The sequence below is a fragment of the Haliotis rufescens genome, unplaced genomic scaffold (assembly GCF_023055435.1).
Source record: "Haliotis rufescens isolate VD_foot unplaced genomic scaffold, xgHalRufe1.0.p SCAF_5, whole genome shotgun sequence".
In the NCBI taxonomy this organism is placed as follows: Eukaryota; Metazoa; Mollusca; class Gastropoda; order Lepetellida; family Haliotidae; genus Haliotis; species Haliotis rufescens.
The window spans coordinates 53232126-53304214 of NW_025964223.1; the positions used below are offsets into that span (position 1 = coordinate 53232126).

Genomic DNA, 72089 nt, shown 5'->3' on the forward strand with positions numbered 1-72089 from the left:
CAGATTCATGATTGGTGATGATGATTCATGTCATGTTTGGAGAGTCCAGAACCGCCGACTGGTTGGTGAACGTCCCTGTTTTGAAGTGAACCATGTAACAACAACAAACAAAAGGTCAGGCGACGGCAACTGGCACAGCACCCAACGTCATCCTCCTCCAGGAGATCAGATCAATCCAGAGGCGAGATTATACTGGCGATCAATCGTGAATAATATATGCAGCAACGCTTTGAAATTACTGCTGCCTAATTAATGTTCCTACACAGAGAGAATACTTTATCAATGTGTTTGAAGTACAGGTATATCACCGATATCGTCATTGCGTGGATGAGATTCCATGGCTATTTAGAAGTTAATTTGACGATCATTTCATGAACTTTCGAAAACCTGTATCAATAATCAATAAAGGTGTTTCACGTAACTTGTGAAACTGCTGATTCCTCTCATTAACTGCCCCCTCTCTTAAAGTATTAAACTAAAATTAAAAACACACGCGAAAACGATCACTTAAATAAAATGGAAACAAGCTTTACAATTTACAAACAAGACGTAGTCAATGCAACGTGCTTCACCTTTGGATGACGTCATCTCTTCATATAGGTAATTTTCGGTTCTGGTTGGTCTGACTCAGAAAAGAAGTTGAGTTGAATCTCTTTCGTTTTCACAAGTTGGCCATTTTTCTTATTAAATTTTCCTTCGCCCCACAAACTATCAATATAACTCGAAAATGCAGTCACTTCCGGTTTCTTATTCACTTCCGGCTTCGTCACAACGTTCATATCTTCCGGTTCACTTACTTCCGGTTGTGTCTTCTCCATGATTCCTTGCTTCAGTGTCCTGTACTCCTTCTCCAGTGACTCGTGTGAACGTTGTCGTCTGCTCCTCAGAATAGCAGACGACCCAGATAAAGTCTTGTACTTGTATCTCACTGACCGAGATTCCGTTTCGAAAGACGTCATAGGTCGTGGCCGAAATAAAAAATGACTCGTGCTGTCATCATTCCCAGAACCCTCGTCAAACTTGGACGTCATGATATCCGTATTATAGATACTTTTAGAAACTTGCTTGAAAGCAGGCACACTTGATATTTCTTTGTCTGCGCGTGAACGCAAACACTGTTCTCCGACTTGCGACGAAGCATCAGAGTCATTCTCACTCATTCCCTCCTCCTGTACTGCAGCAACAAGCCTTCCTGATGGCTTCCGCTCCATCTTCTCAAGTTCTGTCACTGCCTCCAGTATTTCCTTGACTCCAAGCGGACTCGCCATCACATAGAACAACTTTAACCCGAATACGTCTTTTTAAATGACCCTCTGTCTCATATCTGAACAAACACAATATATCGTCGACAGCAGAACACCTTGTGTTATGTTTTGAGCTTCTGTTCGAACCGTCCAGGGAATTGATTATGAAGACAACTGAAGCTCAGAGATCTTCTGTCTGTGTATCAACACGTATTGTTGTAAGCACATGTCCAATTCAATGGCGGATACTTCAACGTGTATGCACATCAAATTGGCTAACAGTCCTGTCTCGTTGTTGGTTGCGGACGTCGTAAATGTAAACACCGACGATGTTGGGCGACGTCACGCACGCCTACTTTGCTGATACCCATGAGTTTTCCCTTCAGAGACAAATCCTCACCGTGACAGCCGGTATCTCATCATTAATGTAAACCTATCGCTGATCCAATACTGCAGCAGTCTTAAGGGATGCTCTGTTCATTTACCCGTGCTACGGACTAAGGGGCGGGGCGCATTTGTTTCATACCCGGCTGCAGTTTTGCAGATCGTGCAAAGTTAGTAAATTGTAATCTGCATTTATGATTCCTGAGGCGGACGAAGGCTCCTTGAGTTTCTGTGTGAATTGGGGAAATTTATGAGTTTGACATTAACCTAACATACCTCATTATTTATAACACTGTTTGCAGAGCATGACGCATCTTTAAGTTATCACCATGTTACGTGATTTCGGCTGTAGTAATTCGCTATACAATGTGCGTTAATGGCGTTTACGGGGCAGTGAGAAATATTGCAGCGATGTCACGAGGCCCGTAAATAATCGAACTGGACCAGAGACAAAAACAGGGATTGTAACCTTGGATCAGACAAACCAGTGATTGCGACTTCGGACCATCCTCTTTAAAATATTTCTGGCGTCCTCCGCCGTGATATTGCTTGAATATTGCTAAAATCGGCGTAAAACCATACTCATTCACCCCTCTTTAAAATACCGCAGTAAACTACCTACCTCGTACCTACCAGTATTACCTACACACTTCGAGTACTAAACACACAGATGATGTTATGATACTCAATGTTTCACTTACTTTGTTTGCTGCTAGATTATCGTGGCAGTATACTCAGCGATTCACAACCGCGGGTATTCCGGGTTAGAAAAGGTCCTGCGAGCTATGCTTGTCATGCAAACCGTCTAAATGGATCGGGTCGTCACAATCGATGGATTGACCGGATGCGTCACTTCGCACTCCGACGACATGAACGTTGCTCATTATATCAACCACTTCATTATGTAGAGGTCAAGGTCAGGCACCGGGGATATTACTGCGTGTGGCATTAAACAACAAACAAACAAATCATATTCAATCGGACACAACGTGAAAACTCTTGCAAGTAAAACGACCCGAGCGTTAGTTGAAGAGATCTTCAATGATCTGGCTTATTTTACGTCCTCTATAGCATGAAGGTAATATAATATACACTTCATAACAGAGGATGTATTCTGCCAATTTTGGTTCGAGTTTCAGATTCGCACCGCTTGTAACCGTAAGTCTGCCAGCACCACACCCGTGCTCGTTTGATTCACATAACGAAATTAACGGTTTTCTGCTGTAACAGTGACATGAGTCCACCCAAAATGAAGCATCTCTACATGTTGAACACATTCGTCCAATCGAATACGCCCCAAACAGTTCCCCACAGTGCAATATGCAACATGGCAACTCGCTGTTGCTGGGGCGTGTTTTATTAATGCAAACATGATTTGATAGCAGTGTAATTAGCAGGCTGTTAGCTTTCAGTTGTGGAGGACGTGGTGTATTGATCGGGGAAATAACGATATAGCTTCGTCAATACTTGTACGTAGGATGCACTCTCGGGGAAATATTGAATGATTTTAAAATAACGTTACAATACACGTCTGGAAAAATATATAGCTGTTTTATGTGAGGGTTATTGATTTATATACATAGTTTATGAGAAGGCATTGAAGGAGAAGGAAACAGTAAAACGTTTTGTTTGTAACATAGAGTTTGCTTCGTGGCGTTAAGTGTTATGTACATAGATGTACGCAGCCATTTGGAAACGGAGGGTTGTCTTGGTGGGGAGAGGGTGGGGGTTCAAGGCTCTTTAGGGGGTGCACTGAGCATGCAACACTTTGCCTCTGTTAGGCCATGTATAAATATGAGTAAATTGAATGTGTTGGCAACATGTTTCTAAATTCTTAGTAAAGTACAGATTCTAGTACTTTGGTGGTTTAGTCCCATCCGGGATTCGAACACACACTGCAAGAGCGAGGCACCTAATCAACCCCAAAAAGTAAGAATCTGTACTTTACTAAAAAGAGTGTAATCCCATATATAGCATTTGTTACATTTGACCACTTCTAAATGGCATTATGTGTTCGTGTCTCTACATGATTTAGTAATATAATTATTTATTTTATATTATGGACAAAAAGCATATGTAATACATACTGCTTGTGTTTGTGACAGGTCCTTACGGTAGGCCAGGATACGCGCACCTTTTCGCGAAAACCTTTTATTATAACCATTGATGCCACTCTAGAGATAAACACATGCTTATGCTGTAAGTCGGAACCGTACAATGTTTGTTTGTTTGTTTGTTTAACGCCGCACTCAGCAATATTCCGGCTATATGACGGCGGTCTGTAAATAATCGAGTCTGGGCCAGACAATCCAGTGTTTGATATCATGAGCATCGATCCACGCAATTGGGATCCTTACAATGGATTTCGGATTTCGTATGATTATGGAAAGGGTTTTGTCTCTTTTGTTTATATAAGTATCCCTGATTCATCCTGATCACTCACTTACTCACTCACTCACTCACTCATGATGGGTTGGAAAAAACTACTACTCAACTAAAGCGACATACCGAACTATGGACGCACTCAAATCATATTCAGATGTAAAGCCATATCCAGACTTGGTTATATCTACATAGTCATATAAAAACGTGTAGACACGAACAAGATACATACATCGTGACATACATTACACGTGTATCGGACAACGTGGTAAAGGACAGCTGAGTACGGCAACCTCTGTCGGGAATAGTTATATCATAACAATTGGCAACCATTCATTTTGCTCTGGAGATGCCGCTGTAACCTCTTCTATCACAAGTTTCACGCAGATCCCCAGTGAGCGTGTACACTTTGAGGCGAAATAAAAAATAATAGGGGCAAAAGCATTAACTGTACTTAACATATACATTGTACGTTGTGCTTTCTTTACTTGGCACATCTATTTGTCAACTTTTAATGAATCAAAAGAAAATTTCGCTTTCATCCGTGAACCACGTGGTATATTGTACTTTTGACATAAAAAACCCAGTGTCAGATGAACTATCATATATGTTGATGACGCTAAATACTGAAGTACAAAGCAATATTCATTGCGCGTCAATATTGATGTGAGATTGCACCGCCTTTCGTATGTCAGAAATATTTACCACTTTCCTGAGAGCAACCAGCACGGTTATGCTGAGAGACCAAACATCAGTATCATACGAATGCGGCATTCGAACCAAAGACGAGCGACCCTAGTGCGACAGGAGGCAGCACAGCATGCAACAAGCAATACCAGCCACATCACAATGGCCTTTAAATTAATCGAAAGTGGATCTGACAAAACGGCCAGTACACAAGTGAAGAGTATCGATTTTCTATCTCTTTAAGATCAATACCCTTGTTTGATTTCTTTTCGCAAGGCGGCGTCGAAAACGAGATAAATGTTTCCCAGTGTCGGATTTCCGCCTCAGCATTGCTCTGGGTGGGGAAGGAAACCTGACAGGCATGGTGGACTGGGCTCACATTGGCTGTCAATCATGACTGCATTTCTTGACCGGTGATGATTCCTTCAGTGGTCTAGAATGAGGCAATGGTCTTTTTACGACTGTTTGGCTATTATTTCATCGCTGTTGGTTAAATATGCACTCATTTATATGTCAGTGCTTAATTGTCCATTATTGAACGTGCCTACTTGGCTGTCATCGCACTGGTTTTTATTGAATATAATCTATATGTCATATACGATGCGTTCATCCGTGATATAGGTCACATGCATAGATGCAAGAGTCCCATTTAATGAGATTATTGTTCTTCTAAGTAATGCTGACATCCCCACGATGAGGCACGAAATTGTAATGTAAAACGTTGAGCGTCATTACGCAAGAGTGAGTATAGTTTTACGCCGCTTTTAGCACTAGTCCAGCAATATCACGGCGGGGGACACCAGAAATGGGCTTCAGACATTGTACCCTTGTGGGGAATCGAACCCGGGTCTATAGCGTGACGAGTGAACGCTTTAACCACTGGACTACCCCACCGCTCCTATTATGCAAGAACATTATATTATGCAATCATTCAAATAAAACGATGGAATCTTGAAGATACTGCACAGTATCCCAGAGCGTTAACTTAAAGTGAGGTTCAGTATTCCAGCTACATGACGACGTGTCAACTCAACGTGTGAGGAAAACCAGAGATGCGGGTCTCTTGCCACATTGGTTGAACCATACCTCGGAGTCAGTACCACTACGTCGACATCGTTATAATCATCAATGTCTGACCTCGTTATAACCGTCTATATCTAACTTCGTTATAACAGTCTGTGCCCCTCTTTATAAAGAACGTCTGACATCGTTGTAATCGTCTATGCCTCACCTCGTTATAACCGTCTGTCCTACCTCGTACCATACATGCATGTCGGACCTCGTTACATACGTGCATGTCGGACCTCGTTACATACGTGCATGTCGGACCTCGTTAAAACCGTCTATGTCTGACCTCTTTATTAACAATGTCCGATCTCGTCACAGACATGCATGTCTGACCTCTTTACATACGTGCATGTCTGACCTCGTTAAATTCGTCTACGTCTGACCACTTTATTAACAATATCCGACCTCGTTACATACGTGCATGTCTGACCTCGTTATATCCGTCTACGTCTGACCACTTTATTAACAATGTCCGACCTCGTCACAGACATGCATGTCTGACCTCTTTACATACGTGCATGTCTGACCTCGTTAAATTCGTCTACGTCTGACCACTTTATTACCAATGTCCGACCTCGTTACATACGTGCTTGTCGGGCCTCGTTAAAACCGTCTATGTCTACCTCTATATAAACAACGTCGGACGGCATCGGATGTGGTTATGTCCCCTTAAAGTATAATATTATACATTTTATACAACCAAGACATGTTCGCACGATGTAATGCTGATATTTGCCAATAAAGACTGTTGTCCTGATAACCTGCTGGACCTGAACAATCCGGATTATCATCAAATCGTCGAAACAACCAGTTTCATTGACAACCAATGGAGTAGAAAAGAAACGGGACCGAAGAGAAAACTCCTAGCAGGTGTTGACAGTCACAGGAAGATCTTTGCTTCAAGCCAGCTGAAACCAGTCTGATACATGGGATATAACTTGTCATCACTCCGAGGCCCGAGCGTGCAGCTGGATCTCCCGTCTACCCACATGTTTAACGCTTGGCCAGATGACCATTCTGTGTCCACCAACTATGACAGGAGTGAGTGAGTGAGTGAGTGAGTGGGTGAGTGAGTGAGTGAGTGAGTGAGTGAGTGAGTGGGTGGGTGAGTGAGTGAGTGAGTGAGTGAGTGAGTGAGTGAGTGGGTGGGTGGGTGAGTGAGTGAGTGAGTGAGTGAGTGAATGAGTGAGTGAGTGAGTGAGAATATCAGGACTTCTCTTAAAGTTCCTGACATTATTTCAGCTTGAAAGATTCAAGGACGATGGTTTAGTTAGTCTAGCGGTTTAAGTGTTGTTTTGTACACTGTAAACCCGTGTTTACATCCCTCATGGGCAGAGTATGTGAAATCCGTCTTGTTCCACCTACCATATGACAAGAATATCGCTGAACGATACGTCAGACCAAACTCACTCAATCACGCGCCTATTCCAATGTCAAGGGATAGTAATTGTTGGAAACGGTCGTAAAATCTGCTCATATTTTGTTGTCATTAGACATTTATGATTATCAACATGAACAGAAATATGCAAAAGATGGCTGTACACAGTTGTTTATGACCCATATAACAGCGACGTCATTTGTCAAACTGTACTTCATTTCCAGCGAAAACGAAACTCATATTCGTGACTTTAAAGTCATACCCCACTTATATAAATTTAATAAACATTTGAGTTGAACGCCCCTTGTTGTATCCGGGCATCGGTGGAGGAGACTCTGGTGTTTGAGGGGGTATCTAAACACCCATAGACATATATCTACCCGTATTAGTGGTCTTACACCCTTAGACCGAACCTCAAGTGTTTACCACTGATCTTTAGATAAGGACTCCAGTACATCACGGGTCGCGTTATGAATTCGACTGGTGCTGTCTGTTAAACGTTGAAATGTGTAATGTTGGTTAAGCGTTGGACGACTGGTTGAAGGAATGTTAGAGAAAAATGCCATACAGTGTTGAAACGGTACTGTTGTGTCTGAACAGCTTCGGTCCGAATGCGAATTTATGAAAATATACATGTTATAAAATTATGAAATCGAATATGCTTGATGGAACCGAGAGAGGTACAAGCTGCAAGTCGTTCAGGGTGCTGATGCAGTATTGAGGTAAGTCTACGGGAGGAGAGCTCACTCAGTTGTACAACGTATGTTTGCATGGTTAGAGGCTTGGGGATATTAACACTGATCTAAACAGGGGCCTCAGGAGATGAGGCTACATGGTGACGTTCATTCCAAGGTTGGTGTTTCTGATACAAACGTCATCGCGGTCAAAACGGTTGGTAATGTCAGGTCATTGTCGCCGGGATATAATTACTGTACGCCATATTGTAGTGCGTCGTCGTGGTGATAGGACAATGGATGGGAGAGCTGCACATAAGCTGTGGGAATGTTGTCTTTCATATTTGTTTTGTTTTGCGGGCACATTCTTGGTACATGTTTAAGTTGGGTTTTGTTTTGTTTGTTTGTTGTTTAACGCCGCACTCAGCAACATTCCAGCTATATGACGGCGGTCTGTAAATAATCGAGTCTGGACCAGACAATCCAGTGATTGATATCATGAACATCGATCCACGCAATTGGGAAACGATGATATGCATCAACAAAATCAGCGAGCCTGGCCATCCGATCCCGTTAGTCGCCTCTTACGACAAGCATAGTCACCTTTTTCGGCAAGCATGGGTTGCTGAAGACCTATTCTACCCCGGATCTTCACGGGTCTGAATTTGGTTCAAACTGAGGTGCAAAAGAAAGTTGACCGAGTTTGAGTTTTTTTAATTGTAAATTGAAAGAACTGTTTTTATAATTTGAATTTTATAAGTTTTAAACTAAAGCTTCTATTAAAAATTATACCATATACAAGTATTATTGAGTGCTGACTAAGCGCCAGTACAGTTCATTTCTTATATTTTCTAAGTATTTTCTACTCAATGTCAAGCGTATGATTTAACCAACAGAGGGGTATAGTTACTTGTGCTCCTTAGTTTGTATCAAGAGTGCATGTTTTCGTTTAGGTAATATGTAGAATTAATCATGTGTGTAAATTGTGTTATTTGATAGATATTGATTAGCTTCATCACAAAGACGAAGTCAAGGACTTCTCATTAGTGAAGGTCGTGACTCTTGTATCACGTCAGCATCATTGTCTTCATCTTCGTGGTTCACGGATACCATGACCACGTGACCTGTAATTAATGTATCTACTCTTACGGAGCAGGTGTAATTAGTGCTATTGACATGCTTTCGTTCGTTAGTTTTCGTTCATTTGCGCTTTGACAAAGATTGGTGAATTTCGTAACGAACCAAATTATTCCGACAGTTCGAGAGAAAGTGAGGGATGTACAGAGGTATGACATGACACCTGCGTTAGAAATGTAATCATATATCTCGAACTGATCTTGGTTATATCATGTTCTGTATGCCAGACGGGTATACATAACCGAATGAATAATCTGGCAAGAATAATATGTTATCATCTCTGTCAATGCCTGCTACATTGCCATGACACCCAAACTGTAGCTAGGTACTATATAATAACGAGGAAATAGGATTACACCCACGCTAGCTATGATAGATACCCTTATATAAAGGCACAAGGGTCTGCTGCCGTGTCATACACGTATATGTGTTATAGCTCTGACTAACGGGGTTGTTGCATCGAGAGGGAGTGAGTGAGTTGGTGAGTTGGTGAGTGAGTGAGTGAGTGAGTTGATGAGTGAGTGAGAGCTCTGAGTGAGTGAGTGAGTGAATGAGTGGGTGGGCGAGTGAGTGAGTTGGTGAGTGGGTGAGTGAGTGAGTGAGTGAGTTGGTGAGTGAGTGAGTGAGTGAGTGAGTGGGTGAGTCAGTGAGTGAGTTAGTGAGTGAGTGAGAGCTCTGAGTGAGTGAGTGAGTGAGGGAGTGAGTGAGAGAGTGAATGAGTGGGTGGGCGTGTGGGCGAGTGAGTGAGTGAGTGAGTTGGTGAGTGAGTGAGGTTATACGTTAGGACTTGGAAACGTATGGTAAACATATGGTCGAAAATGTGAGAACATACACATTTTGATATGGAAAAAAACGAAATATAAATTGTTACACCTTTGGATAAAAAGATATTACATGCATCCAACAGTGAGTTGGGATTTAATCACTGGTCATTAATCCAAGTACTATGCACACTGAGGACTCATCGTTACCATCTAATCCTCATCCGTAGTTACAAATGAACGTCAGTGTCCCCCTTGACTGCGGGGAGTCGGGGTCAGTCTAGGTTCCGGGGCCCTAAACCACAAAGGGACTGTAGGACTAAGACGATTGTTACGCACATACTTTAACATTGACTTACGACAGTCGTAGCGACACGATAGCTTTTAGAAACGGAGCCCATACCTTATATGCTCGTCGTAGGAGCCGCAAAAATATGGATTGGATGGCCCTGTTCTATGACATGACTGTTTGCGTGTCAACGTGCAGTGATGGCCTGGTCGTTGTTCATACTTTCAGCCACTGTTTGGCCTGGTCCAGAGTCGACTATTTATATTGCTGGAATATTGCAGACTACAGCGTTATATTATATTAAAGAAATCACTCACTCACTCACTCACTCACTCACTCTGTATTGGAATTGCCAATTGGATATACGACCATGAACGATGTCTCAAGAGGCATGATAAAGAAGCGTCTCTTTGATAACAAATTACCATTCAGTGGTTATTTACAACGTCTGCCGTAACGTCATCTATGAGTGAAGAGTGGGACTGACGTAAACCCAGCGCTATAAACATCTCCAATAAGGCAAGTTTATGGGTTCAAGTCAACACATTAAAGTCATTTAAGGTCGTTATCAACTCGCCTGGCATGCAATATTTCATCTGTCTGATATGAAAGATTATTACCCAGCACAAACATGGCAGCGTTGCTGTGGAGTTTTCGCCCTCGGTTATGCAGTTTTGGTTTCAACTGGATTAAAGGAATAAAATAATTCCGATTTGTTTACACATAGCCACCTAACGGCGGAATTGACTAGTCAGTGACAGGCTTGTTTGGATAGCGAGTGTAAACATTGACCAAGGTTAATGTTCTGTTTCATAACGGTTTATTGTTCTGATTCACTCCGAGCGTATCTCCGTCATGATTAATGACAAATACATTGACTTGCTACACTGACAGTGACATGTATGGTTTTTTATGCGCTATTCTCTATAATACTTTATTACATTTACAGGAGATATTCAAATACAGAGCATGGCAATAGAAATATTAAGACAAAACACCACGTGGCAATTATACATAAAATACTGTATATACAGTAAATATGTACTGTGACAAATATTTAAATTAATTGTATAAAGTACACATATAGACGATACATGTAACTTAAGGACATTAAAATACAAAACAAGGAACAGTTATATCAAATTGAAAGATAAATGATTTTAAGAAGCATTCCAATAAAAACATATACCTGTATATATGATTTAAGATTTGTTTTATAAGTAACATACTATTAGCAATAAAGATGTACGAATTCTTCTAATGTTCACAACGGAACTTTGATATTCAGCATGTAAGAAAGGAGTTGTGTCCCTTATAAGTGTCAGTATCCGCTAGTGTCGGGTTCAAATTCCCGATTCTCCCCGATTATGACTATTAGTCTGTAAGCACCATGGGTCGTGGGTCCCATCAAAGTGGTAAAAGCTGTACTTTCGTCTGACATTAAACTGTCACGCCGTGATATAACTAAAATACATTGAAAGCGGAGATAAACTTAATATTGAATTTCGATAATCCGAGTTTCGGATAGCAAAGAAACTACAGACTCCCCTTCCACATTGTGCGAACCCATGACCACATCCCCCACCTCTTTCTCTGACAGACATAGTTTATGCTCTCTCTTCCGGTATTGATATAACGTCGACTTCTCGACTATTTTCATGCTGATCTTTAACCATCTTCCCGAGGCAAGGGAGTTAACTGACTATAAAAGTCAAGTTTCCACCCTTGCCGAACTAGGCTGGTATTATGGAGTTACAGTTTGGCTGGACTAACGAGTCAATGCATAGTCCAATAAAAATCGCACTCCGAAATCGAAATCCGGTTCGTAAACTGTCATGCAGATTTCGGTCGATTGCAGGATTTGCAAAGCACGTGCACCGCTAACTCGTTGTCAACAGATATTTTCTAAATCTTTTCATGTTTTTGATGTAGGTGCTCACGTGATTTGATGCACTTCGCGATGTAAGACTCGTTTTATCACAATATAGATCTTGATTATCGATCAGATCGTCTTGACTGGGCGCCGCCGTTTGTTTGAAGCACATGCAAGTTATACGTAAGTTGGAATCTGATTGGTCCATAGGAGAGGCATAGAAGGGACATAACTCGAATAGCCACTGGTGGCGCTACGATCGAGCCGAGGAATGCCAGCCTAGTTCGGTAAGGGTGGAAACTGGACTTTTAAAGTCAGTTAACTCTCTTGCCTCGGGAAGTGATCTTTAACAGTCGGACAAGATGTTACTCTCAACTTCTACTGGAAATCAAATATCAAGTGCAGTGTTTGATCAATCACACTTTCTGCTTCTGTAAACAAAAAAACGTTTACCACTTCGCCGAAACCCACGAGCACGGGTGTGGTGCTGACAAACCTAGAAACATAATTGGGGCGAACCGGGATTTGAACCCACAATCATAGGTTTCTGGCGTGCCCAAAATGAAGCCTGCTGCACATTTTGACTTGTACAGTGTGTTCCCATGGGTTTTTGCAGATGAACACTTGACTTGCCTTTGTATGTGTTTGTGACGGGTACCACCGGTGACGCAGGATACGCCCACCTGTTCGCAAACACCTGGTATCATCACTATTTGATAGTGATTCATAAACATATGCTCATGATAAAGTCGGAATCGACTCTGCATTTAGCAAAGATGTCTTATGAAAATGTTTTGTCGCTTATTTCTCTATCAAGCGAATCAGAAGTGTCAAAATCTATATAATTACATAATATAACTATATAGACTGATCCCTGAAACTGGTTGTAATGGCAATTGTATCCATATTTGTTATAAATGCCAAACTGTATATAATTTCAGTCTGGAAACATGGTATCCTCGTTATTGTGATAATCCAGTTTTAATGTTAATCTGGTTATAAGTATAATAATGACAATATTATATTAGGTTTGTTATTGTGGCAGTCTAGAATATAAATTGAAATATACTACTCACAACATGTAAAAGAACACCCACATTTGGAAGACTGCGTGTTGCAAAACCTACCGGCCATGACCGTAAATTATTATTTCATAGTCACATAAAACGATCGGGTGTTCCTTAACTTCCTTTTGAGTAGTATATTAGGTTAGTATGGACGTAATGCAATGTTATACAAAAATGTTCCTAAATCTACTTTGGTTATACTAGGGGCGGTGGGTTGGCCTAGTAGTTAAAGCGTTGGCTCGTAACGTCGAAGACCCGGGTTCGACTCCCCCCATGGGTACAATGTGTGAAGCCCATTTTCCGGTGTCCCCCGCCGTGATATTGCTGGAATATTGCTAAAAGCGGCGTAAAACCATACTCACTCACTACGGTTATACTACAACTCGACGTATACTGCCATAAACACCACTGACCAAATAGACGCAAAATAAAGAAACTGTTACACAAAACACAAGTCCTGTGGAAAGTGTCCTATTTCTCTGCGACAGATTCGTACACCATGACACAATGTTGGGAACACATTATTGCCGCAGACGACATTTATGACCTCCGAGAAAAGTGCTCATTCGATTCGGAGAAAAATCGAAACTTATTAATGATGATGAATTACAGAAAACAACACCACATCCGTTCACGAAGTAGCCGATCACTGCACAATGGGAGTTTCTCTCCATTTTGTCGTCTGCGCGGAGACTGTGGTCATGGGAAAAGAGCTATTGACGTATCAGTTACGGTGAGATAGAGCGTTTCATGAATGAAAACAATCTTTTGTCAACCGTCTTTAGCAGTTGAAGGAGAATTCCGTTCTATCTATCAATTGATTAGTATTTGATCAGCGATCAATATTGGTACGGTAGAAGCAGACGACAACGAAAGTCACATGTTTAGATCCAAATTGAACGTGATTGAAGATATGTGGTCACAGAAAGCGTAAAGTGACGATTTCATTGTTCACACGCCACGTGGGTAAGATTATTCCTGCTCCAGATAGATATATTGAGGACTCTTTATGAAAGGACAGATGTGACGATTCTTCAATTTAAGAACAGGCTTATCGGTTTGTGGTCGGTGTCAATGAAGTGTCGGCAGCCTGTAAGGAGAGAGCCTAGTGGTCGTGATTTACGAGAGTGTATGTTGTTGTTTGGTGACACAGGGACACCTCGGTCGGAAGGTTGGAGGGTAAGTTCTTTTTATTTCATTCATTCGAAACATGTAAACAAGTTCGAGGGAAAACAAGAGACGTAAATAGCACTAATGTTTGAAGCACACACAATCTAAAATCCTGTTTTAGTCTTATGTATAATGTATACATCTAGACCTATAAAGCAAATACAAGAATTATTTCCGTCGGCTGTCATGCGTTTGTGAAGGGAATACAAAATGGAGCGATTTGGCATCCGGGTAATGTATAAATGCGTGAAAATATTTAGTTGGTCTGTCGTCCGGTGAAGCTTGGATAACTGGGTTCGCCGAGCTGTCTTAGGCCCCGGGATTCGCTGTGCAGCTAGTGTTGCGTCCCTTAGTGGACCAGAATCCGATTATCGTGGGTTCGTATCGATTCGACCTGATTAAGATTCTTGGTTTATCAGCACTATACCCGTGCTCATTCGTTTCACCACTGTAGTGATCTCCCCTACATCAAACTAACACAACGTGAGGCACTGAAATAACGAGATATAAGTTAAACTGGAATATCAACACGGATGCTGTCTTTAACAAATGTCAACAGAGATTACATTTAATCGTAAATGAAGATCTTGTATTGTCTCTTATTAATCGTTGTTTTGTTGCAAGTGTTTCCTATTCATTGCTGGTACAGAGCTCATTCTGTTTAAACAAATCAGGCTTTGAAAAGATTGCGTTAGTAGCTGGTACGATAGCTGTCTCAGTTGTCAGTCTATCTATTTCATAAGAAAACGTGTTTTCAAATTATCACTGAACATTTTAGCTGACTCCGACCATTTTTTGAACAAAGAGTATGCACTTATATCTTCTATCCGGTGATATGTGTTGCAACGTTTTAAAACAAATAATGTTCTTGGAGTGAGTGAGTGAGTATGGTTTTACGCCGCTTTTAGCAATATTCCAGCAATATCACGGCGGGGGACACCAGAAATGGGCTTCGCACATTGTACCCATGTCGGGAATCGAACCCGGGTCTTCGGCGTGACGAGCGAACGCTTTAACCACTAGGCTACCCGACCGCCCCAGTGTTCTTAGAGCTTTTATCTCATGAAGTATGCGTCTCTTAAATGAATGCTAAGCCCTGAACTGTTTTAGTCTCTTTGTTTTATGTTAGCACTCTATTATGTACAACGAATTCTCTTGTGGGCAATAAAGTATTGACCATTCGTATTGACTCAATGTATGTCATTAATATTTCTGAAACAGCAATACCGTGGACACAACAATTAGGCATTTACTGAGGCTGGCGTGAATCTAAGCAAATTGCCAATAAAATTGCTTCAGATAATAATATCATTCCTGATTCTCTCTCTTTCAGCGATAAGAATTATTACGAGGTCCGTCGTTAAGTTAAGATTGAATAGCCATGTGGCATTTTGTTCTTCAACATTAGTGTATTGAGCTAGCCAGGTTGACTTTGGTCACTTTTTAATGTCTTGGCGAGTCGCTGCGACATTTGATAACAGTGGCAGACGTTCATGAAAGGCACGTGCTCATTGTCCTGCGTGTTAGCGATAACACAATGAAAGAGTCGAGTCATATTTTGTTTGTATTGTGTGAAATAATCGATACCCAACACAGTGACTCTTTCGCGGCGGAAAACCATGATGTGAGTGAGTGAGTGAAAGAGTGAGTGAGTGAGTGAGTGAGTGAAGGAGAGGAGTCGCGGGGAGCGATGGAGGGAGAAAACGAGGGTTTGGAGAAGTGAAGGAGGAAGAGCTAGTGATTGAAGGAGGTAGGGATGAGAGAGGAGTGGAGAGAGGAAATGATATTCATATCAATACTTAAAACACTATTGTGGAAATTATTGCAATAGCTGTACCACTACAACAGTACTTATTAGTATTGCTGTAGTATTGTGACAGTATAGGAAAAGTATTCTGAGCTTTTCATCTTCGTATCCAGTTGTGTACGTGTATATTGACATCTTTGACATCTTCAATAATTACTCATCTTCGTATCCAGTTGTGTACGTGTGCGTTGACAATGTTCTTGATACACGTGTGAGTGTTTGTGAACGTTAGTATCGTCTCGATAACTACCGCTTCAGGTAATATTTGATTATAGGTGTCTATTCTGCGTTTGTAAACACCTTTCGTGAGCGCATTATGACTTTCGCTCACACTGAGATTTGATACATTCATTACAAATTGTATATATGGTGTCGATGTATCGGCGGGGAACGCGCGTACGAAAACGTCCTCAGCGTTTGTCGCGGGGACCGACTTCATCTGTGACTTGGATGATTGTAGGTCTTCACGTCCCTATGGCCTCTATTGTTCTTCGTGCGTTTAGTCACTGCATTGCCTGGTCCACATTCGATTATTTGCAGGAAGCCGTAGTATGGATGGAATATTGTTGACTTGGGTGTAAAACAACATTCATTCACTTACTGAGGTGGAATTCTGACCACCACTGGGGAATCATACATTAAGGTTACATATTTAAGATTTCCCTGCAAAGAAAAGTGAAACCTTTGTTATTTGAAAACAATAACCAAACAAACCAATATTGTCGTTAAATGGTTTAAAATTGATATGCATAGTCGACAAATGAAAGCAAAGAACAATTATGAATAGATGAGTGAAAATTTTCAAAGGCCTCTTTGAACAGTATTTCAGTAATATTGGCGTGTCAGTGTGATGTGTTCGATGTGTCCGTAGTGATGCCGGTCTCAGACGTTTACCACTTTAGTATGGTGCTCACAAACCAGATAGAATTCGAATCCACTACTTGATGGTCCTGGGGAAACTAGGGATGCAACTTCAGTACTGCAGCAAACACGTGCATTTGAGTGTATAAGGTATCATAATTTGATTAATTAAAATACAGCTTTGACGTCACTCTGTTGTTTCAACTGTAGATTATCTGTAACGAATTGACAGTTTACTGACCTGCATTCGGCAACGTTAATTTAAATGTCATCAATTAATTCTAAGCACATGCCTTAGTTACGAATGTACTGGCTTCGATGATCAAATCGCTCATAATACAAGTGCAGTACGAATACACGGGCTAGTTCCAATGCAACACTGACTATTTATTTATTTATTTACTTACTTACTTACTTACTTACTTATTTACTTACTTACTTACTTACTTACTTACTTACTTATTAATTTATTGGCTGTATTTTAAATCTGATTACCTGATATTTTGTTACTTTGATGCTGTATTTTTAGTCAGACAAAGCCTACCTAACTGGATATTCCTTACGAATAATGGTACTCGACATATGTGCGTTATCATTAACATGCTGTTTGGATTAACAACAAGCAAGCTGAGTTACTCTTACCTTGAAACAGAGCTGAAGTTGTAGGTCACCAGAGTAATGATTTGCTATTATCTGTAAACGTATTTATAATTTGGAATGTTGCCAAAGAATACTTAGTTGATGAGACATTACACAAATGAGATCGTTTCATTCCAATGTCAACATTTCAACAATTGGCTTCATATTTAACGTTTAATAACAAAATGGATTATTTGAATTGGCATCAATGGATTCAAGGTCAGGGACCGTGGGAACGCGACACGTCATTGTTGGTGTTGACAGGACATTACTCACTGCAGTGGGAATATTTCTCTTGTTTGTTTAAACTGTCGGGCAAAAGAAACTATACACTTGAAAATTTGATTTGAACAAAAAAAGTACAAATTTTATCAAAGAGTCACCATCAAATGATATCAAATACATCAGCATCGAATAAGCGCTTCTTGGATGTTTCAATCTTCACCACCATCAAGCAGGGGTATGTACTGTCGATAGCCCGCCAGTTTAGTATGTGGACTTTTTTTTTGTTAATGCGGTAACGCCACCTGGCTGAGATAGGGGCCGAGTCGGGGCTCCCTGTGGCCGGATTCATTGTGGCATATGTGGTATCTCTAAACTTAAATTAATTTCTACCCACAGGTAAAAGTTACTGTGATCATAGATAATTTTCTGACAAGTGTCGTTCATACCAGGGGCCCTTTACAAACGTACTGGGGCGAGAGGGAGAGTCACACCTCTAATGTCTTGCTCTTCAAATTATTGTACATTCTCGATGGTATTTCTCTAATAAATTTTGTAAAGAAAACAAATATTGGTAACTTAGTTTAAAATTTTGAATTTGTTGTGATAAAAAGTAACACAATCCTTTTTCAGGAAGTACATTGTCAATCAAACAGTTACACCAGCACGCTTTAAAATAGAGAGTTTTGAGTTCTGTGCTTCTGGATAATCACAATGTATTGTTGGCACTTACTACAAGCATATGGTCCTCGGGACCTGTCTGTCCCGGACTGTTCCCAGGGGAACTAGAGGTTACTAATGTGAGAATCAGAAGGGGACCCTTACATCACGACTGAAAACTAACTCAGCATGAAGACAGTGAAGCGTGCGAATATACCGAAGTGACACTGATCACTCCTTTACATCAGGTGCGCGGTGTTATTGATCTAACTTGAACACACAATATACGGTATGTGCCTGTCTGGGTAATTACTGATATAGACGGTATACTAGAATGGATTTTGCATGTTATTATGAAATCAACACTTGTTCAATTCAAATAATGATAATTAATGTAATGGTAGTGCTTGACATGAATGATCGCCACCCAGGGTATTATTTCTCCATTCTTTGATAAATACCGGAGACCATTCGCTACCGACGTTGATGCATAATGTAGATTCGTCATGTTTTCTTTCCATCTGTTTCTAAATAATCAAATCACAACAAATAGCCCATTCTTTCTGAATTTCAAATAGGATAAAGATTTTTTTATTTATTACGATTTAAAAAAGCATTACCTTCGTAAATGTAAATCACATATTGCATATCGACAACTTATAAATATGAGAAGGTAAACAGTTTCTAGATTAAAATTGTTTTCCCTTTTTGATATTAATTACCAACAAGATTTATTTTTGAACTGATGAGAAAAAATAATTCGGAAAACGTTGAAACCCCGAAATTTGAAAACCTACAAGATAATGACCCTTTGTCTGTCAGCGCCAAACATATATGTGTGTGGTAAAAAGTAAATGGTAAAATCTGCAATCCTCGTGTCTTTGGTCCTTACTTCTACATTTAATATAAGTTGACAAGTCGTGTTATAACTGAAATACTGTCCAAAGCACTTGAACGTAAGACGATGCAGAGTAGACCCGTCTTGTGCTTCCAGGGTTATAGAAACCTAACACATACGTGATGTATAAATCAAATTAACGACCAACTCGTATATATGATTACTTGTGGTATTCTTTTCATTAAACAACTTATTGAAACCACACACACATTAACACAATAATTGGGCTTTTATACTATTTACTTATGCACAGTTCCAGCGCTGGACAGCCCGGCCACGTCCTTATAGATGACTATGTCTATAGATATGACCCGTACAGGCGAGAAAATAAACAACGATGTCAATAGCTTACCTGTGCAGGTGGGCGGGCGTGGGGACAGGTAAACGAGGTGTAAATTACCTATATTGACTTTGATCCCCATGCGAGGAGCTAGGTATGTACGGTGATCAGCTGATGTTGATGGCGTTGCGTGTTGCAGGGTGTTGACAACGGCGACAGACGCAAAGGAGGAGCGAGGGGGTCAGGACATAGTCAGCATGATTGAAGGAGTCGGGTCATCGAAAATGTACTTCAGGTAAGTAGAGAGTAAAGAAATGGTAATACAGGTGTGAAAAATGATATTATATAAACTCTTTTGTGTTTCGTGGCAACACATATTGTTGGTGGGATTGATGTCCTCTACATGTATCCGTTTTGTTCTTATTGAAGGATGTTGATAAATGGTTTGAGATAAAACATGATGTTCAATATATTTGATGCAGATCAGCCTCAATAAATCCTAATTACAAGGGGTGGTGGGGTAGCCGAGTGGTTAAGGCTTTCGGTCGTCACGCCGAAAACCCAGGTTCGATTCCCTAGATGTGTACAATGTGAGAAGCCCATTTCTAGTGTTACCTTCCTTGATATTGCTGGAATATTGCTAACAGAGCCAAAAAACCAACTCTCTCATAAATACTATGATTACATAAACAAACATATTTGATACTGCATCAATAGTTTCATATACAAAGCAGTCTTGGCTATCTGTAAGAACCAGAGGTCACTACAAAGGTCACGGTATACGTGAACGCGCTTCGGATGGTGTGACGAATACCACTACAGCTAACACCGCTAAAGTAAAGATGATTTTCTTTTTTTATTATTATCTTATGTTCTCGAAACGGTGAGGCCTAACGGTCACTAAAGACAATTACAAAAACGCTTAGGTTTTTTGTGAGTCAGTGAATGAGTAGTGTTTTTCGACGTATATCAATATTCCGGTCAAATCACTAATTGGCTTAATACTTAGGCCATGTTGGGAATGGGCCTTGGGTCTTCTGCGTGACGGGAGGGAACATAACCCACGGTGCTTCCCCACCGGCGCATTATTCAGAATTTTTTTCAGACTTGTCCATTCCTCTTTTGTACTGGATTCCAAAGTTTCATAAAATCCGTACAAAGAAAGATAAAATGCATGGTCCAGCACTGTCTCATAACCCTTAATACAATCAAGGAAGGTCATATTCACAGAAAGTATTTGAGACTATTGGAATAAATACCATGTGGATTGAATGTTCAATTCTGTTTTGATATCTCCACTCTGTACACCTCCATACTACACCACTGACAAAGGGAGAACCTTCAGCCCTTGATCCGCGGTCATCTGTTCCTGAATATGGTGATAATAGATATAGTTACATCTTACAAGGGTACAGGATAATTGGTAAAAAATGAAAGCAACTGTCTGACTGTCCGACAATATGTGACATGCTGGACTTCCTCATGGATAACAGACCCGTGAAGATCCGGGGTAGAATAGGTCTTCAGCAACCCATGTCAGTGTAAAAGGCGACTGTGCTTGTCGTAAACGGCGACTAACGGTGGTCAGGCTCGCTGACTTGGTTGATGCACGTCATCGTATCCCAATTGTGTGGATCGATGCTCATGATGTCATTCGGTGGATGTCTGGTCCAGACCGCCGTCACATAGCTGGAATATTGCTAAGTGCAGCGTTAAACAACAAACAAACAAAGAGACAATCATGGATTTCAATTGTGTTAAATATGGACAAAGAGTATTTAGGCAGCAAGTAGTGTTCTCCATGGGCACGAATGGTGATCCAATCCTTGTTGATCTGTTTCATTTTGCATTAGAGTTGGATTTTTTTTTATCGGATTGGCCTAATCAAACACGGGATTTTGTCCAAATAGTTTAATTTTAACGCCAGATATATCGATGATCTCATGCTGTTCAATAATGTTCTTCCTCTGACCCATCTAAACTAAATATATGTAGATATCACACAAGACTTCAACTGGATGACTTCAGTTTGTCAATCGTCAATTTCCCCTTTATGTGGAAGAACACTCAAGCACCTCCAGTCTTTGCTGTCTACATGTCACACCTTTTGACGTTCAATCGAGCATGATCTTTCTACGGACATTTCTAAGGGCGTAATACGACTCTTGCTAAAGAATTGTTTGATGCAGGTTACAGCATTTAAGGCCCCAGTAAGCTTTCAAACAGGTATTTGGAAGACAGATTGAGGACATTTCCAAATTTGACGCTTCCGTCACGAAAATAGGATTTCCTTAATTTTTACTTGTTTCCGTGTTTGTTCAAGTGAACGCTTGCCTTGCCTTTGCATGTGTTTGTGACGGGTGCAACCTGTGGCGCAGGATACGTTCACATTTCCGTGAACACTTGATACATTTTAATCCGAGTCGTACAATGGAATGTACTTTTAGCAGAGATTTGTAATGATTATTGGAAATGGTTTTGTCGCTTTTGTTTCATAACCCCAATACATCTGAGACGGAATGGGTTAACGAATACTGGTTGATATAAAAAAAATTCAAAATTGTAAACTTTATAAAACATTTCACACAGTGTAAATAGGCAACACGCCACTTGGGAGAACACACACGTGAAAACATTTAGGAATAAGCACGCGCGCACGAACCCACGCACACACGCACGCTCTTACACATGCACTCATGAACGCGAACCTTCCTGCTCACAATCGTTACATCATAGAATCAAGCGCGCTGGAACACAATCTCCCCGGTTTGACTGTACAGGTATACACAACTTTCTCCAGCACCGTCAACGCCACCATATTAATCTAGTTTACGTCACGCTGTATTGAATTGAACACGAGAGTTGAATCAGTTGAGATGAAAGAGATTTTATATCCGTGTTTGTGAGGAAAGGTAATTATATGCCGTGTACACTGGCGATATGGAATTTATGAAAAGGAGTTGAGCTATCCGCGCTTGTAATTGGCGGACATATCCTGCCAGAGCGCCTTTGCTCAACATAGAGCGCCAAGTGAAAACAGCATCAAAGACAGTGATTGCGGATACACACCTGCGTATAGTTTGACTTGACACCGTCTGATATTGATTAGTGTGTATGTTGCCAATCCCGAAAGGTGTTAATCCCTGATTCGACGAACGGGTGACTTTCGGCGAGGTTCAAGGTGAAAGTTTCAAACGACGTCGCAAATTCATTATTACGGAATATCAATAAATGTAAGTATGAATGACACCATTCTCCTATCTGTATCGGTATGATGATATGTTGTTGGCGGCTGGGCGGCATCATCAGCATCATCAGCATCATCATCATCATCATCATCATCATCATCATCTTTATCATCATCCTGTGTGGCGTATGAGACCCCTATAGTTAATGATGTGTGAGTATTTGGTTGAATGTGCTATGGGAAGGTCGCGAACATTAATCTTCTTGCAAAGTCCCAATAAATTGAAAAATGTTCTCTTAAATTCGATGACGTGGTCATTGTTTTTTCTATGTTTGGGTCTATATGCACATGGTGCTGCATCATTGATATCGGTGTGATACACATTTTAAAAGTAACTTAGTAAGTGATTCGGATCTTACTCAGAACCCATGGACACCACGTGGGTGAACATAACCACACACCTTCTCCCCACCGATCACCATGGGTGAACACCTACACACCCCACAAAGTCCAAATATAGCCACGCAACAAGGCCTCCTTACTGATCGGCCACAAGTGGACACCCCACATCCACGCACTCCCACACCCCTCAAAGTCCAACCAGACCCACACAACATCTATATCTCCTCCCTTCTGATCGAGCATGAGTCAACACCCCGCACCCCACACTTCCGCATCCCACTTTCCACACCCCACGACGTCAAAATCCCACTTCATCGCCACTCTACTGATCCCCAGGGGGCAGAATTAGGTCAGACTGCAAACAACACTACGTCGTGTTTTCTGCAAGTCGGTCACATTTTTTTATGTTTGTCTGTTAAGTCACTTGTGTTTAAGACTTGCACTGACAGACGGTGTTTGATGGATGTTGATCTTGTCTGACGGGCACTTGTTAGTCAGGTTTAGTATCCCTTAAGTAACCGACTTTGCAAAACGGGTTCGATTTTTTATTTTTGCTACGTGTTAAATTTCTTCTAACCAGAAGACGTATGCTATTTTCAGTAAAATGGAACAAAACATTATTCCACAAGGTCCAATACATTTTTATTTAGCTGTATAACGTCATAAAAAGAAATCAATAGGAAACGCAAATATGTGAATGAGTGAGTTGGGTTTAACGCCGTTTTGAACAGCATTTCAGTTCTATCACGGCGCGTCAGCTTAATGTGGGAGGAAAGCCCGAAGTGATGCAGGTCTCAGATGTTTACCACTTCGGTGAAACCCATGACACGGGCATGGTGCAGACAAACCTAGAAATTTACCTGGGCGAACCGGGATTCAAACTCACGATCATAGGTTTCTGCACAGCGAATTGCGGCGTATTAGACGACTGGGCCACCCGTGCCCCCACACATATAATTTTTTTACCGTTATCAATTGTATTAATCTGATCATTGGTCAATCTTCGTCACTGGACAGAAGTTGTGGGGCGTCAAGTAGAGTTGCGTCCCTTTGGTGCCAGGATCAGTTTGTCGTAGTTCCTGGTCCAAGATCCCTGGTCCCACAATACCCGTCCCCGTATTACTCCCACATTAATTATCATCATAGTCATTTGACATATAGCCCTGACTCGTTTGTACAATGGGGCATTCTTGTGTTAAGGTAAGATTACTCGTAATAATGAGGAGGTCCGGGTTCGACTCCCCCCATTGGTACACTCGTATAGAATCACCAATCATTTACATCGGTATATTCACCAATCAATCATTGCATGTTGCTGGCAGATCAGCCCTGATATGTTTGTGTACACTATATTCCACTGTTCCTGGAGGTGTGTGCAAATGAAGAAATGATTCCAAGATAGTCTAGACTTCCTATGTTGAAATTACATGAAACAGGAATGGGTAAGCGTGTAAGCATGTACACGGGGAATAGAGTCAGCTGCGTCGAGATATATAAACTGCCGGTCAAAATAAAGTAAACACTTCGAACTGGATTTGGCCAAATATAACATCCGTTATCAAAACAGGCTGCAAACAGACGCCAAAACACTGCAAACTTAAGGTCCTAAACACAATTATAGCTAAAATGGATAGAATTATCATTAAACCGCCCGCACGTTATCAGAAATGAGCGGGCCACTGTAACTTGATAATGCCCTCATATTGCATGACGACGGGCCATTATCAAGCCCGTTGTTAGGTGACGTCATAGGGTAGAAAAAATGACGTCACGTATTATAGTGACGTCATCTAGTTTGTTCTATGACGTTTCCATATTTGTAAAATGTGGTCAGTGACATTTGTGTTGATTGCAGTAAATGTTTCAAAACCGATGTTGTTGTTTCTTTTTATTTGATAACAAATTCCATCCATTTTAGCTATAATAACGGTAACGCTCTTTTTCAGGGCATTATCATTTGCAAAACCCTCGGTCTTTTCAACTGCCCTCCTTCGTCGGGCAGTTAATGGAAAACCTCGGGCTTCAACAAATGATAATGCCCTCAAAAATAGCGTTACCCTTATACTATGATACCCGTATCAAATACTGTGACCTCACCATCGAAAAGAAGTTCTTGTTTGTTTCATTTTTAGCCACCATCAAACATGGGTGTATACTTTCTTTTACCCGGCAGTTGTCTTTGCGTATTTTCCATTCGTGATATCTCGTGAGGGAAGCAAATAAATTCATCTGGATTTATTTCCCAGAATACGAAACATAATATGTCTTAAAATAGATGTGCTGCTGTGTGAGGCGCTATCATTTACCTATAACCATAATATGCTAACAAAACGTGAATATTTTGTCTGAAACATAAATAAGATATGACATAATACACCGCCCTGTATCTCCCATTCTGTAGTTTTAGTGTGTTGTGCATGCGTGTGCCTTAATCCTGCATATCACTGAAAGACAGTCCAGCATCGTACCTTGTCTCTGTAATGATGTAAGTAGGTAGTCTCGCTTTCAGACATGTATATGTTATAATGCATTGTTTAACTAAGTACTGTTCACACAGTCTGGAGATTATTGTATATAGAATCACAGTCCTCCTTCTCGTTGTGTTTGTCGTTTGGATACAGCTGCATTGTGTTTGGAGTGGACTTAGAGTATCTTTAAGATGAATTCGTGAATTCATTAGCTTTGAATGATTTATTATAAGCAACTCAGCAGTCCTATGGGAAATATAATACAGTGATGCCTGGTTATACTCGAACTCAAATTGACCGCCTCCGTTGTCTAGTGGTAGAGCGGAAGGTCGTGGCTTCGATCCCCTGAGGTATCATACCAAAAGACGTTAAACATGGTACTTGTTGTGATCCTGATGTTAAAAGATGATACGTGTTGTTATCCTGCCTGTTGTTGTCGAAATAGCGGGGCTAAAACAAGGACTGGTCGGCTCGGAGTCAGTATACTGTGTCTGAGTGGGGTTAAACTGGTATATTAGTGGGCTTGCGCTATGAAATCGGTATTAGTCTGGCCTAGTATAAGTAGCTAAACACACACACACACACATACATGCACGTACATACACGTCGCTATATAAGTTCAATACTCTTGGACGATAGTTAAACCCTATTTCACCTCACCTTAAAGCCGAACCTGCATCACATCGTGCTTTCCTGCCCCATTTAGCTAGCACCAAGTTATATACCTGAAATACTGTTCAATCGGCGTTTAACCAAACTCACACATTTTAAGACGATAAGACTTTATGACGATGTGTGTTACATACTCTATCACTGTGATGATTACTTACTAGTATTTAATGTAGTTTTAATGAATACAAATCAAATGCCTTGATATTACAACGGATAAAGCACAAGTCGAGAGGAATCGTCGTACGCAGCAACAGATCTTAGAAGAACTCGTCTCATTGTTTAGCCCCTTCTCAAGCAGTATCACTGATAAAGCGGCATTTGAAGTGTTGAGACATCGTCTGGATCATAGCATTGGAAACTGAACAGACGGCTCCGAGTGCGAAATCAGCATTGGCTAGAAACGCTCGCCCAATCTCCAGTCAGGTGTGCCCAAGTGCCTGATGTGTGAACTGTTGCAGAATTATATATCTGATTATATATTGTATATACAAGTACACCAGTGCAGACAAGCTAACAGAGATCATACAAACCCCTTTTGCACTTGAAGAAATACAGTGTAAATAAATATTTCCACTATTATGATATTTCAAGTTATTACATTTGTACAAAAGGTAGGGGCAATCAAATTATGTGTCCTTTTCTGATTGCCTAAAGAATTATGAGTTACCTCTGCCGAAAGGAACGGCGTTTGCAATAAATAATTTATGACCTTCTCACAATAGAGAATAAGGGCGGCAGCATTATATAAGGAAAACATCGACCGCCATAAACACATTTCTCGACATTGGGGTAGAATACAGACTACATGAAAGTGGAAATTAAACCACGGCTAGCCGGTGCCATTTAGGTGTTTTTCTTGGAGAAATGTAATTACGTTTTTCACAACGATTGATTATGCGGCGTTAGTTCCTGGTAACATGACCAGCGATACGTGACTGCAATCATGTTTACACGACTATTGATTGGGTTTGAATGTTTTTAAAAATGAATCTGATTGCTACAACAACAGCGTCAGCCTTTCTAGACTCCCTTTTTAACCAGCACTTTCACGGCACTGATAGACCACACAATCCAGTGACACGACAGGGCTTTAATGATTTTGTTGAACTAAAAGCGAAATATTAATTGTGAATTATTTTTGCTGCGTTCACGTTCTGTTGCTTTTAAGTAAAGAGAAACGCTCAAGAAACTAATTTTGGCAACGTTGTAGGGAGGGAGGGATGGGTGCAAACATGGCCAATTTGCCCATATACATGAATGACTGTCTGTATTAGAGTGTTGCATATTGTTAAAGTGTGGAAGCGTAATTAACAAATATCTATAAATCTGCTTCCACATCATGCATACATAGATTGTTACCATTCAGTAGAAATACATACAATACGCCCATTGACCTTCAGCAGTTAACCTTTAACCTCTGATCTTTTAGTCACCGACGTGTCGGGTATGTTTGATACTATCATACAATCACTGAGCGGTAGCCACAAAGCGCAATGAGAACGGCACAATAAAAATCGCAACGATCATTATCGGAATTTGTCGATCAGACCACGGAGTCAGCCGAGCTTGAAAGTCGCTCCGACTACTTTCTTAATGTGGAGTTTGTAAGCTAAGAGGACCGATTAGTAGAAACCTGACTGGTGATTAATGTTTTTGATGGGCGTGCAACCACCCAGCTGATATTTGATGGGAAGCTGATGGAGGGGAGTTGATGCAGTTGTAGCATTCGTCCACTGAGGTAAAGGTTAAGGTAAGACCCTGGTTAGTTTGCTGGATGGTATATTGTCAAGGTTATACGTTATTATTTGATATTGAGGTTAATCTCTGGTAACCTTCTAGCGCCTTGCAAGCTGCTTGGGTTGCATACTCCCCAGGGAGCTGAGAAAGAACAAATCGTGTGCACACTGATCCCCTGTCCGGGGTAAAATGGTGTTAGCGGTGTTTTAAAGAGTGTATTATTATTATGATGATGGTTATTATTATTATTATGATTATGATTATTATTATAAGATGCAAAAGGAAAGAGGAAGGACTAAGTGTGCGTGTTAATAGCCTCATTCAACGCTTCTTATGATCGAGCGAATATGTTCTAATTGAAAACAGTTCTAATAAATTAAAACCGATTGTGAATAAAACACAGGATGGTCAGGCTCCGTGACATACTAGTAGTCGATTTGTCATCGTGTCCCAGTTGCGTGGATTGATGCTAATGATGTCAATCACTGGATTGTCTGGTCTACTCTTTACAGATTCCATCATGTAGCTGGAATATTACCGAATGCGTTAAATAAAAGTAAATAAATATTCATACACACATTGAAACATTTTGGAACATTGTTGACATAAAACATTTGCCTGTCCAAACGAATATGCTCACCTCCAAATATAAAACATGACCAGCCTCATATAACTACAATAACATATCTATACTGAACAAAACAAGGTAAGGATAACGAAATTGGAGGATATTTTCATGAAATTGTGTTGTGATCAATCTTCACGACACAAAAATATCCCCCTAAATATTCGTGACCCCCTACGTTTTTTGTTAAGAATATAATGATACTATTAGGCATTTACCCATCTCATTGTTAATGACTTACTTAAATGGTTATGTTTTTTTAAAAACAAATTATATATGTATATTTTTTCAAAGGAACATAGTTCTCGATTTTTTTTGTATTAATAAGCCTAGAAATGTATTCATACCAGTCCCTCTTTACACAAAGTGAATCTACAGTACCACTCTAACTGCCCGAGGCACAACGAAATGAATTACCAACACTAAACGTCAAGAAATGTATTCATATGTGAATAGGCCTAAGGTGTAGCTCAACAGAGGTGTCGCTAGGCCGTGAATAGAGCGGTGAACTGGTGCAGTGATATATCACAGCCAAGTGCCCAGGCTTACAAAAATCAAATTGTATGCATGTACTGTGCCTATCAAATAACATGATTGAGTTTAATGGAGATAGATAAAGAGCTCTGACTGACATTGATTGTGGATTGTTTAACAGAGGTACTGGGAAAGTATCAACTGAATGTGTTTTTAGACCTACACAATTTCGTTGTCTCGAAGTTTGGAAGTCGAATGATCGTGTTGGGTGTTGGGATAATGATATGAGATGATAGGTGACTTCGAGTATAACCTCGATTCGAAATATAAGAGCTTATACTGGACACATCTTCGAATGCAAGTTGAATTTCTGAATAGACAACGATGATTCGACATAACAGGAACTGTGTAGACAAGCGAGCGTCCTCAACATTTGCTGTTTGTTGTTTAACGCCGCACTCAGCAATATTCCAGCTATATGACGGCTGTCTGTAAATAATCGAGTCTGGACCAGACAATCCAATGATTGACATCATGAGCATCGAATCACGCAATAGGGATACGATGACATGCATCAACCAAGTCAGCGAGCCTGTCCACCCGATCCCGTCGCTTCTTACGACAAGCATATATAGTCGCCTAGCTATATTTGCAGACTTCATGGGTCCCGTGAAGATCCAGGATAGAATAGGTTGGTTGGTTGGTTTGTTGTTTAACGCCGCACTCAGCAATATTCCAGCTATATGACGGCGGTCTGTAAATTATCGAGTCTGGACCAGACAATCCAGTGATTGACATCATGAGCATCGATCCACGCAATTGGGATCGATGACATGCATCTTGCTGATCGTTGAGGCCTGATAAACATCGTATTACGTTGTTGGGAGTCCTCATTCCTGTTTATTACATGACTGGTCAATACGACAAGACATGCGTACATTTGATGCGCCAGAATCCTTTAATAATGGGCTTGAATTTCAAAATTTCTAAGTACCATACTCACACTTCTGTGTTTTTTTAAATTTGTAAACGTCTTCGGACGCATCAGTTTGCCTCCCATGCAATTAATCTGACGCGCCATGATGTCACTGGAATAATGTTCATAGCGTAGTAAAACCCAACTCAACCACTCACTTATATGTGTTCTTTTTATTGACTTCACTTTAAGACTGTTTATGCAGAAAAATGAAAATGTTTTTGATCTTTTGTAATAAAAAAATCTGTTTTACTGAAATAACAAAGGTCTGCTGGTCAGAAGAAATTAACACGTAGCAAAAATTATATCTATCCCGTTTTGCAAAGTCGGTTGCATAATACTGATTCTTTGTGAGATTACATCCAGCCATGCTAACACCATCTGATACTGAAGCCATGTCACTTATTTAATATAGATGTGAACCTGTGTACCCTCTCTGCACTTAATCGCACGATATCAACCTTCGAGATTCTTCTTCAAAGGAAAAGTTAATTAATAGCTATGATATATTCTACCATTATATATATTTGTCATGTTAAAAGTCACTTGACCTCGGATGACCTCAACAGGGACATGTCCTAATTCCCCCAAATGCCAAATACTATTCTCCTAACAGCTAATCCGTCTAATAGGGCAATATGTATTGAAGGGGATAAGTTGATAAGCTAAATAACCATTCACTGAATAAACCAGCCTCCCTACTGGCTGTCCTTAATCTATATGTACTGGTACCTGCCGTTAACAATGTATCAAAGTTCAGGAATCTAATCTGATATTAACAGCCGTGTAAACGTAACAATAATCCGGAGAGGCATAGACATGACACATAATGAACTGTATGTCAATGCCAAGTGTTTCAATAAATTTGTTTCTTAAGATTCTGTGCCCAGGCGACCGATTAATCACAACTATACATGACCGTTGTGCCTATATTTAAAGTTTTTATTGATATGAGATACCTCTGACGCTGTCTTCTCCTATTCATCATAATGAGAGGGCAACACAAAACCTCTTACAATTTGATGAAGTTCAAACAGAGGGCTCCCCCTTTGTCCCAGAAGACGGCGGCCATCTTTCTGAAGTGTGTGATTGGCCTATCATTGCATGTGCGGAGGGATATGAAAGACGCCGCGTATCTTGGAATGGTTAATACCAGTGCCATTAGTTACATGTTTATAAGGAATACTCGTGGAATTTGAATTCAGACCAGCTGAAATCATGGTGTGCACGGCCGTTGGATATTTCTTCCAGCCCTTGCCGTTTTCATTATTGTAAGTAAACCTTGAAGTTATTTCAGTGCTTCTCAATACGACATATAAATTAGAATGGGATTTCACATAGAATGCATGAACATGCGTGCTCATAGGTTTAGGGCTTAATAATATGTTACTGATTTGTCACAAGTTGCAAGCAGCCAAGACGATAGTTATATTTCAACATAGAATCTTAAACCAAAGAATTTTCCTTTTTTTGGTTATATTTGATCATAAACATTTAAACGGGAATCATATTCTTGTTCCGGATGCCCAGCCCTGTTAAATGCTATCACGGATGCCGCAGTGCAGCACACTGGATGCCATGACATGTTTATCTGGTTCGGGGATGCTGAGAGTTCAAAGTTGAAATCCATCTTTTTTCTTTGTTTCCTGAAAGTGGTGACAAATCAATATATATTTAGCCCAAAACGTATTAGCAGGCGTGGTCATGTGAAAATTGGATGCCAAGACAAATTAAGTGGTGTGCTGGATGACTTGAGTTGTTGGGTTCGCATCCTCAGTGCTCTCACCGTATACTTCCGAAAGCGCAACACGTTGGCGTTATGAAATATGATGTCAATCACTAGATTGTCTGGTCCAGACTCGATTATTTACAGACCGCCGTCATATAGCTGAAATATTGCTGAGTGCGGCGTTTAACAACAAACAAAGAAACAAACATTACCGTATGTCGCTCTCGCGTTCAGTCTAAAAATTCAAATGTCGCTCTTGAGTGACGACACCTCGTGATCAACACGTGTTATTCCGTGACAAGCCGAATAGAGACTCGTGCCCCTCTCGTGGCCATTTTTGCGACTGGGTTGCGTCTAGGCACAGACAGGCATAGTTGCAGAGATCCAGATAAGCTGCGTATCTGCGTAAAAAACGCATCAGAAATGCACAAATACGCAGTAAAATAATATCCAAGCGTATCAAATACGCAACGAACATTACAGATACGCTACAAAAATAAAACTTGTGCGTATATTCAAAATATTGTGAAGTAACCCTGCGTATTCGATTGGCAAATCAGCAACTTCTTTTGAAATTATAAACGGACATTCCGTCAACCTTGCAAAACTCCACGATGACAGTTACATCATGATCATTTGCCATCACACTTTCTTGTGGAAGTATCGTGGTATTTTTGAGTCCTATAAAGCTCTCGAACCCACACAACACCAGTTTGCAGGGACTAGATGAATAGTGTTTTTAAATATTTAACTTAAATACCCACATGTGTAGAAACTAGTGGGTAACAGAAATTTGAATACCCAGATAGAATAGCTGATAGCAATGATTTTAAAATGCATGGGTAAAATACCCACAACACCAAAAGCTTATCTGGAGCTCTGTAGTTGTCATCTCGTTGCGTAATGATTCACGTATATTTTTCCCATGTCATATATATTCCTGCTTTTAAAACAGATCGGGACTTACGGTATTTATATAGTATGATTGAACACGTTTAACTGTATCTAGGGTATATTTTTGGATGCAAGACATATGTATAATCAAAAATTATTCCTGAGGGATTCTTTGACCAAAGTACTTGAAGCCATACGCGCATTCAGGTTGGTTTGTCGATAAGGGGGCGAGTCTTCTTGAAAGTTACGGAAAGGGCCGAGTGGTGACGAATGGGCCGACCGAGATCCAAGTGTGACGTGATTGTCATTTAGTCGTTAGTCTGAGTGTAATATTGGGACTGAGATCCGCGGAGAGCCCATATATCCCAGTGACACCATGTCCTGCTGGATTGTCATCGTCAGTAGAAGATTACTTCAAACTGATAAATCACATTTGATTAAGACGTGCCTGTAATATCAAATCACGACTGCATTTGTCTCCCTTTGTGCGACTGACAAATAGCCACATTAAATTATGCAAGATACATTTTATAGAGCAGTGTATTTTTGTAATCTTTAATAGCATATCTACCATCGAATCTAATGGGACAAATGAAGTCGTCAAGGGAACTATTACGAATTGAAGAGTTGCGTCCCTTAATTATGTCAGGATTTGCTTGTTTTGTTGAATCTCAGGTTCGCACAGATTATGATTCTGACAGCACATCCGTGCTCGTTGATGTCAACAATGTGGTAAACGTGGACATCTCCACCACTTCGGGCTTCCCTGCCACACCAAGCGTTAAACCAACCAACTCACTCACTCACTCCAGACCAATGCTTGTCGTAAGAGGCGACTAACGGATCGGGTGGTCAGGCTCACTGACTTGGTTAATGCATGTCATCAATTCCAATCGCGTAGATGATGTCAGTCACTGGATTGTCTGGCCCAGTCTCGATTAATTACAGACCGCCGTCATATAGCTGGAATATTGCTGAGTGCGGCGTTAAACAACAAACAAATAAACAATAGCATCGGTTGCTGAAGACCTATTCTAACCCGGATCTTCACAGGTGACTCAGATGTGAGCTTGATGCTGCTTTGAATAGTACCTAATGTATACCACTGCGTGTCAGCTTGATGTGGGAGGAAAGTCGAAATGAAGCAGGTCTCAGACGTTTACGACTTTGGTGAAAGCAACGAGCACGGGAATGGTGCTGACAAACATAATCAGGTCGAACGAACCACGATCATAGGTGTCTGGTATGCCAAAGGGACGCAACTCGGCACAGCGAATTGCAGCACCTTAGGCGATTGGGCCAAGCGAGTCCCTTCAGAAGAAGAAGGGTTGTTCAGCCTTAGCTTATCCACGTTGTTGAAATAGCCCTATGTTAAAATCGGCTTCATCCACAAACAACTATCCCATAGACAATAATCCCCAGTGGTTGGCTCATTCACCGACAGATCAACTAGAGCCTGTGTAATCTTTTCCACAAAGAGTATAAGGTATTCCAGTATTGATTACACCGGGAACTTGCCCCCTCGAACAGAAAGACATGTTTTACCGGACGTCTGAGTAATGCGTCACGGCAATCGACAAAAGACTCAAGTAAGTCTGACATATATTAACAATGCAAAAACATTTACCAAAGGTTTCAATCCTGTACAGTACTCATTGCCTAGACACTGGCTCTTCAATCGCTATACGTTTGGTTATTACTTTAGCCCGATGATCCCTCTTTATTTCGCGATCAAATTTTGCTGGATGTTACAATAAAATCGCCTGGTGACTACCCGATGTTAAAACCTCTTGATCATCTTGATTATCTTGATGACGATCTGTTCTCCTTGAACTAAAATGCTTTGATTGTTTGACAAGAAAGTTTCGCTTCATCAGTATAATATAGAACTAATGCAGATCAATGTTTGATTTTGAGTTTGGCACTTTGTGAAATTGGGTTGCTCTAAAGGTCAATATTATCTGGAGCCTGTTGTCCCTAAGAAACAATCGTACGGTGTCTCTAAATGTTTGTCGTGTGTTAGGGGTTGTTAATAGTTGGTATATTGACATATCAGGGCAAAAGAAAATAGAAAACGTTTAAAAGTATAATGATTTATAACTTACATAACCCTCAAATGCAATAAGGCTGTTACGCGTTCCTCCCTCGGTGTGATTAGAACGTATCGATGATTGTTTTAATATTGATTAATAGCTTTAGGCAGCCCCCATACCCCTCTTCTCCTGAAATTGATTGACTGCCTGTACAGGTAATTTAATTCTAACGGTGTAAATGTGGGTTGTTCTGGTATCAGCGAGTACTTGCGAGTGTACACGGCACACAGCGTCCGTTGGAGTGATTGATTGTCTGTTTAATCAACAAATAGATAATGGGTTGGACATGACACTCCACTTCCAATGATGGAACACATGTTATACCACAGCCTACTTCTAATGACGGAACACATATTATACCACAACCTACTTCTGACGGAACAGGTGTTATACCACAGCCTACTTCTAATGACCGAACAGGTGTTTTATGGGAAAAGACTATGCGTGTTATTTGCCCGCTAATACATGGATTGAACATGGATACACGATTTTCCTTTAAACAGTTCCAGGAAAACAAGATGACCATGAGGTAAGAGTGAGTGAGTGAGTTGGATTTAACGCCGCTTTTAACAGTATTCCAGTCATATCACGGCGTGTCAGCTTAATGTGGGAGGAAAGCCCGAACTGATGCAGGTCTCAGACGTTTACCACTTCGGTGAAACCCACGAGCAGGGGTATGGTGCTGACAAACCTAGAAACATAATTGGGGCGAACCGAGATTCGAACCCACAATCATAGGTTTCTGGCGTGTCCAAGGGACGCAACTCTGCACAGCGAATCGCGGCGCCTAAGATGACTGGGCCACCCGTGCCCCCCATAAGGTAAGAAATGATATAATACAATAAATGTGTTGTGCAAGATTGTATCACGTAAATATAAGATCTGGTGAAATAAGATTGTGCTTAAATATGTGTGGGAAGGAAATGATGAATGTATTCAAACGCGAAAGCGTCATTACGTAGACCGTGTCGGTCATTTGATGCGATTTTTAATTTAAAACAAAAATATAATTATAACACAAATAAAAAAGACAAAAACCTTTCCATACGTTATCTCTGCTCGAAGCTGTCCATTGTACGATTCCGACTACACTAAGCACAAACAAGGCGTGTAATATTTTCACGTGTTTTATTCCCCAGCGCATATACAAAATTGGTTTAGCCCTAAAGTGAATAAGTGAGTGAGTTTAACGCCGCTTCGATCACTAATACGCAAATGAGAAGAGATCGTGAGCGTGTGGACCAAGTCATGACTTTAGAATGAAAGTATCAGACGGCTTGTCTATTCACCGAGCTTATGTACCGTTATTGCTAAATTCCAGATTGAGTTTGTTTGAACGTAAATTAATAATTCAAACATTCTTAAGTCCGTAAAAACTCTTAACCCATTCTAAAATGCAATTCTATTGTTTCTCTACAATGGAGAAATATTTGTTTAACTAAGAACCTGGCTTCGTAAGACCAAGTGGCCGATATTTATCCACTTTACTCTGAAGCCGCCATTATAACGAAACCATGCCCTATCTTCCCTGCCCGGCAATGCTGAAGTGCTGGGACTTTCTCCAGACTGTCTGCTTGGAAACTACATAGGGTTCTATAAAAGTCATCGAACTAAATGTCTGACCTTTGAGAGGTGTAAGCAGTGACCTTTGAGGGGCTTTATGTGTATAAGTACAAAGAAGATTCAGTCAGATGTTGATGTATCGTATGTTTTCTTCAATGGAGGGATTCAGAGTAAAGTGAAAACTCGTTAAATCGAACTCTGTTATCTCGACATAACGTTTAAGACGATGTGACTATATCATCATCAAGAATCCTTTTCTAATATCGCCATATCGACTTTATGTTTTTCTCTAACTACAGAGGCACGGGTGGTCAGATTCCCGTTCGCCCTTATTATGTTTCCAGGTTTGTCAGCACCATACCCGTGCTCGTGGGTTTCACAGCAGCGAATAACTGAAAGGTGACTACTAATGCGGCATTAGGCAATAATTATCACTCACTCGTGGGTTTCACCTAGTGCCTAGTGGTTAAGCGTTCGCTCGTCACGCCGAAGACCCGGGTTCGATTCCCGACATGGGTACAATGTGTGAAGCCCATTTCTGGTGTCCCCCGCAGTGATATTGCTGGGATATTTCTAAACGCGGCGTAAAACCATATTCACTCACTAATCACTTCGGGCGTTCTAATTCATATACTTAGAATTTGCTCAAAGTAAACTGACGGCCAAAAGAAACTTTACCATAGATTGAAATCACTCTAGTTTAAAACCACAAAAGATAGATGCATGAAGTAAAATGTATTGAAAAGATCAAAATCTCAACGAAATCAACATTTAAAATGACAGTCATACAGCATGCGATATTGGCATGACAGTTGCCAGAATTGAGGTGTGGTAGCAAAAATAAACCTTCAACCTTAAAGGGCACACACATCTAAAGTCGCTTAAGTTCAATGACACGTCACATTAATAGCGTGTATGACCACCCCCTGCTACAAGACACGCAAAGACTCGCCGGCACACAGAATGTCTGACGACGTCACATGGGATACGTTGCCATTTTCCTTGGACCTGGATCAGTTCTTGTCGGTTGGCTGGAGGATGTGGTCGCTGTCGGACACGATCCGTGACATCCCCGATGCGTTCTGTGGGGGACATGTCTGCGGAACTTGCAGACTACGGCAACACGTAGCCGTTGTTGGCTGCAAAGAAGTGTACGATTCGGGCTGTATGGGGTCTGGCGTTGTTATGCTAATAAGGGACACCACGTGTAGTAATGGTAGGACAATCGGACGAAGAATGTCATCCATGTAACACTGAGCTGTCAAATTCCCGTAACATTGACCAGAGATGTTCTCTCCTGCCCACAAATTCCTCCCCACACTATAACACCCCCTCCACCACACGGCACGAACGCAACATGTCGCCGTTCATTCTCCTCTTCGGCGGTAAACACGCTGTCTCCCATCAGCTCTGAAGAGAAAGAAGCGGCTTTCATCAGTGAAGACGACCCTCTGCCAGTCATATCGATGCCATCGACGTACAGTCTCAATGACGACGATGTTACGCTGTCAATAACTGTCCTCTATAAGCCCTTATTCCTTGAGCCCTAAGGCATCCGTTACTGATGTCAAGAATCAATTCCGGAGATGCAAAGTACGCAAGTACCGGTCTTCACTGGGCGTAGTTACCCTGGGCCTGCCTGTTCTTGGCCTGTCTGATGTCTCCTCGGTCTGTTTATAACGTCGCATCAGGTTAGTGACAGCAACACGGCAGCAACCAAACGTTCTAGCAATATAGGCATGGAGAGCTTCCATCTGTATCAAACCCAGGGCCTGCTCGCGTTGTTAGGGTGTGAGTCGTGGCATTTCTGTGGTGGTTTCTTATATTATATTATGTCCGACATGCCGTTCGTATAATTTATATTCCCTTATTGCACGTATAGTTTCGGCTGCCCAAGCGGCACGTGATTTTCACTTTTTCGCATTATCTACAAAAACACGTGTCGTGGACGTGTATCACTCTCTGCAAAGAGCACGTAATTTTTGGACGATATGTTGTGCATTGATCTAGTTTGAACTTGTGGTCTTTTTTAAGTGTTAACGTTTCTTTTGGCCGCCAGTATAGTTTGGCGAGAGAGGTGTGTGAGATGTTCTTTATTTCTGCTTCATCACGGTGTGTCAGCTGTTTGTATTGTTTTACGCTGCACTCAGCAGTATTATACCTATATGACGCCTTGTAAATAATACCGTGAAGCCATCAACCAAGTCAGCGAGTCTGACCACCTGATCCATTTCACTATTTTTCCTCGGATATATTTCCGTTAAATTACCTCAATAATATAACAGCCGGTCAGTGTGAACCCCCGTATGCTCACCATTAATACAACGATAAGCCGTTTCAGGGAAGGCGTTGTCTGCCATGTGTGTTCCAGACATTATACAGAAGAGACCCCTATAGCTACTGTTTTGCCATCTTCCCGAGTCAAGGGAGTTAACTGGCTATACAAGTCAAGTTTCCACTGGAGTTAACTCCCTTGCCTTGGGAAGATGCAAGCTCCTTCCCAGCGCGTGACACCTTCGTTACACTCTGAGAGCTCCGGGAACGTACTATCGCTGTGAGGAGCTTGGGGAAGATGCTGTTTTGCCAACATTTTAGACATAGGCGTATTGATATGTTGAACTGGTCCAGATTATCTGATACATCGACACGTTCATATTCTCTCAGAGCCAACGGGCCTGGCTTCTATCTTTTACTGCTGCTGATTACAGAGAGATGCCGCCAACATTAGCATGGCACACTTACCCAGATACCTACATACCGTGCATACTGTAGAACAACGTATCCTTGCATTATTCTTGAAAGGTATGTGAAAGTATGTGTTGGTTTCAATATATATATTCAGTGAATTCCCGTCCGTTAAATGCAGATTTGTTTGTTCGTTTTGCTCAAGAATTACCAACGAACGGTGTAAAGCAATGGCATACATCTTTTCAGAAACCTTACGTGTTTTTTTAACAAGATGATACACGTTTCGGTGAAGATAACTAACATCGTTTTCAAGCAAGTGATGATAACGATGTTAGTATCTACACCGAAACGTCGCAGTCATTGTTATAAGGAAGTTGTATATCCATAGAGTGAGTGGATATGGTCTTATGCCGCCTTTAACACTTTTCTAGCACTATCACGGCGGAGGACACCAGAAAGGTTGTACCCATGTGGGGAATCGAACCCGGGTCGACCTGGCGAGCGAACGCTTTAACCACTAGGCTTCCCCATCGCCCCTTATGTCCATAGAACTACATCCTTATGTCCATAGAACTACATCCTTATGTCCATAGAACTACATCCTTATGTTCATAGAATTACATCATTATGTTCATAGAACTACATCATTATGTTCATAGAACTACACCCTTGTTCATCATACCGACTTCTGAATGCCACTTAAAGGAAGAACCTAAATGTTGACTGCTCCCCCGACCAAGTCGATTCGCGACCCCCTTTTCCAAATCCTATATCCAACTATTTAGTTTAACCTTGACTAGCATGCCATGTTAGGTTTTCTTTTTTCAAATCAAATGATTAATGTCTTTGCACTCGTTAGAAGCAGGGAACTTGTAAATAACTGAAAACCAGGGGGCACGGAGTGTAACGACACTGTTTACGTGTTATTGAATCATTGAGAAGCGGTGAAGTAAATCCTGAGAAAGATCGATTATCGAACACCTCAGATCATTACAAACATTGAACGCTAACCGTTACGTTAATCCAAGACAAATGTAGCAGCAGCTATGTGAGTGTCTTACTCTAGCTCCGCGTATCGACCACCCGCGAACATGACAGGATATATGCCCGCTCATAAATTTGTGTTCACATTCAAAACATGTCAGTCCATGAAACTGACCAGGCTCGGGGACAGGCTCCGTGATTGATTCCCTGGGAGTATTGCACGGGATACACCTGGTGTCAGACCAGGTGGAAATTGAAAAAATATATTTTCTACATGGTTTGATCACTGACTTCCCTAATCGATGCCAAGCGCGAGACTCTTGAACGCTGCACGTGTTAAATATCGTCGATGGTTGTGATGGAATTGGGGGAAAGGCGGGAATGGTTGGAATACAGTGTGTTGAACATATCTCCGTGCTCGTTCTATATTCCTGGATATGTATCGTGAGTATTCGCGTGGTAAACTGCATCTTGTGTGTTGTTCGTGTTAATTACTGGCTATGCGTTTCGTCAGTATAGATGTTCATCTTTAGTTCTTTCAGAGGGAAGGCGCATATCGTCATTAATCAACTTCATTTTATGTCTTTAAATAGAAGGGGTAAACATAAGCTACACTAATAACGCAACTTGAACATGGGAATTGGTCAGTAGGTTCATTTGATCGTCAACCGTTTCCTACAGAGCCTCAAATTATACGTTAGAGTCATGGGGTGTTGATGTATCGGGGGTCTAGGGAGGAAGTGATATTATATTCTCAGCATGAAAACCATGATGAAAATGAATTATATATAATATTTAATCAATATATTATGGTGGTAGGTTTTCACATTGATTGGGTGAGAAAAATGGATACTAAGTATATTAATAACCGGCTGTTGCCTGGGCTTAAACAGTCTTTCTGAATGACGTCATGAACAGATAGTGAGACTCGGTGTTGGCGTCATTGGCTTACGGTCACGGTCCTATCTGGGTTTCCCTTTCTTTAAGTCCTTCCTGGGCATCCTTTCCTCGGATTACAACCTGGGTTTCCCTTTCTTTAAGTCCTTCCTGGGTCTCCTTTCCTCGGATTACAACCTGGGTTTCCCTTTCTTCAAGTCCTTCCTGGGCATCCTTTCCTCGGATAACAACCTGAATTTCCCTTTCTTCAAGTCCTTCCTGGGTCTCCTTTCCTCGGATTACAACCTGGGTTTCCCTTTCTTCAAGTCCTTCCTGGGTCTCCTTTCCTCGGATTACAACCTTGGTTTCCCTTTCTTTAAGTCCTTCCTGGGTCTCCTTTCCTCGGATTACAACCTTGGTTTCCCTTTCTTCAAGTCCTTCCTGGGTCTCCTTTCCTCGGATTACAACCTGGGTTTCCCTTTCTTTAAGTCCTTCCTGGGTCTCCTTTCCTCGGATTACAACCTTGGTTTCCCTTTCTTCAAGTCCTTCCTGGGTCTCCTTTCCTCGGATTACAACCTGGGTTTCCCTTTCTTTAAGTCCTTCCTGGGTCTCCTTTCCTCGGATTACAACCTTGGTTTCCCTTTCTTTAAGTCCTTCCTGGGCATCCTTTCCTCGGATTACAACCTGGGTTTCCCTTTCTTCAAGCCCTTCCTGGGTCTCCTTTCCTCGGATTACAACCTTGGTTTCCCTTTCTTCAAGTCCTTCCTGGGTCTCCTTTCCTCGGATTACAACCTTGGTTTCCCTTTCTTCAAGTCCTTCCTGGGTCTCCTTTCCTCGGATTACAACCTTGGTTTCCCTTTCTTCAAGTCCTTCCTGGGTCTACTTTCCTCGGATTACAACCTTGGTTTCCCTTTCTTCAAGTCCTTCCTGGGTCTCCTTTCCTCGGATTACAACCTGGGTTTCCCTTTCTTTAAGTCCTTCCTGGGTCTCCTTTCCTCGGATTACAACCTGGGTTTCCCTTTCTTCAAGTCCTTCCTGGGTCTCCTTTCCTCGGATTACAACCTGGGTTTCCCTTTCTTTAAGTCCTTCCTGGGTCTCCTTTCCTCGGATTACAACCTTGGTTTCCCTTTCTTTAAGTCCTTCCTGGGCATCCTTTCCTCGGATTACAACCTGGGTTTCCCTTTCTTCAAGCCCTTCCTGGGTCTCCTTTCCTCGGATTACAACCTTGGTTTCCCTTTCTTCAAGTCCTTCCTGGGTCTCCTTTCCTCGGATTACAACCTTGGTTTCCCTTTCTTCAAGTCCTTCCTGGGTCTCCTTTCCTCGGATTACAACCTGGGTTTCCCTTTCTTTAAGTCCTTCCTGGGTCTCCTTTCCTCGGATTACAACCTTGGTTTCCCTTTCTTTAAGTCCTTCCTGGGTCTCCTTTCCTCGGATTACAACCTTGGTTTCCCTTTCTTCAAGTCCTTCCTGGGTCTCCTTTCCTCGGATTACAACCTTGGTTTCCCTTTCTTCAAGTCCTTCCTGGGTCTCCTTTCCTCGGATTACAACCTGGGTTTCCCTTTCTTTAAGTCCTTCCTGGGTCTCCTTTCCTCGGATTACAACCTTGGTTTCCCTTTCTTTAAGTCCTTCCTGGGCATCCTTTCCTCGGATTACAACCTGGGTTTCCCTTTCTTCAAGCCCTTCCTGGGTCTCCTTTCCTCGGATTACAACCTTGGTTTCCCTTTCTTCAAGTCCTTCCTGGGTCTCCTTTCCTCGGATTACAACCTGGGTTTCCCTTTCTTTAAGTCCTTCCTGGGTCTCCTTTCCTCGGATTACAACCTGGGTTTCCCTTTCTTTAAGTCCTTCCTGGGTCTCCTTTCCTCGGATTACAACCTTGGTTTCCCTTTCTTTAAGTCCTTCCTGGGTCTCCTTTCCTCGGATTACAACCTTGGTTTCCCTTTCTTCAAGTCCTTCCTGGGTCTCCTTTCCTCGGATTACAACCTTGGTTTCCCTTTCTTCAAGTCCTTCCTGGGTCTCCTTTCCTCGGATTACAACCTTGGTTTCCCTTTCTTCAAGTCCTTCCTGGGTCTCCTTTCCTCGGATTACAACCTTGGTTTCCCTTTCTTCAAGTCCTTCCTGGGTCTCCTTTCCTCGGATTACAACCTGGGTTTCCCTTTCTTTAAGTCCTTCCTGGGTCTCCTTTCCTCTGATTACAACCTTGGTTTCCCTTTCTTTAAGTCCTTCCTGGGTCTCCTTTCCCCGGATTACAACCTTGGTTTCCCTTTCTTCAAGTCCTTCCTTGGTCTCCTTTCCTCGGATTACAACCTGGGTTTCCCTTTCTTTAAGTCCTTCCTGGGTCTCCTTTCCTCGGATTACAACCTGGGTTTCCCTTTCTTCAAGTCCTTCATGGGTCTCCTTTCCTCGGATTACAACCTGGGTTTCCCTTTCTTTAAGTCCTTCCTGGGTCTCCTTTCCTCGGATTACAACCTTGGTTTCCCTTTCTTCAAGTCCTTCCTGGGTCTCCTTTCCTCGGATTACAACCTGGGTTTCCCTTTCTTTAAGTCCTTCCCGGGTCTCCTTTCCTCGTAAACAACCTGGGTTTTCCTTTCTTTGAGTCCTTCCTGGGTCTCCTTTCCTCGGATTACAACCTTGGTTTCCCTTTCTTTAAGTCCTTCCTGGGTCTCCTTTCCTCGGATTACAACCTGGGTTTCCCTTTCTTTAGGTCCTTCCTGGGCATCCTTTCCTCGGATTACAACCTGGGTTTCCCTTTCTTTAAGTCCTTCCTGGGCATCCTTTCCTCGGATTACAACCTGGGTTTTCCTTTCTTTGAGTCCTTCCTGGGTCTCCTTTCCTCGGATTACAACCTGGGTTTCCCTTTCTTTAAGTCCTTCCTGGGCATCCTTTCCTCGGATTACAACCTGGGTTTCCCTTTCTTTAAGTCCTTCCTGGGCATCCTTTCCTCGGATTACAACCTGGGTTTCCCTTTCTTTAGGTCCTTCCTGGGCATCCTTTCCTCGGATTACAACCTGGGTTTCCCTTTCTTTAGGTCCTTCCTGGGCATCCTTTCCTCGGATTACAACCTGGGTTTCCCTTTCTTCAAGTCCTTCCTTGGCATCCTTTCCTCGGATTACAACCTTGGTTTCCCTTTCTTCAAGTCCTTCCTGGGTCTCCTTTCCTCGGATTACAACCTGGGTTTCCCTTTCTTCAAGTCCTTCCTGGGTCTCCTTTCCTCGGATTACAACCTGGGTTTCCCTTTCTTTAAGTCCTTCCTGGGCATCCTTTCCTCGGATTACAACCTGGGTTTCCCTTTCTTTAAGTCCTTCCTGGGCATCCTTTCCTCGGATTACAACCTGGGTTTCCCTTTCTTTAAGTCCTTCCTGGGCATCCTTTCCTCGGATTACAACCTGGGTTTCCCTTTCTTTAAGTCCTTTCTGGGTTTCCTTTCCTCGGATTACAACCTGGGTTTCCCTTTCTTTAGGTCCTTCCTGGGCATCCTTTCCTCGGATTACAACCTTGGTTTCCCTTTCTTCAAGTCCTTCCTTGGCATCCTTTCCTCGGATTACAACCTGGGTTTCCCTTTCTTTAAGTCCTTCCTGGGCATCCTTTCCTCGGATTACAACCTGGGTTTCCCTTTCTTCAAGTCCTTCCTGGGTCTCCTTTCCTCGGATTACAACCTGGGTTTCCCTTTCTTTAAGTCCTTCCTGGGTCTCCTTTCCTCGGATTACAACCTGGGTTTCCCTTTCTTTAGGTCCTTCCTGGGTCTCCTTTCCTCGGATTACAACCTTGGTTTCCCTTTCCTTAAGACCTTCCTGGGCATCCTTTCCTCGGATTACAACCTGGGTTTCCCTTTCTTTAAGTCCTTCCTGGGCATCCTTTCCTCGGATTACAACCTGGGTTTCCCTTTCTTTAAGTCCTTCCTGGGTCTCCTTTCCTCGGATTACAACCTGGGTTTCCCTTTCTTTAAGTCCTTCCTGGGCATCCTTTCCTCGGATTACAACCTGGGTTTCCCTTTCTTTAAGTCCTTCCTGGGTTTCCTTTCCTCGGATTACAACCTGGGTTTCCCTTTCTTTAGGTCCTTCCTGGGCATCCTTTCCTCGGATTACAACCTGGGTTTCCCTTTCTTCAAGTCCTTCCTGGGCATCCTTTCCTCGGATTACAACCTGGGTTTCCCTTTCTTTAAGTCCTTCCTGGGCATCCTTTCCTCGGATTACAACCTGGGTTTCCCTTTCTTCAAGTCCTTCCTGGGTCTCCTTTCCTCGGATTACAACCTGGGTTTCCCTTTCTTTAAGTCCTTCCTGGGTCTCCTTTCCTCGGATTACAACCTGGGTTTCCCTTTCTTTAGGTCCTTCCTGGGTCTCCTTTCCTCGGATTACAACCTGGGTTTCCCTTTCCTTAAGTCCTTCCTGGGCATCCTTTCCTCGGATTACAACCTGGGTTTCCCTTTCTTTAAGTCCTTCCTGGGTTTCCTTTCCTCGGATTACAACCTGGGTTTCCCTTTCTTTAAGTCCTTCCTGGGTCTCCTTTCCTCGGATTACAACCTGGGTTTCCCTTTCTTTAAGTCCTTCCCGGGTCTCCTTTCCTCGGATTACAACCTGGGTTTCCCTTTCTTTAAGTCCTTCCTGGGCATCCTTTCCTCGGATTACAACCTGGGTTTCCCTTTCTTCAAGTCCTTCCTGGGTCTCCTTTCCTCGGATTACAACCTGGGTTTCCCTTTCTTCAAGTCCTTCCTTGGTCTCCTTTCCTCGGATTACAACCTGGGTTTCCCTTTCTTTAAGTCCTTCCTGGGTATCCTTTCCTCGGATTACAACCTTGGTTTCCCTTTCTTAAGGGCCATCCCGAGTACCCTTTCCTTGGATTCCTATCCGAGTTTTCCTTCCGTGGAATCCTACCCGCGATTATGGGCGAGCTCACCTACTTTAAAGGCCAGGACCATATAGGTGTTAAAACGATATGATTTTAAAGGATACATGTGCATATCGATCCTTCCTTAGAATCCTACCCGAGTTTCCTTTGCTTGGAATCCTACCCGGGGTTGCCTTCCTTGGAGTCCTACCCGGACGTGTCACAACGCTATTGTTTGAAAAGATACAAGCCCCCGTGTAATAGGTCTTGTACATCAGCTGACGCAAAACGAAACAAAACCTTTGATACCAACGAGTGTATGATTCGTCCGCCCTCAAGATGTGAACAAATCTCACATACATCAGCTAAAGCTATTGATATAAACAGGTGATAAGCACCGCTTCACTTCTCGAGCAAGACAAGTGATGTGTTGCTGATCAGAATTCATAATTCTGGAATCAAAATCCAGTAAACGCCGTGGCCATAAAGACCCGTGAAGATTCGGGGTAGAAAAGGTCTTCAGCAACCCAGGCTTGCCGCAAAAGGGCGACTATGCTTGTTGTAAGAGGCGACTAACGGGATCGTGTGACAGGCTCGCTGACTTGGCTGATGCATGTCATCGTATCCCAACGGCGTGGATCGATGCTCATTATGTCACTGATTTGATTGTCTGGTTCAGACTCGATTATTTACAAACCGCCGTCATATCGCTGGAATATTGCTGAGTGCGGCGTTAAACAACAAACAAACAAAACCATAGAAGCAAACTGCAGGTATTAGCAAGACAGCGAACCCAACCTAACCTTCCGAGTTAAAGAAAGTAAACACCCATGTTTGATGGTAGCTAAAAATGAAACAAACAAGAAATGGTTATTCGATGGTGATGTATTCGAAACGGGTATCATAGTGGTGTTTTGGATCTTAAGTTTGCAGTGTTTCGGCGACCGTTTTCAGCCTTGTAACGTTTTCAGAACGTTTGTAATTATTTGCTCAAATCAAAGACTGCTGTAATGATGGGAAACAATATGAGACTTTGGAGCTGTCGGATTATAAAAGAGCATTTTATTTCACCGTGGTCAACGCCATTGTTATCTCTGTCGTCGTCAGGCCACAGACTGACCAATAACAATTGACCCTGTAGTCAAAGTAACGTTTGCGAAATCCGAGTACAGCTTTTCAACTGCAGCTGGACCATGGTCGACTTTCAGACGACTATCATATCACTATTCCCAGTCTGTTAATCAACACCATCCCGAGCATAGACTCGTTAGTCCAGCCAAAATGGAACCCCATAATTGCAGCCTAGTTCGGCAAGGGTGGAAACTGGACGTTTACAGTCAGTTATAACTCCCTTGCCTCGGGAAGATGGTTGTTCGAAGACAGACGAGCCATGGCGAGTTTGGGTTGTACTTTAGAATGTTGTTAACATATATCAGATTAGGAAAGGGATAGTATAACCTTAAGATAGCGGTAGGGTCATAGAGCCCTAGCGCCAGCCCCCCCCCCCCCCCCCCCCCCCCCCCCCCTTTCCATGGGGTAGGTGGGGCCGGGCTGTGGGGTGGTTGGGTGCGCTGTGGGGGGTGGTTCAAGTGTCACGATATGCCTATCTATAGAACAGCGACATGATCCAGGCACGATATGCTAGCAAGTGGATCCTCCTTGTAGAACAATTGACAATTAGTTCCAGTACAACTCAGTAAGGGAACTGTCAGTGGTGGTATATGCGATAACCCCTATCAACGATAACAAACCTTTACAACATGGATATTCAACACTTTAGGTATTAAAGTGAAAAAAAGCCTTCACAACATAGAAATGATACCAGAAATGACCGTCAGGTTTAGCAGGAATTGGCATCGACAGTGATTCCCCGATAGTATCACCTTCATTGTAATCTGAGATACACAACATCAGGAAGGTATGTTCCGAATGCTTTGAACCTCCTGGAGGGAGGACGTTTAACACCACACCGACCATACAGTATTATATTGCAGACATTGATCACTTGGAACAACATTGTTCAGGAATATAGTTCACCGTTCGTTTGTCGTCATTTTACAGACAATTTCATGTTTACATCAAACAGCCTCTAGTCAATTTTCCTCATCAATAACAGTAACCAACACCACCAATTATACCTGTGCTTGATGCCACGTGACGGCGATATGATGAGAGTTGGGTGAACAAGGGGAGAGGTCATTCTACTGACAATACTATCGCCATCTATACAAACAATACGCCCAATTAATCCACATAATGTTAGTCGTTTAATTGACAGCACTTAAAAACCCCTTTACCCCAAGTCACAAAGTAGCGTATAATTTCTGAACTAGAAACCCCTTAATATCGTTTTACAAACAGTTACCTGTTTGAGAAGTCATGTGTGAAACGCAATGTCATTTATAAAGGAGACACAATGCGCTAAACAATGCAGACTAATTGTAGGTGACATATCTGATTTCTATTTACCATGACATGCTAGATTGCTGGCACCAATGAGCCGCTTTCATTCACCATACTCAACAGTAGCGTTTCAGACAGTGGAATCTCTTGGTTCAAGAACGCTAACCTGAGTTCACCTGGGTTAGTTATCTGCTTACCTGTGTCACCTGGGTTGGTTAACTGCTTAACTGGACAGACAGCGTCTTTCTTGTTACGCCTGGCCTGGTAGCGCTCTCCACTCTCTGGGGGTCTGTTTTCTGTGTAATCCTCTGCCGTGGAGGGAAGCGATTATACACTTTCGGACTGAGGGACATTGGTTTAATCTGCCTGTGCGGTGGGCTCTTCTAGTGTAATTACTTAGCATGGTTTTTAGGGCTACAGGTGTGGTTCTGTGATCGAGATGGTTCAGGTAGGTTGTAGCGGAACAGATAGCAGGAGGATCTATTTATTGGACGTCGTTTTTTTGCTGACCCGTTTTTAACACGTAGAGTTCAGAGCACAGGTAAGTTGTGCCATTGGTGGTTCGATGTTTAAGGGAGTATTTCTAATTTACTAACAGGTAGCGGAAAATGTAAGTATTGTTGTGATGGTGAAAGGTGATTCTCTGTAATTTCCCTCATTCATTTGGCTTCTTCCGTTACCTCGGTAAAGTTGATAGCGTAGTGGATATTGTGTTTGCTTGTCACGTAAAAGATACCCGAGTTTAAGTCCAACATCGGAACAACTGAAACCAATTCAGTCGTTCCTCTTTGACACCGATGCACCATATGCATGTAGGAACAAGAAGAATGTGAATGTTTTTTTGGTCAAAGGAACCTGAGACAGTTCACATCATGTGCCTTACAAGTACACATGCCTACCTGTGTATCACCTTCACTTAATTATATATTAATACTTATTTGTACTTTTTAACGTAATTAAATATAGTGTTGCTCTAACTACATATGAAATATAATCATTTTGTAAACAGAAACATCCTGAAGTTGTACACTGACTTGAAACGAGATATCATAATTGTTGATGTAATCACGTGCATCAGTGCGATGTGGCGTAGGGGCCATTTCAAAAGTTTCTTTTGTTGGAACATACTATCATCAGATTTGCTAGTACAAATATCTCTTCTACAATAGAAAACGGAAGTAGATAATCCTGAAATGTCCATGTACTTTCTTTGAATGTAGATGGTCAAAATACAGTGAAAATGTCTTCAAAACTTTGAGCCGCCCCCTACATTTGGAGATCGATAGGCTGATCAGGTGAATGGGGATAATATCAGTGTAGTTACATGTTTCTGGAACCGGTATCGATTCGGGGGTCAGGGAAGCGGGAGTGGCATCCGGTTAGAAGGCAAAGTAGAACTTGTTTACAGCGCAGAGTAGGTGATATTTTTTCTAGACAGGTAGGTGACTGTGTGGTAGACAGAAAGGTGACAGTATCCTAGACAGGTAGATGTCTGTGTCTTAGACAGGTAGGTGGCTGTGTCCTAGACAGAAAGGAGACAGCATCCTAGACAGGTTGATGTCCATGTCGTATCGTTGATGGTTGTGTATTCTACGCTTAGGTATCTTGAACTATACTCGATGTTTTTGTGTGTCAATTTGCATTTTGCTTTTTCTATACTATGCCATATAATACAAGACCATTCTATGTATGTATCAGAAGTTTTAAATATGATATATAGCAAAAATGCTTCGTGATTTTGTTAAATTGATTCGAGATTTACAGTTATGTTGTTGTATGTTAGGTGCTTGGATGTTTTCATCGTTGTCAACAATGTGTGTTGATAGGGAGAAAAAACGCAATCACTCTGATCTGATAGCTAGGATATGTTGTGTAAAAAAGACAACATTTAGGTATTGTATGACTGTGAAAGTATCGCGTGTCAAACTTAAGTCGTGCAAACAAGTATAAGTTCCTTCCTGAAATCCACGATATACACGTGCTTTGTTCGTGGAGATCATTTGCTGCCAGTGGGTGCAAAATAGTTCCTTCCTGAACTCCACGATATACACGTGCTTTGTTCGTGGAGACCATTGCTGCCAGTGGGTGCAAAATAGTTCCTTCCTGAACTCCACGATATACACGTGCTTTGTTCGTGGAGACCATTGCTGCCAGTGGGTGCAAAATAGTTCCTTCCTGAACTCCACGATATACACGTGCTTTGTTCGTGGAGACCATTGCTGCCAGTGGGTGCAAAATAGTTCCTTCCTGAACTCCACGATATACACGTGCTTTGTTCGTGGAGACCATTGCTGCCAGTGGGTGCAAAATAGTTCCTTCCTGAACTCCACGATATACACGTGCTTTGTTCGTGGAGACCATTGCTGCCAGTGGGTGCAAGTGTAGAGAATTGTTTGAATACTGAAACGTCATTGTTGGGTAAGACATAGGGCTTGAGTGAATGAGTGAGTATGGTTTAACGCCGCTTTTAGACCTATTCCAGCAATATCGCACCAGAACAAAGCTTTCAATGTACCCCTATGGACATAAAGTTAGAAGGAGTTTATTGTGTAACCAATGACCTTTGCAATGGCGTTTCGGACGATCGGTTATCCCTTATTAAATATTAATTATTATGACGTTTCTGCCGTCTTGTGGTTCATTGATCTGCTATCGCTTGATTTCGTTTCTTGACAAGATTATGAATTGGACCGATAAACGAAACGAAACATAAATAAAATGGATTAAGTTTACCTTCTAACCCTTCGCTAACAGCCAACATCAAGGAGCTGTGATTCAGTATGCATTGCAATCAATTTGAAAAGTTTCTGTTCACAATGCATTAACTGCTAGTTTTATCTTTCAGTCCGCTGCTACAACGGCGCGCTGTGACGTCATATGGGGAATTCCCATCCATCCCGCACGTGCGGTCAAGGTCAGCGAGATATCCTTCAGCGGGCGTAGCCATGCCTAGAAGTCACGTGAGCATCGCTAGGTTCTGCGATTGGTCAGAAGATCTTGGTGATTGTATCTCTGTGTCTAAACTGTATCGAGACCTTGCCAACATCCCCCGACTTGGCGACACGGGACGGGGCAAGAACCTGCAGTGGTGTAGCAACGGTGTCAGGGTCATTCCTGGCCGGATGTTCTCACGGGACAAGGGGGCGCTGACGAAAGGAGAAAGGGAGATAATCGCGGGGATTTATCGCAACCGTGGTGAGAACACGCGTGACGTGCAGAGACAGCCATCTCCAGTTCGGAACCATTACGAGGCTTGGCTGGTGGGTAGGACCATATCTAAGAGCGGGGGGTCGAGGTATGATGATACGCCCAGACACAGCGCGCACAAATGTCAAGGGGATTCGGAATTCAAAGTGCCAGATTCCTTGTACATCAAGTCTCATTCCATCACTGATGATGGAACTCAAACATCAAGGGAGTCATCGTGTTATTTTTGTGCGAAGGAGAGAAACAATTCTAAAAACCAATCGGATTCATTTTGTGGTGAGACGTCAGTTCACTGTAAGGACAGTGGTGATTGGTCCGATGAAGGGCCCGCGGCGCCCCCCAGCACTCCTGATAGGCTGCTTCAAAAACGCGCACGCGCGAAGGGATATGGCGGCAGTGAGAACTCGTTTTCCTTCTCAGACAGCCCGGAATCAACCAGGCTGGACTCTCCGAGGAGAGTTCGGGTGAATGTCTATTTGCCAGCAATGGCGGCAGAGCAAACCGAAGAGGATATTAAAACCTGCCTACTTCACGGGAGGAGCCTGCTGCGGAAGGAGAGACCTCTCAGCCAATCAGACTTTAGGTTAAAGAAAGACACATCTGCATCACAGGGTGATCAGCATCCACACTCAAGACCCTCAACCCTAAGGGATCGACCGTCACGTGCCTCCCATTCCCATAACAGTATTCGAGAGGACGGCGAGACGGGGGTTTCAGAAGACAAGACACGGGAAAATACGATGAGACTTGGGTGTGAGCTCAGTGAGTGACCCGAAGGACAAACACAACTACTGAACTATAACTACAGCAAATGTGAAAAAATCCACTGGAACCAAAGGGGCTCCTTTAACAATTGAACCACTGACTTATCTCCCCTGTCGTGACGTGCGCTACCTCGTCGAGTCGTGATCCAAACGGTCAAGTCGTACGACTGTCCGATTGCTGTTCGTTCTTTTCGTTGCTGAAATTTTGACTGACTAAAACAGCACCAGAAACACCACTACTACTTTAAACCTCGGCTGTATATTTGTGGCTGAACCCAATTTAATATAGATTGTTTCGTGGACTTGAAAGATCTTCAGGGGCCCCCCTCAGCTGCCGTATCATCCCCTGGGATGTAGATATAGACTTTGAAACATTAAATACCCAATTTTCGATTCATATATCCCGATCATCCATGCATCCTTTGGAAATATCTACATATGACATTGATCTCATTTTGTCTAATGTCCAGGGTACCACCGATACTCCCCGTACAGTTGGTACCAGAACTCTGTATATTCCTCCAGATGAAGCAATTACAGGGGTTGTCAGATGACTAGTGCCTTGGAACTGTAACAAAACATGGCATTAGAAGTAAATTGATGTCAGTTTCTGTATTGTAATGCGTGTATGTCACTTTGTAAACAAACATGTCAAAAAATGTTTTTAAAAAATTATTATTTTATATGAAAATATCTATTGGTACTTTATTACTTTCAAGTGTATATGGAGGCGGGTTAGCCGAGTGGTTAAAGCGTTCGCTCGTCACGCTGAAGACACGGGTTCGATTCCCCACATGGGTACGATGTGTGAAGCCCATTTCTGGTATCCCCCGCCGTGATATTGCTGGAATATTGCTAATAGCAGCGTAAAGCCATACTCACTCACTTCAAGTGTAGTTACTGCACAGTGTACTTATCTTAACAAGCAGCTGCTCCCAGGCAGACCCAGCCTGTTGACAAACACGAACCCGCCTTTACGACACACTATTTCGATCCTGGATGATTGTCAGGCTGTGTCTAAACAATGGTATTTGCGTTAGTGTTGCAAAATAGCTTCAATTGTGTTTGTGCCTATCCGGACGAGAGGTCACGATTTGATGCAGAGGGAAGAAATATGGTTGTTTTACAAACCGACAATATTGACAGTGGCATTATCGGTGGAACACAAGCTTTAACTGTGATATTCGACGTCTTGGATTGTAGATGACTGTGCTATCAGTGGGGATGGAAATGCTCGACGTGAAATAGAACGAATACTTGCTCCAGCGTACATTTCCTCCAAAATCATCCTCAGTACCAAGCGTATTTAAGCACATCCTTGTGTATCCAGGGTATTATATCTTGATTCTATTTTCATAAGTACCATTGGCTTTTCCGCCACCATAGCTTCTTTTGGGAAGTGACGTCACCGTCTTCGATTCTCTGTCAGTAAGTTCGCACGGGGACCCGTTCAACAAAGCGATCGTAGCGCCAAGGTGATAGTAACTAGTAACTACCACACTTTAACATAGACTTACGACAGTCATAGCACTACGAAGTCCAGATTTTCCCTCGCTCACGAATAATTCTTTTTTTAGCTTCGTGTCGATCGAAATAGAGAAGGGAGCTATGGTTGCGAATGGATCCAGAGTATTTATCAAATTTAATGAAGGTATGATATATTGGACAATTATTAAACCACTATTTACAAACATTATATATTTTGAAAAAGTTTGAAATGGGGGTTACCATTATCTTAAATTTCGTTTTTGTCTATAAGAATAAAGTTGTATCAAGAAGCATTTTTACAACCATGTCTTCATCCTTGTCACATGTTGTTAGAATTTAAATACATGCGATGTATTGCCTTGCTTTCTGTACATCTGAATCGTATAGTAAAAACGCCTCAGATTTTTTTCTGAGGACAATCTGACTTTCAGGGTTACTTTTATCTGTTTTTTGCTGGTGTACAATATCATTAAAATCATATCTTTGTTCTCGCTAACGTTAAACAAAGATCTGAGGACAGCCCTTTACGGGTCACGTCAGAACTATCTTTCGCGAACTTTGACCGACCACTGAAATTACAAACAGGAAGTCGACATTAGCCAGAGACTATATACCGATATAGCCTATCAGAAAGCAGCTTTCTCGAGGTTGACGGCACTACTTTCAGACTGGCGACGTCCATTCCAGACTACACTTTAAAAAATATCGATTCAAAGTTGAAGACCGAGCCAAAGAACATTCTAAATGTCTAATAAATGGCCGATATGGCGTGGCAGTACTTCCCACGGGCTATGGAACGTGGCTTCCGTTTCAAATATTTATCCCTTAGAAGCGAGAGATATACGATGATTTTGACGCAATAAATCGTACATAACTGTCGTTCGGAATGCCCCATGTTAACCTTTTCGACGTTGCATGATTAGAAAACATTCCGACTGTCAGCTTCCCGATCTGGTAACCGAGGCTCTGATTGGTCGGATATAACGTCGTACTGGCGTGACGTGACGTGAATAAGATCTGATATTTATAAGATTGAGTGAAGTCTTAATTTCTCTCCAAGTGAGTGAGTGAGTGAGTTGGGTTTAACGCCGCTTTTAACATAATCGGGGCGAACCGGGATTCGAACCTACGATCATAGCTTTCTGGCATGCCCAAGGGACGCAACTCTGCAGTGATTTGCGATGAACCGGCCACCTGTGGCCCCCAATGATTTTGAGGCAATAAGTCGTGGGTTTCACCGAAGTGGTAAACGTCTGACACCTGCATCACTTCGGACTGTCCTCCCACATGAAGCTGACACGCCGCGATATAACTAGAACACTGTTAAAAGCGGCGTTAAACCCAACTCACTCACTAACCCACGAACACGGGTATGGTACTGACAAACCTAGAAACATAATCGGGGCGAACCGTGATTCGAACTCAAAATCATAGGTTTCTGGCGTGCCCAAGGGACGCAACTCTACAAAGCGAATCGTGGCTCCTTAGACGACTGCCCCCTCCAAGTGAGTGAGTGAATTGAATATAACGCAATGTTGACGAACGCTTTATCATGCTGGCAATGTGGTTTTGTGGCGTACGAAGCCGCAATTCACGCGGAGTTGCGTCCATCAGATAGGTAATGCAGGATCAGTTACTAATGGGTTCGAATCTTAGTCATCAGTCCTTCGGAAAGGTTACTTTCAGACTGGCGACGTACCCTTGGCCCCTTTCCACAAAGCGATCTTCGGACTACGACGATATTAAGATCACTTTTGTGGAACGGGTCACTGGTGGGTACGTCTTCAGCCATCAATGCTTGCCGTAAAAGGCGACTATGCTGGTCGTAAGAGCCGACTAACGGGATCGGGTGGTCAGGCTCGCTGACTTGGTATGATGCATGTCGTATCCCAATTGCGTGGATCGATGTTCATGATGTCAATCACTGGATTGTCTGGTCCAGACTCTATTATTTACAGACAGCCGTCATATAGCTGGGGTATTGCTGAGTGCGGCGTTAAACAACAAAGGACAAGGGGTGTCACCAACGTCGCCGATAGCAGGTAAGATTGCGACTAAATGGATCATTTGGTCAGGCTCAGTGACTTAGTTCATTGTGTGTCTTCATATCTCAATTGCGTGGATCGATTCTCATGTCAATCAATGGACTGGTTGGTCCAGACTGGATTATCCACAGACCACCGTCATACAGCTGTATTGTTGCTGAATGCGGCGTTAAAAAGTGAGCGAGTTGGGTTTCACGCTGCTTTTAACAGTATTCCAGTTATATCGCGGCGTGTCAGCTTAATGTGGGAGGAAAGCCCGAAGTGATGCATGTCTCGGACGTTTACCAGTTCGGTGAAACCCACGAGCACGGGTATGGTGCTGACAAACCTAGAAACATAACCGGGACGAACCGGGATTCGACCCAACAATCATAGGTTTCTGGCGTGCCCAAGGGACGCAACCCTGCAGTGATTTGCGACGACTGGGCCACCTGTGGCTCCCAATTCCCGATGACGTGATGTTGACTGGGTAATCATTAGCCACTATTAGTACAGTTTCAGTAACATGTCTGGTCCATGCTGTACAATTCACAGGCTCCATTATACAGATGGAATAATACCCCAAAATTCAGAATCATCCGCTCTCTCCCTACCATCACCCACGCACGGTGCTAACTGTTTAACTGCTTTTATCAACTTCACAACACTGACCCCATTATCTGTTCAAACACTATAAACCGATTGTCTCTCGTCAAACGTTTAAATGCTTTATGAGATACATAAATACCACGCACATTAACTTCTCTATACAATGAGCTGTGTATATTGTAATGGTAGAGAGACAGAAAATGGACCTTTCGAGTGAGTTGGATTTAATGCCGCTTTTAACAGTATTCCAGTTATATCACGGGGTGTCAGCTTAATGTGGGAGGAAGGCCGGAAGTGATGCAGGTCTCGAACGTTTACCACTTCGGTGAAACTCACGAGCACGGGTATGGTGCTATTGGGATCGATGTTCATGATATCAATCACTGGATTGTCTGGTCCAGACTCGATTATTTACAGACCGCCGTCATATAGCTGGAATATTGCTGAGTGCGGCGTTAAACACAACAAACAAACAAACAAACAGATGCCGCTTAATTGTGTGCCTAGGTTTCCAAGCACAATACAGTGCTCGTGGGTTTCAGCACGGTGGTCAACATCAGAGACCTGCGTTAAGCTGCCTGCACTGAAGATGTTTCATGAAGATGGACGATAGAGTCAATGATTCTGACGTGTGCAATTAAACTTGTTAAAAGAAAATTCTCAAGTGTCAAATTACAGAAATTGTTTAAGTGAGGCGAAATTACCCCTTTTCACAATAGTACGTACACTGTGGTGCGCTTAAAATATACCAGATCATATAGTGACTTTTATGAAGAATCATTTAGTTTCTAAAATTGATTTGCAACAAAGATGACGACCGCGGCAATGTATTATGGTTATTCTTTACATAGGCCATATGGAAAATGAGTCACATAATATGAATATCTGTAACAACCAGTGGGCGAAAGAAAGAAGTCTAACTGGTCCAAAGTGGATCTTGTGGGATTGAATGATTGCCCGCCGCTCGTTACCCATGCAAAAATGCAAACCATCAGATAAGGTGAAATGGGGTTAAACGTCGCGTTCAAGGTTATTGCACTTCTATATATCTATATATCTATATATATATATATATATATATATATATATATATATATATATATATTTATATTTATATATATAGTGCTAGCCTACTGAGATTCCATGCCGCAGTTTAACATGAATACCCCACTCAGACACAGTATACTGACTCCCAGCCGACCAGTCCTTGTTTAAGCCCCTTAATGCCGAGCGGCAGACAGGGTAACAAGAAGTACTTCTATCTTTTAACGTCTTTTGGTATGACGCGGTCGGGGATCGAACACCGGCGGACGCTCAGTCAGATAAGGAGTATCAAACAAATCAGTTGATATGTCGACACAGATTCTGCCAGATACACTGAAGTGGCGCTGCTCTATGGGATGAGCTTCCAGTGGATGTTAGGAGATCTAAGGGTGTCAGCAGCTTCCGGTCAACACTCAAGACCATCCTCTTCAAAAGAGCATATGACTGAGGCTCTTGAACAGGGAGTATCTGAATAAGATGTGCTTTAAAAATCTATTATTCATGATAATTTGTTATAACGCCTGTGTGCATTCAAACCCGCGATATTCGCATACACATGACCACGCCATCCCAAGAGGTATATAATCACGCAGATGTGCAGTCACCCACTTCCTCCCTATAACTAGCATCCAGCATAACGCTTTAATGTCCGTTACGTACCACCCCGTTGCCTTCATTCATGACAGGAACAACGCTGTATTGCCAGATCAAACAGTACGGACTCTTAACGTTACATTATCTTCATCAATACAGTCATTATACCGCGCTAATGCTCGGGATGAAGTGTGAACTAATGAACGTAACAACCATAGCGATCTCACTAATCTACATTACACGTTATGAGATTTATGAAGGATGTATATCTCTTTATGTTATTGATTTACAATCCCAATGACCAGGATATCAATATGAGAGGTCAAATGTTCGCATGAAGGCGGAAATGGCATATTTATACATCGATACCGCATGCAAAGAAAAGAATCGACATGTTTTTACACGACCCAGGAACAGCAGTTTCCAAAAAAGGACTGTGCGCGTATTTACTGATGAGTCCTTAACTATGTCACATGCCTGTAGAGAAATGACATCAGAAGGTATGTGAGTGATTTGGATTTAACGCCGCTTTAACAGTATTCCAGTTAAATCACGGCGTGTCAACTTAATGTGAGGAAAGCCCGAAGTGATGCAGGTCTCAGACGTTTACCACTTCGGTAAAACCCACAAGCATGGGTATAGTGCTGACAAACCTTGAAACATAATCGGGGCGAACTGGGATTCGAACCCACAATCATAGGTTTCTGGCATGCCCAAGAGACGCAACTCTGCACAGCAAATCGAGGCGCCTCAGACGACTGGGCCTACCGTGCCCCAACATCAGAAAGGTTTATTGTCCAGTAAGCAGGGTTTTCTAAGCGTTAATATCGCAGACAGTTCTTCAACATCGATTCAAACCTTTAACACTACACGCAGCTATATGACGGCGGCTTGTAAATAATAGTCTGAAGTCCCCGACAGCCCCCAACCCCCTCCTCCACAAAGTGGTCACAGCGCTGAGACGGAACAGGACCATAGGCTGGTAGTATTATGTATAATAGTCCATATGATCAAAATTCATCACATTTACACTGATGACCAATCTTATCCTATCTTAGGACGTCTTGATATATGTAATGATATTTGATAACTGCTGCAGTAAGCTGTAATCCCTCATACTTAAAATATACTAACACTTTATAACACAAACACACCTGCTTTCTGGCCCAAATAAAAAATATATATACATAAGGGTGTATCTTTTTTTGTAAAACACATTAAGGGAGGGTCATTCTATTCAGTACATTTAAACATTATAAACCTCTGACCCAACCCATTTATATTAATATAATAATGATAATATAAAAGTACATTTTGACATCGTATTTTTAAAGAAGATTTCAACACCCTCCAACAATAAACATCAAGACAAGAACATAGTAATTAATTGCGTTTTATTCAATAAATATAGAAAAAAACATAACAAATGGTGACTGATATGTCCATATGGAAATGTTTGAGCGCAATGGACCTTGCTGGTCAGAACATACCAGCAACTAACCACTTTTCAAGGTTAAGCAGTCAGTACCCGCAACAATGAAGCTGAAAAATGAAAACAAATAAAACTAAATTCATCTTTCATAATTATTATCTGCCCTCATGACCTTGATTTTCATGCCGCCATTTAAATGAGCATGAAACCATTTTCTTTTGCAAACCACACGATTATTTGATAATCTTAACTCACAGAAGGAACAAACAACATGGAATACTCTGCATATTGTCTAAAACATTAAAAAAATTATGCATGTCACAAATATTACATACATGTATATCACTGCAAAGACAGAATGTTGAACTGGTTTAACAGAAGAGCTTACTTCAGATGGAAGCGTATCACAGATGTCAGTTTTAGTTACGAGTATCCGTGATTGTGGTATGGCAAATGTTTCTATTGTCCTTCAGAACACATGCAAAGTTCAAGGTCACACCAGTGTCACACGAGGCCAAGGTGCATCATAGTTGTCAGTTTTAATCAAGAGTATCTGCCTTTTTTGCTGATGTTTCTATTCCCCTTAGAAGGAACATATGCAAAGTCCAAGGAGGGATCAGTGTCACACAAGGTCAAGGTCAATGTGTATAGCAGACCTCGATTATAATCATGTGGACCTGTGACTGCCTTATTGCTTGTTTTTATTACCCTTGAGAAACACATGCACAGTTCACACAAGTTCAAGTTCAAGGTCAAGGTCTGAAATACGCGTAAGACAATACAAGTGTTTATTGCACTCACAGAGACTTTTCTCTCCATGTTTTGGTACAAGCAAGATAACACTCATTGGTGAGTATTAGGGCTGGGGCGAGTCCAAATTTACTACCCGGGTACCAACCACCCCATTACCCGACCCTACCCGGGTACCCGCTGTAGATATTAAGAGATAGGTACAAACTGTCCGATTTGGAAAAGTTTGACCGTAGCCCTGGCAAAATGTATTTAGATACACGTGTAAAACGATCTGGTCATGCATACACTAAGTTTGCTGCATGAAGTTTTATCGTTATTCAAACATATAAAAGTCAGAAGGAATGGGTGCATTGTCAGAGAGAAATGGGAACATTAGTGATTTATAGCGTAACCATAGAGTTTTAGATAATTTTTGTCATTAAACAATATATCACGTGACTAACCACGGGTCCGGGTAGTCCTGTGGATACCCAGGTCCTACTAAGGACCCTCCCGACCCGAGTACCCGAGTTACCCGACCAAGCCCTAGTACGTATGCTGGCTGACGTCACCTGAGATGTTGGTTACCAACTGACCATACTGAATTCAAATATACATATAAAAAACGATTGATTTCAGGCAAACTTGTTTCTGAAGAACATAAGATAGTCTGTATCTAGCTCGTAACAGCTTCAAGAACTATTCAACACATCAACATTTTGAAGTGGTTGAATAAGTAGTGTTTCCCTAGAAGTAATCCGCATCTCTAAAAATCTAAAAATCACAGCTTGATTAAGTTAGACTTGACACAAGGGTAAGTCCTGGTGTTTGATTTATGTCTATGACCTGACATTGTACTCAAAACTCAAGTCATTTGACCACCACCTGAACGTGTGAGGAACCCCGTGATATTTAAGCAAACATGTTCAAAGACAATGTAGCATCTGTTTAAATGGGACTTAAGTATGACTGCATTTGCGATATGGTATCTATAGTTGGGGAACATTTTATTGTGTGTAGCAGATATTTTGGCCAGTAAAATGAGTTGAAAATAGAATCAAGACTTTCCCAGTTTCTCCCTGCTTATAACTGTATTATGCTGAGGTTTTGCCTTGAAACCCTGTCAACATGTACGCAAGTAGCTGTGTCCCTCGATTAATGATTAACAATTATCCCCGTGTGGTATGGGTTTTCGGACGTTTAAGAAATATTCATAGTTTTTTCTCTTATCACAAGAAAAACTGTAAAACATCTTACTCAGTCATAAAAAATGACCATCATCTGAGTACTTACAATGTCTGTGTGACGCCACATTCCTTGCTAAAGCGCGAGTAATCGCGTTAAACATGGCCGACCAAAAACATATGAAGTCCGAAAACCTCATCTTCCCGAGGCAAGCGTGTCCACTAGACTTTATCAAAGCCTAGTTTCTACCCTTGCCACGTCAAGGGTACATTTCTTGGCTCAACCATGGCACCTCCTTGCGGAGATCAGGAGTTGTGCCCCTTGTTATGAAAACGCGACATCCAATCAGACCGCTGTTCTTATCTCGCATAGCTTCACAAAGATGGCGACTACCATAGTAGGCGACGACATGGTTGCAATAACGAAAACATTCACGATTTCATCCCTGTCACACAAAAAACAGGCAATCGTTTGGGGATTTAAAAGATGAAAAAGACATATTGGTGTCTACAAAGACAGGCAGCGGTAAATGACACGAAGGTGTACCAGTCGTGGATGTTGATTTTGTGAAACCTTCTCTGATTGGACTATCGATATGTGCGATAGTCCAATCATATTTAGCTCAGGAAAGTGGGTATGATGTGGCAAGGGTGGAAACAAGACATTGATAAAAAGGCTAGTGGATGCTCTTGCCTCGGGAAGATGGAAAACCTATGATCCGACGATATGAACATGACATGACTCTGAAATGTTTCATCATCTCAAGGGTGAATTTATGATTGATCATCATTCTGGCAACATTAATATATCACAAGTAACAAAATATAATGTCACCCATGTCAATACAAAATATCAAAAAACAAGTTATGAAACAAGCAATCATACAAAGTTCACATCCAAACCAAGCAAACATCCACCCGGAATAAGGAAGCCAGTGTTTACTGTTGAACACAACAGTTGTCATGGTATTAAGCATTCTGGTTAGAGGGTTCATAGTTATCTCGTCACTGCTGGTCCAGTCAGATTTGGGATATTGTTTTTTTTTTAATAACAAATACGAAACAAAACAAAACACTATTGCTTAAGCACCAACTGGATAATATCAGGAACTTGCCCACAAGCCTGAAGTGTAATGACCTCACGATATTGCTGTTGCAGTTGATTCACTGGTTATTTTGAACATTCATCATAAACAACTAAAACTGAGGTAACTAAAGGTCATTATGCAAAATTATAGAGAATCCATTACATAGCTTAAGTCAGAGAACTCACTCAAATTTGTTGATAGCGGAAGTAAATCATAAGAATCTCATGATTTCTTCATTACAAAATCTGCCCTTTGTTATAGTTCATTCTTGATAGTGGTATATTTGCCACATCTATTTCAATCATGATGCAAGAATTATCACATCAGATCAGCAATTTGGAGCATGATTATAAATACAAAATAATTTCATATCAGAAACAGAAAAATTAAAAGAATTGCTTCTAAGGCAATGATTTTAAAAAATATTGTGCAGGTGGTTGTTTTTCTCTCTTTTCTTTGCTTGTTCAAACAAGTATGTAACCAAAAAACAGTTGTGTACCATCAACCTTGGAAAGGGCCTCCCTACATAAACAAGCATACAAACTCCTATTGCCTCCATGACCATAACGCAGATGTGCAGTAAAGCAGTGCGCATGTAAAGGGAAGTAACTGTGTGCTATATTGGAAGATATTGTCTTTAAATGTTAGGATTTTTTATACTTTTTTGAAAATGGAAATAACAAGTATTTGTCACAAAGTGACGAAATGTCCCCCGCCTGTATATACACCATAGTACCAAATATGAAGACAATCCAGCGATTAGTTCTTGAGATATTGCGGTAACACCGTTTTCCAACTCCAAAAACAGATTTGCCTGCTGTGACCTTGAAAATGGGGTCAAGGTCACCAAAACCGACTGGTGTCTGCGGAGTCTGTATATACACCATAGTTCCAAATATGAAAACAATCCAGTGTTTAGTTCTTGAGATATCGCTGCAACACCGTTTTCCAACTCCAAAAGCAGATTTGCCTGCTGTGACCTTGAAAATGGGGTCAAGGTCACCACAACCGACTGGTGTCTGCGGTGTCTGTATATACACCATAGTTCCAAATATGAAGACAATCCAGTGTTTAGTTCTTGAGATATCACGGCAACACCGTTTTCCAACTCCAAAAGCAGATTTGCCTGCTGTGACCTTGAAAATGGGATCAAGGTCACCAAAACCGACTGGTGTCTGCGGTGTCTGTATATACACCATAGTTCCAAATATGAAGACAATCCAGTGTTTAGTTCTTGAGATATCGCGGCAACACCATTTTCCAACTCCAAAAGCAGATTTGCCTGCTGTGACCTTGAAAATGGGATCAAGGTCACCAAAACCGACTGGTGTCTGCGGAATTTGTATATACACCATAGTTCCAATAAACGGCAATAAACAGGTGGGACGTACGGACGGACGTACGGACGGACATACGGACGGTCGTGAATACTATATCCCCCGCTTCGCGCTTTCGCGCGGCGGGGGACAAAAAAGAAACATGCGGCTGGCTTTATGATAATGCATGCAGTGCCTGGGAGCCATGACTATTATTTTTTTTAGCCTAGCATGAACAAAATAAATGTGTCAACTTAAACAGCATGCAAGTGTGTTTACATTGAAAGGGTTGTGACTGTGACTTGTTAAGAAGCAGGCTCCACCCCACGGCATGCCACCTTCATTAACCTTCCTGACCACAGAGATATCCCTGTAAGGAGCTTTACAGTATCTGATACATCAGACAGGATGTCTGATTGGTCTTACCACTGGCTTACATTAAGCTATTATTATTATTATAAAGGTGGGGTATGATGATACATGTTCAACCAAATCTCCAAGCTTCAAGATCCAATCCATGTGGTCACCTCATACAACCAGCACAGGTTGCGGGGGACCTATTCTAACCTGGACTGCCCACATGATATGAAATTTGATGTTAGACCCAATATGTTAAAATATCACTTTGACTTCAAGATAGATTATATTACATAGGTTTGATATGTTAATGTCGTGAAATAATGCATCCATTATTCAAAATATAGCTATTTACACTTATAAAGCAATGTGCTTTTGCCTCTTGTATGTTGCTTGATGGCTTGTGAATGTTCTCTCTCCATATAACATTGTAATGTAGAATGGGCCTGTGACCGAACCTACTAAAAGATTGATGTGAAGAAAAATGGCCTGAATGAAACAAACAGCACTGGAATTAAGTATTATCATAATATAGAGGAATCTGTCAAAACAGAACTCTCACTAATTTGGATCTTTGTCAATAGAGACCAAATTTAGAGTCAAGAGTTTACAATGAGAATTCATCATCAAGTAAGAAATGGATTAGTGAAAAAATATCATACTTGATTACTCTCATCCTGTGACAACAAGGGAGGTAACTCCTGTACATGTGATGTTAAATCTTTACAAGAATTAAAAACGTGAATCAAAACCAGCCTGGATCACAGAACCTGTACCCATATGCATGATGGGCTAACACATGAACCACTGGGCCAAGATCCTCCAGCAAAGGCCACACACAATGACAGTAGTCCAAAGGTTCAAAAGCTATTGGAAACATTCATGCACAAATGAGTGAGTGAGTGGTTTGTTTTTACACCACTATGAACAGTATTTCAGTTATATCACGCTGTGTGAGGAAAGCATGACAAGCACCTTGGTGAAAATCACAAGCATGAGTATCGTACTGTCTAAACTGGAAATAGGGCGAACCAGGATTTGAAACTACGATCATCGATTTCTGGGAAGCTAAGGGACGCAACTCTGCACGTGGAGATACAGCATTGAATTGGCAGTGTTGAAGTCAACCTTCTTACACATGTATTAAAGTGCTTGCTCTCAAAGGTTCCTTAATTCACAGGGGACCATGCTCCACTGTCTGGAACCCATGTCCAGTCTATGTCAAAACGGTGTAGTGAGTGAAACTGCATTTTTTCTGATAGATTAGTAAACATCATAACATTTGATTCCACAGAAAAACAATATTGTTTTTTTTATGATTTGAACCTGCCTGGATTGTCAGTTGACCCAACTGCTAGTCACCCCATTAGTTTAACTAACACTCAATCTGCGATGACCTGATAGTCTTGGAGTAACGAAATGGAGATGTGTGGCAGTGGCTGGTGATTAGATCACCCTAAAACAACAATTTATAAACTGCACAATTCCTCATCTCTTGATAAAAGCAATGGCAAGTCCAAGTCCGATAGACACTAAAGCCAGTGTGGCCGACACTTTTTTCAGGTAATTCGTACTGCTACTCCCTGAGAACATGGATGGCCACCAGGTTGTCTGGTCAGAGTTACTTCCCCTGGAACTGTCGGCAGACGTCTGGGAAGAGCTGGTGACAGTCTGAAAATTGTCTGAGTCTGCTGGTGCATCAGATGGAAAGTCCACATAATCTGTTCCATTTGTTAAATGTTGAGGAGGACTTGGTGATGTGTCCTGAGTGTGTGTGCTGACGTCTGCCTGGGCTGGTGCAGTTGTTGATGTGGAAGTTGCTGCAGGTGCAGTGACAGATACACCGCCCTGGGCGAGGGGGTCAGCAGGATGGCTGTTGGGTTCTGGCGATGTCACACATGAGCTGCTTGATTCTGTTGACACCAGTCCACTCTGAAACAACGTAAATATGGGGTCATGACTTTCAAGGTTGATGACACGGAGTGTCCTTGTAGCTTGACACCCCACTCAGCAATATTCCTGATGTACGAAGGCAGACTGGACCAGACAAGAAAGAAGTGAGCAAAGCTCACAGACCCCTGTTATCCCGGCTGGTCAACAACAAATAGTAAATAGTTTTAACTTCAATGTTTTAAAAACTAAGATTGAGTTCCAGTGACAATTGACACCCCCAAGTCTCCCATGTTACCAGTGTTCACTACGAGGAAGTAGATCACCATGAACACCTTTGAATAAAAATTTGATTGAGGAGTTACATAAGAAGAATCATCAAAAGGGCCAAAAATTGTTGATATAAAAACACATAATTGGAGATTTATGACATCGAAAATGGAACAATATCATATAAGAAAATCAATAAATTAATAATTTCCATCTAGCCTTAACAGATATGGTAAAGAATTCATAAATTCAAACTAACACAAAGCACAGATACTTATGATGATCTACATGTGTGGAAACAATTTTGGAAAATATATTAGCTATACAAAACCAGTCATCAAAATTTCTAAATTCCATCATGTTTCCATGAAAACAGCAAAAGAGAAAACTTTCAGAATCTTATAAAAGATAACAAACAATCATAGTGGTTAATGTAGCAAGTTTGAAGCTAGGATACATAATATTGTAAACATGGATTGTACAAAAACTCTACCCAAAATTTATGTTTCACCATGATTCCATGGGCAAAAATTAAAAAATTCAGAATCTTTAAACTAGCAAAAGGCACAAGTACTCATTGTGGTAAATGTATGTAGCAAGCTTGATGAAGCTAGGATGCATGGTTAAAAAGATAAGGGCTGTACAAAACACCCACCCTAAAAGTTTAAGTTTCTTAATGTTTTCCATGGAAACGACAAAAATTCAAAAATTCAGAATCTTAAAACTAGCAAAAGGCACAAGTACTCATTGTGGTAAATGTGTGTAGCAAGTTTGGTGAAGCTAGCGTGCATAGTTAAAAAGATATAGGCCGTACAAAACACCCACCCTAAAAGTTTAAGTTTCTTAATGTTTCCATGGAAACGACAAAAATTAAAAAATTCAGAATCTTAAAACTAGCAAAAGGCACAAGTACTCATTGTGGTAAATGTGTGTAGCAAGTTTGGTGAAGCTAGCGTGCATAGTTAAAAAGATATAGGCCGTACAAAACACCCACCCTAAAAGTTTAAGTTTCTTAATGTTTCCATGGAAACGACAAAAATTAAAAAATTCAGAATCTTCAAACTAGCAAAAGGCACAAGTACTCATTGTGGTAAATGTGTGTAGCAAGTTTGGTGAAGCTAGCGTGCATAGTTAAAAAGATATAGGCCGTACAAAACACCCACCCTAAAAGTTTAAGTTTCTTAATGTTTCCATGGAAACGACAAAAATTAAAAAATTCAGAATCTTCAAACTAGCAAAAGGCACAAGTACTCATTGTGGTAAATGTGTGTAGCAAGTTTGGTGAAGCTAGCGTGCATAGTTAAAAAGATATAGGCCGTACAAAACACCCACCCTAAAAGTTTAAGTTTCTTAATGTTTCCATGGAAACGACAAAAATTAAAAAATTCAGAATCTTCAAACTAGCAAAAGGCACAAGTACTCATTGTGGTTAATGTGTGTAGAAAGTTTAGTGAAGCTAGGGTGCATAGTTAAAAAGATATAGGCCGTAAAAAAGCTTGGACGGACGGACAGACGGAACGCTATATACCCCCGATTTACTTCGTAAACGGGGGTATAAAAATCCAGTGATTAATATTGAGAGCAACATTCCTTATGACCAGTATAGGTTTCTGTTGTCCAATTCTAACCCCGAATCCCAAAAGGGTGTCCCTGATTGATTGAGGAACTAAAGCCTCGTTTGCATGCACTACTTTTTTACAGAAAAAACAATATTGTTTTAATGATTTGAAATATGCCTGGATTGTCAGTTGATCCAACTGCTAGTCACCCCTTATAATTAACTAACACTCAATCCATGATGAATTGATACTCTTGGAGTAAAGAATCGATGGGGGTACGAAATTTGATCGACCTAATAAGTTGGCGTATTGAACCACCAGGGGTAAATTTCACAAACATGTTTATATGACAAAATTTCCCACTCAGGGCACATTATGTGCCCGATGGTTAGTTAGGCTTAAGTAAGCAATATTCTAGCTATATCTATCCTAAAGATCAAGTTTCACCTTAATCCAAAAGCACCTTGTCATGTTGAAGTCTCTCAAACTTGATTGGAGAAACATTGAAGGCATGTATTTTGGTGACACATGCAGCCGTAGCCAAGGCAACCATGTTGGTCGGGGAGTGTTTGGGTGTTGTGTGACGGGATTCGGGAACAAGTAGAACAAGAAGAAAATTGCAGACAGTCTCAGCAGGATTAGAAATAATTTGATAATGAGTGAGTCGCACTTTTAACAGTATTCCAGTAATATCACAGTGTATCGGGTTGATGTGGGAGGAAATCCCGAAGTGATGCAAGTATTAGACGTTTACAATTTTAATGAAACCCACAAGCACGGATCGTATGGTCCTGACAAACCAAGAAACATAATTGGGGCGAACCGGGGTCTCGAACCCACGATCATAGGTTTCTGGCACGCCCAAGGGACACAATTATGTACAACGCTTCAAAGAATGTGTACTGTAGATTTGCATAGATCATTTCAGCTAAGGTGCAATTAAAAGAGTTACAACATTAAACAAACATGAAAAAAAACTCATTCTGGACCATCACTCAGTAGGTCATCAACAAAAAAAGGCTGATTTGTCAGTGAATATATTGCATTTGCTGTGTCACGAAAAAAACATATCCAAATCTTTTGTCAAATTATTTAGGAACTGAACACATTTTTGGCATGCGAAAAACATTGGAATTAGACTAGGCTTCCCAGTACCTACCCATCCTCCCTGCTGGATGATGAAGTCTGCAGCCAGGTCGGCCAGCAGCTTGACGGAGTAGTCCACCACATTACTGATGCCCTGCCCTCCTGCCGTAGCCATCCTGAACGCCACGCCCTGACTATACAGCAGCAGCAAGGCAACCTGAACACGCAGAACAATCTGTGTCATTCAGAATCTTGCAACTGATGCCTGTATTGGTTGAGGAAGATGAGGAATTCATTTTAAGAAAATACAAAGGCATTTATCTTGACCTATTCAGGGACTGATATTCCGCAAATGTAAGGAAAACCTCCGAAATTGGATAAAAAGAAATTGAATTTTTTTTCATAAATCCTGGTCACTAATTAAGAAATACACAGAGAGGAGTTGTCTTGACAATAAAACACTGCAGGGAGAACAAACCATGAGGAGCGCAGCCTGCGGTCATTGGTTTTTTGTGTTTTGTTGTAAATAAACAAATCTTTCTCTCTGTGTATTTTGTTTATTCTTAAATGAGATTTTCAACATTATTCACAACCTCAAAATTACAAAATTTACAGGCTCTAAACATACTTAGCCCTATGTAAATAATGATGAGACCCTGAATAAAATCTGATCTCAGAAATATCGGTCAAGTCCATTTTATAAACGGGGGACAAGTTTGGTATTTCCTGCATATTCTCACAATTCTCACATCGATTATCTGTAACTTTTCACCCTACTGATTACAATATCTTGCCCACTTTTGGATGTAATCATTTGACCACTGCGTTTGTCTGCGTTACCCAGCTACATCCAAGGGAAACAACTCACTACCCTAATGTTTTCCAATTCACAATGACATCAATTTGTGAGCACTTGTTGGAATCTCCAGAAGTACCGTCATGATAGAACAATGTCTTATCGTGAAATCAACCATGCCTCGTTCTTGAGTGTTCTTTGCGATTTATCACGTAGCTATCTCACATTAAAGGTTATGGTTTGTTGAGGTAACGTGTCTTTCACTGATAACCAATCCAATACAGGGGCAGAGGTGGTATTAGTTAGTGTTACATTATCAATATCACAATTACTGTATCAAGTGTATTACACTGAATGTTAAGATACAATGTAAATCAATGATGAATTAAAGGAAATAAGCCTTTTTAATATCCCAATTTTGAAAAGAATAATTTTGGACCAAATTGACTGCAAAAGCCACTTAGTTTTGAATCTTAGATAAACCAGTTTAAAAATGTTAAATCTTGCCAGTACATTAAAGCAATTTTTCAAGTGTAGTAAATGTTTGCATTTCAAAACATGAGACCCGTGAAGATCCGGGGTAGAATAGGCCTTCAGCAAGCCATGCTTGCCGTAAAATGCCACTATGCTTGTTGTAAGAGGCAGCTAACGGGATCTGATGGTCAGGCTCGCTGACTTGGATGATACATGTCATCGTATCCCAATTGCGTGGATCGATGCTCATGATATTAATCACTGGATTGTCTGGTCTAGCCTTGATTATTTACAGACCGCCATCATATAGCTGGAATATTGCTGAGTGAGGCGTTATACAAACAATTCAGGACAGCTCCCCTTCTGTCCCCTCAGCAGTAGAAACTAACATTTTTAGTCCACTAATCCTTATAATGATAACATATAGAAAACCCTAAAAAATAGCAAATTTCTACTAGTCCTTACGATACTGTAACTATTGGGCAGTTGGCAAGGACCATAGGACTAGTGCCAGTTTCTAATGCTGGCCCTGCCCAACACTTAATAAGGACCAGCTGCATTGTCAAGTTTCACACATCCACCACCTGTAGTGCTCAACCAATAACAACCAATATTCCCCTACCTGTCGCCACCCTGGAATGTTTTCATCCACCACCTGTAGCAACCAATAACATCCAATATTCCACTACCTGTCGCCAACCTAGAAATGTTTTCATCCACCACCTGTAGCAACCAATAACATCCAATATTCCCCTACCTGTCGCCACCCTGGAATGTTTTCATCCTCGATCACTAGCAACCAATAACATCCTGTATTCCCCTACCTGTCACCACCCTGGAATGTTTTCATCCACCACCTGTAGCAACCAATAACATTCTGTATTCCCCTACCTGTCACCACCCTGGAACGTTTCCATCCACCACCTGTAGCAACCAATAACATCCAATATTCCCCTACCTGTCACGTTTTCATCCACCACCTGTAGCAACCAATAACATCCAATATTCCCCTACCTGTCACCACCCTGGAATGTTTTCATCCACCACCTATAGCAACCAATAACATCAAATATTCCCCTACCTGTCGCCACCCTGGAATGTTTTCATCCACCACCTGTAGCAACCAATAACATCCAATATTCCCCTACCTGTCGCCACCCTGGAATGTTTTCATCCACCACCTGTAGCAACCAATAACATCCCATATTCCCCTGCCTGTCGCCACCCTGGAATGTTTTCATCCTCGACCACTAGCAACCAATAACATCCTGTATTCCCCTACCTGTCACCACCCTGGAATGTTTTCATCCACCACCTGTAGCAACCAATAACATCCTGTATTCCCCTACCTGTCACCACCCTGGAATGTTTTCATCCACCACCTGTAGCAACCAATAACATCCAATATTCCCCTACCTGTCACGTTTTCATCCACCACCTGTAGCAACCAATAACATCCAATATTCCCCTACCTGTCACCACCCTGGAATGTTTTCATCCACCACCTATAGCAACCAATAACATCCAATATTCCACTACCTGTCGCCAACCTGGAATGTTTTCATCCACCACCTGTAGCAACCAATAACATCCAATATTCCCCTACCTGTCACCACCCTGGAATGTTTTCATCCTCGACCACTAGCAACCAATAACATCCTGTATTCCCCTACCTGTCACCACCCTGGAATGTTTTCATCCACCACCTGTAGCAACCAATAACATCAAATATTCCCCTACCTGTCGCCACCCTGGAATGTTTTCATCCACCACCTGTAGCAACCAATAACATCCAATATTCCACTACCTGTCGCCACCCTGGAATGTTTTCATCCTCGACCACTAGCAACCAATAACATCCTGTATTCCCCTACCTGTCACCACCCTGGAATGTTTTCATCCACCTCCTGTAGCAACCAATAACATCCAATATTCCCCTACCTGTCACGTTTTCATCCACCACCTGTAGCAACCAATAACATCCAATATTCCCCTACCTGTCACCACCCTGGAATGTTTTCATCCACCACCTATAGCAACCAATAACATCCAATATTCCCCTACCTGTCGCCACCCTGGAATGTTTTCATCCTCTACCTATA

The 72089-nt window shown here is 41.7% G+C and overlaps 2 protein-coding genes across 9 annotated transcripts in view; one reads left to right on the plus strand and one right to left on the minus strand.

The window, feature by feature from the left end:
- Positions 1-7727: 7727 nt before the first annotated feature.
- Positions 7728-53950, plus strand: LOC124126337. 5 transcript variants are annotated; one of them, XM_048384617.1, is made up of 3 exons: positions 7728-7865; positions 19681-19776; positions 50919-53950. In XM_048384617.1, exons 2-3 carry the CDS (start codon positions 19739-19741, stop codon positions 52048-52050), a joined length of 1170 nt encoding a protein of 389 aa, XP_048240574.1. In that variant the 5' UTR covers positions 7728-7865; positions 19681-19738; the 3' UTR covers positions 52051-53950. The 5 variants fall into 5 exon arrangements, with proteins under 5 accessions (XP_048240574.1, XP_046345705.2, XP_046345712.2 ...); XM_046489749.2 differs by lacking the exon at positions 7728-7865 and adding an exon at positions 13993-14123; XM_046489756.2 differs by lacking the exons at positions 7728-7865; positions 19681-19776 and adding an exon at positions 27809-27960.
- A 9641-nt stretch (positions 53951-63591) lies between these two features.
- LOC124126326 overlaps positions 63592-72089 on the minus strand; it is a 15820-nt gene continuing 7322 nt past the window's right edge. For 2 of the 4 annotated variants that reach the window (XM_048383959.1, XM_048383958.1), the window contains exons 4-6: positions 68791-68934; positions 68095-68118; positions 63592-65844 (exon numbers count right to left, since the gene is read on the minus strand). In XM_048383959.1, coding sequence (XP_048239916.1) covers positions 65401-65844; positions 68095-68118; positions 68791-68934 — 612 coding nt within the window. In that variant the 3' untranslated portion in view covers positions 63592-65400. Of the gene's footprint in view, positions 65845-68078; positions 68119-68790; positions 68935-72089 lie in introns of all 4 variants that reach the window. The other 2 variants (XM_048383960.1, XM_046489726.2) reach the window with 2 other exon arrangements.

What these genes read in the sequence shown, in the direction of transcription:
- LOC124126337 (XM_048384617.1), top strand. Translation starts at nt 19,739, where the DNA reads ATGATTGAAGGAGTCGGGTCATCGAAAATGTACTTCAG. An exon ending in TCATCGAAAATGTACTTCAG is followed by an intron (nt 19,777 to 50,918) that starts GTAAGTAGAGAG and finishes TTTATCTTTCAG; the next exon opens with TCCGCTGCTACAACGGCGCG.